This window comes from Cricetulus griseus, chromosome 6, assembly GCF_003668045.3.
Source record: "Cricetulus griseus strain 17A/GY chromosome 6, alternate assembly CriGri-PICRH-1.0, whole genome shotgun sequence".
Classification (NCBI taxonomy): domain Eukaryota; kingdom Metazoa; phylum Chordata; class Mammalia; order Rodentia; family Cricetidae; genus Cricetulus; species Cricetulus griseus.
The window spans coordinates 6,952,449-7,022,771 of record NC_048599.1 but is presented as its reverse complement, the minus strand read 5'-3'; the positions used below and the strand labels follow the sequence as shown (position 1 = coordinate 7,022,771).

The 70,323-nt window shown below is 48.8% G+C and overlaps 3 protein-coding genes across 7 annotated transcripts; 2 read left to right on the top strand and 1 right to left on the bottom strand.

Moving 5' to 3' along the window:
* Nucleotides 1-21,579: 21,579 nt before the first annotated feature.
* Fam210b (family with sequence similarity 210 member B) lies at nt 21,580-39,207 on the top strand. Of its 4 annotated transcripts, none has more exons than XM_027423279.2 (5): nt 21,581-21,837; nt 27,742-27,911; nt 29,429-29,596; nt 38,459-38,573; nt 38,937-39,207. In XM_027423279.2, the coding sequence occupies exons 1-4, from the start codon at nt 21,652-21,654 to the stop codon at nt 38,529-38,531; spliced, it is 597 nt and encodes a 198-aa protein (XP_027279080.1). In that variant the 5' UTR covers nt 21,581-21,651; the 3' UTR covers nt 38,532-38,573; nt 38,937-39,207. The 4 variants fall into 4 exon arrangements, with proteins under 4 accessions (XP_027279079.1, XP_027279080.1, XP_027279081.1 ...); XM_027423282.2 differs by lacking the exon at nt 38,459-38,573 and adding an exon at nt 22,364-22,658 and having other exon boundaries at nt 21,700-21,837; XM_027423278.2 differs by lacking the exon at nt 38,459-38,573 and having other exon boundaries at nt 21,580-21,837.
* Nucleotides 32,638-50,431, bottom strand: Aurka (aurora kinase A). The gene is made up of 9 exons (XM_027423276.2): nt 50,293-50,431; nt 48,370-48,416; nt 44,590-44,830; nt 43,024-43,078; nt 42,223-42,414; nt 41,399-41,537; nt 37,672-37,820; nt 33,542-33,716; nt 32,638-33,442 (listed from the first exon to the last, which is right to left on the bottom strand). Exons 2-9 carry the CDS (start codon nt 48,409-48,411, stop codon nt 33,257-33,259), a joined length of 1,179 nt encoding a protein of 392 aa, XP_027279077.1. The 5' UTR covers nt 48,412-48,416; nt 50,293-50,431; the 3' UTR covers nt 32,638-33,256.
* Nucleotides 50,432-50,522: 91 nt separating this feature from the next.
* Nucleotides 50,523-60,936, top strand: Cstf1 (cleavage stimulation factor subunit 1). 2 transcript variants are annotated; one of them, XM_027423275.2, is made up of 6 exons: nt 50,523-50,655; nt 52,561-52,758; nt 54,990-55,267; nt 55,392-55,589; nt 56,396-56,786; nt 58,794-60,936. In XM_027423275.2, the coding sequence occupies exons 2-6, from the start codon at nt 52,590-52,592 to the stop codon at nt 59,051-59,053; spliced, it is 1,296 nt and encodes a 431-aa protein (XP_027279076.1). In that variant the 5' UTR covers nt 50,523-50,655; nt 52,561-52,589; the 3' UTR covers nt 59,054-60,936. The 2 variants fall into 2 exon arrangements, with proteins under 2 accessions (XP_027279076.1, XP_027279075.1); XM_027423274.2 differs by lacking the exon at nt 50,523-50,655 and adding an exon at nt 50,733-50,854.
* The last annotated feature ends 9,387 nt before the right edge of the window (nt 60,937-70,323 follow it).

Below are 70,323 nucleotides of genomic sequence, written 5' to 3'. Positions count from 1 at the left end.
CAGGGGCAGGCATTAGTAACCGCTGTCAGAAAGGATTTGCCTTTTTTTTTTTTTTTAGCTGTTCTCAGGGTACAATGTTTTTATTCCTGGGGTGTCTTACTGTTCTCTTCCCCTCCCCTGTGACAGAGTTAAGGACACCAGCCCATCTCCAGACATGGTACTTGGAGGACACTTTGAGACAAACATGCTCGGGTCTGAATGGGGAAGAAGGCAAGCCTGCTTCCAAAGCCAGCATCCCAGTGAGTTCAAGTGCCTGGTCACAGGCTGACATAGCCTCAGGAGCATCCTTGAACTTCCTCACTGCTGTGACAGAATACCTGATGGATGCAACTGACTAGAAGACAGATTTCTTTGGGCTCATGGTTGAAAAATGAATGTCACCCATCATGGTGGGAAAGCGCAATGGTGGCAGTGTGAGGCAGCTGGTCACAAAGCAGAGACGGATGGATGCTGGGTGCTTAACCATCTTCCTCCTCACCCTCGCTCCCTATTCAGTCCAGGATCCTAGGCCATGGAAGAGCACAATCCACCCTTAGCATGGGCCCTCCTCCTCCATTAAACCTCTCTGGGAAATGTCCTCACAGTCTCCACCTAAGCTGTGCCTCCTAGGCGATTCTAAATTCAGCCAAGCTGACTGTAATGATTGACTGTGACACAGACCCATCAAGTCAAATTCTTTCTGAGGGGCTGGAGAGGTGACTCAGTGATTTAAAATACTTGGTGCTCTTCCAAGGGACCCAAGTTTCATTCCTAGCACCCTCTTCAGGTGGCTCCCAATCACCTGCAATTCTAGCTCCAGGGAATACCAAGCCATTTTTGGCCTCTATCATAATCATGCTCATATGACATACACAGAGAGATACACACACATACACATAAAGAATAAACAAAAAATATATTTCACCTTAACTTCTGACCAGAAAGAATGTGACTGGTAATAAAATGTCAATACTACTTTAAGTTATTAAGTGACAGGGTAACCGATTACACAAAAATCGATAATGGTTATAGTTTACTAGAGAGCCAGCCATGTCTCAACCACACAAAGTTCATTCCAAATGGTAGCACCCTAAATCAGATAGCAATATGACTCTCTCTCAATGAGCTGAGGGCTGACAGTGTAACTCAGTGGCAGAGCATCTGTCCCCCCATGCATAAGGCCTGGGTATACACATACACACAGACACACTCATGAGCACACATAAACATATACACATGTGAGCGCACACATACACAGACATACACATGCACACATATGAAAACACATACATGTAGACATGTGAAACACACAATTCTGGAGAACAAATCAAAGCAGTTCTTCACACTTTGTAAATCATAGCTCAGCAGCTCGCTGAGACCTTTAAGATTCTACACTTAACAAGGGCGAAGCTCCCAAGAGCTCACCTCTGGGCCACACTTCCTCCTCCCCACTCTAATGAACTCTAGACTGTGCCTAATAACTGGGTCACATTGCTTAGCACAGTCTCCAAATCTGTGGCTTCAACTTGAACCCAGAAATTCATGTTGAAAAGAAGTCCTTCTCCTGTCCTTGCCCAGGTGATGCTGGCCAGGGGGGGTCTCCTGTCCCAGGTGATGTTGAAGAGAAGATGCTCTTAAAACTGGTGCTTCTCTCATCCCAGCCCCTGCCCTGGCAAGTCATTTGCCCAAGCAATTGCAGCGCATGAAATGGTAATGACATCGAAGGCATTTACCTGCACAAATGAGCCGGCTTGTGGGATGGAAATGACACCAAACGCTTTCACAAGCACAAAGGAGGGCCTTCTCCAAATCTGAAGCTAGAAGATAACAAGCTGTGCTCCACTACGGATGACAGTGTGAGGCACGGCATTTCTCTGTCTCTCTCTCATAAAGTGCTCCAGCAAATAACTTAGGTGTCACCTGCAAGAAGCTGGGGCCACTCCCATCTTCAAACTTTCCGTATTCTTTTCTGCTTTGGAAACTCTAAGAGAATTACATCTATTTCTTAATGCTTGGTGTTTATGACCAAGATTGTATTTAAGAGCTTCTTAACATTTCCAAAACTGTTGTAAGGGCTGGAGGGTGGCTCAGCAGGTAGAGCACGTGCCATGGAACTAGAGAGAAGACAGTGAGAGGGGACGAGGGGAAAGGGGTCATTTTCTAAGTGAGGCCAGCAGGGTCCATGTGATGAGAAGACAGGAGAGGGTTGCCTGGGGAGGAGAGAAGCCAGCAAGAGAGGGGCAAGAGGTCAGTGGAGGAAGGGTCACAGGACAAAGTGTGCTCACAAGTGCCATAATGACACAAAAATTCAAACGCTTGTGTTGTTTTTGCACTTTTCTAGCATAATTCCTTATCCTTTTCAGTTCACAACCCGCCTTCTTGAACTCTGCTGGGCTAGTCCAAATCTCTACCCAGGTTCTCCTTGAGACATTTTGCATCTTTTAATCCTAAGTATGGTATGATGGTGCTCAGCAGAAGCAGCTGTTCCAAATTGCTTGAGTTAATGAATTAATTAGAAAATGTTTGCAGAAACCATTAGAGTCTTTAAGTTCATTGCCAACACCTAAAAACATTCATGGGGCTCAGGCAAAGTTCAGTCAGTGAAGTTCTTACCTTGCAAACAGGAGGAACTGAGTTCAAATCCCCAACACCAATGAGGGGGGGGGGGAGCCATGAACAGAGGCACGAGTTTGTGATCGCAGTGTTAAGGAGGCAGAGGCATGTGGATCCCTGGGGCTCCTTGCCAACCAGCTTAGCCTTCTTAGCAAACTCCTGGCCAAAGGGAAACTCTCAAAATAAATGAATGAATGAATGAATGAATGAATGAATGAATGAATGAAACAATGTTGGGATTTAAAGGTGTGTGTCTGGCTTCTATGGCTTGTGGCTGATTTTGCTTTCTGAATCCTCAGGCAAGCTTTAATAAATCATAAATAATGTATCATCACAGGGGGGGACTGTCGTTGGTATGTAAATTAAGTGAAAAATTTAAAAAAAAGAAAAATAACAACAAAGTGAATTGCTCCTGCAGAGTGGCACCTAAGGTTAACTGGCTTCCATAGGTACACACATTCAAACACATACACACACACCATATAAACATACACACGATACACATACACACACACCATATACACATACACACACACACACACACACACACACACACACACACACACCCCACACATACACACTTACACACACTCAAAAACACAGGAGGTTATACATTCCCCAAGTCTAGATGCCCAAGTCAATTAGGATTTTTTCTGTGTGACAACCACTTCATGATCCGAGATGGCTTCTGCTCAGCAGGTATCTGAGGCCCAGGAGCACTTGGCTAGGGTGTCAGCCTCCAGGGGGCTAACCTGGGCTGTTCATGAGATAGTCACAGTTCTAGGAAAAACAGCAGGAACACTGAAGACTTTCTGAAGACTGGGCTCACAACATACGTGTTGTGACTTGTACTTAATTCTCTTGATCAAAGGTCACATGCCAAGCCAGAGCCAGGGGATGGAGAAACAACTTTACCCCTGGGTGGGAAGAGAAGTAACTGCCCATTTTGACAGCTTCCCACAGCTTCTCTACAGATGGGCCACTTGAGGCATGCAAGGCAGGAAGTACCGATCTAGAGCAAGGAAGCAGGGCCTCCTCCTCCAGGCTTCACTATATTGATTTGCTCATTTACATAAGCTTCCGGTTCAGTGGGCCTAGAAAGACTGGCCACTCGTTATCCCAAAGTGGCCTCCCACCCAATATATCCCAGTTCTCAGCCTGACTTCCCTCCCTGGCATGGCCCAAATCCCAGTGACCTCCCAATCTAATATAGCCCACATTCCAGAATGACCTCCAGCGTATCCTAAATGCCAGAGTGACCTCTGACTCTAGTATAACTCAGATTTCAGGATGATCTCTCACCCTGGTATATCCCAACTCCACCTCAGTCACTCGCAAAGAGCCAGGGGCCCTGTCACAACACAACTACAGCTGCACCTTGAAATTCTCTCCTCTCTAGTCACCCTGTTTCCTCCTCCAGCCAATAGCCAGTGGAACAATCCGCACGCCTAAGGAGCCTCAACCGATCACCCACAACCTGGGTTATCCCAGGCACAACTCTGGAACGGAGTTTGCATGCCTTCTTCTTGGTTTCCCAGTCTGCCACTCACTCCGGGTCCCTCAGGCCCAGCGCCCTCAATGCAGATCTGTGCATACCGTTTTCACATTTCTCCCTGAAGATATGTTCATTGATTTGTACATTTTGTACAAGCGCAGGCTCGCTTTGAATATGCTGACAACGTTCAACAAGGAAAGAAAACAACAATGCTCCATTTCTTTTCTTTTAGCCCTGTGCCCCCCAGTGTGACAGAGGTATGGCGGCTTCCCACAAGAAGCAATTTGCGACTCACACAGAGGCATTTTGCTGAAAGGTGGAGAGACTCCATAACTCGGGGAAGCTGTCTTAAGTACTTACATTTGCAAATTACAGCTCTGACAGAGCAACTTCCAAAGTCAAGGGCTGTGTTCCTGCCTCCACGATCGCAGCCGTGGGAGAGCCTGCCGCGCCACCTTCTGGGGATGGACATCTGTTACAAGGGTACCCTGTACTGAGCAGCTCTCACGGTCACTGCCCAGGCAGCCAGGACTGGTGACCAGGGAACCAAACTCTTCTGCCTCTTGCACAGCACGCTTCTGCAGTCCCCTGAAACCTCAGAGCAAGTGCCTTGCAGCAGAGTGAGCAGCGCTCCTCCAACAAGCATGCCTGAGGCGAGCAGGAACGGGAAGGGCCCCAGGATCTGGCCAGCCTCCTGGGGTAGCACCCCCATTCTCCATCAGTTTTCGGAGACCTCAGCTTCCTCACCTGCAAAACTTACAAACCCCCGACTCCCGGGGTTTCTATCCCCAGAACCAACATCAGCTAGTGACACTGAGCCTGGATTTCCTCTAAACAATGCTGCAAATGACTCTGACCGGAAGCAGCGCTCTTTATAGTGGGAAGAGTGCACGCCATGGGACTAAGCACCCGACAGGCTCGGAGAATAATTGTAAACCTTGGCATCCCATAGACGCAGGGGTATTTCAGCCCCATTCACTGATGGGGGAAACAAGCATTAAATATCTTGTTCAGTGTTGATGGTTTTAGTACAAGCAATAGAGGAGAGGCTAACGGAGGAGAGACAGTTCGCGGGTTTATTATTGAGCAGAAGCACAGCAGCTGTACACAGCATAGGACTCAAAGCAGGTCACGTGGCTAGGATTTAAATATCTCTTCCTGGGGATGGAGGTGCTGGTGATTTTAGAGGGGTGGTTTATAATCTGGGGTGGGGAGGCGTAGAAGAATCAAAGGCCTGGAACCAAATTGCTCTGGGTGTTTGACTCTGAGACTTCCATTGAATTCCGTCTTCCCCGGCTAATGACAGTTGGGGAACACTGAAGGTCAGGGATGAGGCAGAGTGCTCCCCTAGTGCACACAAAGTCTTGGGCTCCATCATACGCCAGGCATGGTGGTGCAGGCTTGGCATCCTGGCACTTAGAAGGTGGAGAAAGGAGGATCTAAAGTTCAAGGTCATCCTCAGCTCCTTAGTGAGTTCAAAGCCACCTGGGCCATGTGAGACCATGTCTAAAGAAAAAGAGAAGGAGGAAGAAGAGGAGAACTGAAGGCCTTCGCTGAGCAAGTCCAGTCATGTAGAAAAGGAAACTTGGATTATCACCAACTGAGGAGAAATTATCACAACAGAGGAGTCCCACAGAGCCACGGGGACTTTACTTTTTTTATTTTTACATTCTTTGAGAAATTAATACAGTATATTTTATCATGTTCTTTTCCATTCCCCAACTCTTTCTAGGTCCTCCAGTCACCACCCATCCAACTTCATCTCTCTCTCTCTCTCTCTCTCTCTCTCTCTCTCTCTCTCTGTCTCTCTTCAGTTTTTCGAGACAGGGTTTCTCTGTGGCTTTAGAGACTGTCCTGGAACTAGCTCTTGTAGACTAGGCTGGTCTCAAACTCACAGAGATCCACCTGCCTCTGCCTCCCTAGTGCTGGGATTAAACCCACCCAACTTCATAATCTTATTCTCTCCCTCCCTCTTTCTCTCTCTCTCTCAAAAAAAAAGAAAGAAAGCAAAAAAAAAAAAAAATCAGAGTCCAATTTGTGTTGGCCAACTACTCCTGAGCACGAGGCTTGCCCTCCAGTACAGTCGATACACCCAGTGTCAGTCGATCCGCTGAAGAAAACTTAATTCCCTCTCGCAGCAACCACCATTTGCAAATAGTTCCCTGGCTAGAGGTGAGACTCTGCACACTTCCACTCCTTCATGCTGGGATTTTGGTCTGACTCGGACTTGTGCAGGTTTTGCCCATGTTGTTGTAGTCTCTCTGAGTTCATTTGTACACCCTCTTGTGTTCCCTACTACTATTATGCTGTGTAACGGTTTGAATGAGAATGGCCCCCAGAGGCTCTAATGTTTGGATGTTTGGTCCCCAACTGGTGCAACTATTTGGGAAGACTTAGAAGGTGTGGGCTTGTTGAAGGAGGTGTGCTACTGGGCGTGGGCTTTGAGGTTTCAAAAGTCCACACCACCACTCCCCAGTTAACTCTCTGTCTCTGTCTGTGTCTCTGTGTCTCTGTGTCTGTGTCTCTGTGTCTCTGTGTCTGTGTCTGTGTCTCTGTGTCTGTGTCTCTGTCTCTCTCTCTCTCTCTCTCTCTCTCTCTCTCTCTCTCTCTCTCTCTCTCTCTCTGTCTCTGTCTTCAATAATGCTTGTGGATTGAAATGTCTCCCAGTTAATGCTCTAGCTCCAGGCTTGTCTACCTTCTGCCATGTTCACTGTCATAATGGACATAGACTCTACTAGCCCTCTGAAATTGTAATGAAAGACCCCTGCCTCTTAGCTCTTAAGTTTGCCTCCTCCTCCAGTCGGCAGTTGATGGGGCGCGTGGCGGATGCCTCGCTCCTGCGCCTCCCGGATCTCCACCCCCGCCGGCCTCCACTTCCCCCGCCGCCGCATGTCCGGCGGCCGGTTCCCTCCAAAGCTGGTCCACCCCGGCGGGGTCCCCGCGCCCCCTGCCCGCCCGCCTGGCACCGCGCCCCGGGGCTGGGGCCGAGCAAGGAGCCCGCGAAGAGGCCCGAGGGTGAGCACCAGGTGGGCCGGCCTGGGGCCCTGCCCCTGCGCCCCCGCCGGATGGAGAACACTCCGTCCCAAGGTCTCCGCCCCCAAGGTCAGCCATCTGGACGCGGAGGGGGGAATTGAGTCTGTTGTACCAGACACCAGACATTGAGAATATGCTGGTCTGGAATGGCTCTGTGCCTCACTTGAACCGTCCAATAGAAATGACTCTGTACTTTGCCTCATTTGAATGACTCTGTATTTCACCTCATTTGAATGACTCTGTACTTCGCCTCATTTGAATAACCCTGAGTAGCGCCTCATTTACATTGACCAATGGGAATAGCTCTGTACTGCGCCTCATTTGAATTATCCAATAGAATCCCTGCTTCTCGCTTGCACTTTTTGCAATATAAGGACCCCTCTCCCTTGGCTCGGCGCGCTTGGCCTCACAGAAGCTAAGTCGCCCCGGGTACCCGTGTCTCCAATAAAGCCTCTTGCAGTTTGCATCCAAGTTCGTGGTCTCGCTGATTCCTGGGTACGGGTCTCCTCCTACGAAAGTACCTCTTCAGGGGTCTTTCAGAAGCCTCAAATAAATTCTTTCTTCTATAAATTGCCATGGTCATGGTGCCTCTTCACAGTAATAGAAACATAACTAAAACAGACATTGGTAGCAGGAGTGGGGTGTCGTGGTGTTATTTTATTTGTGATCTAACAAATAAAGCCTGCCAAAAGATCAAAGTGCAGAGCTAGGCCACTAGTTAGCCATAGAAGCCAGGCAGTGGTGGTACACACCTTTAATCCCAGCACTTGGAAGACAGGGGCAGATGGATCTATGTGAGTTCAAGGCCACCCTGGGCTTCACAAGATTGAATCAGTCTAAAAGGGAAACAGAGCTCACACCTTTGATCCTAGCACTTGGGAGTCACATGCCTTTAATCCCAGCACTAGAGAGCTAGAGACAGGAGTGATATGGCTAGGTAGAGAGAAGAATATAAGGTAGGAAGAGACAGGAGCTCAGAGCATTCAGTCTGAGGATCCCTAGAGACAGGATCACCCATTTGGTCTAAGGATTTGGTAGAGGTAAAAGGTCTCTATAGTGGCTGGCTCCTTTACTTCTTTGATCTTTCAGTATATACCCTGATATCTGACTTTGGGTTTTTATTATTAAGACCAATTAGAAGAAACAGGGTGTTGTTGTGATGAGCCTGCCATGTAGTATTTTAAGGATTATGGAGGACTTTGGACTAGGAAAGCAACTGAATGCTGTAGAGTTGAACACTGTGAGTAAGGCATAACAGGTCATCCACATAGAAGCTTGGAAGGCAATAGAACTGAGAGCAATGTGGACTACAGAGGCCCAGCTCAAGAGGTTTCAGAGGGCACCAGTGTTGACAACTGGGCTAGAGACCATTCTTGTGGCACATTCTTTGTCAAAGAATGTGGCTGGGGTTTGCTCTTAATGTGGAACAAGGAGAGCACCCCACTGCTGGTGGGAGTCTAAACTGGTTCATCCACTGTGGAAATCAGTATGGCAGTTTCTCTGAAAGGTAGGAATCAATCTACCACAAGACCCAGCTATACAACTCTTGGGCATATACTCAAAAGACCTCTATCTTATCACAATGACACTTGCTCAACTAAGTTCATTGCTGCTCTATTCATAATAGCCAGAAGCTGGAAGCAACCTAGATAGCCCTCAATAGAAAAAAAATGGATAAAGAAAAGATGGTGCATTTACACAATGGAGTATTACTCAGCTGTTTAAAAAAATGACATCATAAAATTTGCAGGCAAATGGATGGAATTAGAAAAAAATCATCCTGAGTGAGGTAACCCAGACCCAAAAAGAAAAATATGATATATAGTCACTTATATGTGAATATTAACTGTTGAATAAATGATAACCAAACTACCATCTATAGACCCAGAGAAGTAAGGTATGGAATAGTGGTTCTCAACCTTCCTAGTGCTGCAATCCTTTCATACAGGTCCTCATGCCATGGTGACCCCCGACCATAAATTTATTTTCTTTTCTACTTCATAAGTGTAATTTTGCTACTATTATGAATTGTAATGTAAATATTTTGGAGATAAAGGCTTGCCAAAGGGGACATGACCCACAGATTGAGAAACACTGGTATGGAGGAAGGGACTGGGAGAGGGAACACATGGATCTCCACAGGAGGGTGAAATAGAATAGTTTTATAGGTGGACTGGGGCATGGGGGGGATAGAAACAGGAGGATCTGAAGGGAGGAGGAGGGAAGATGGGGGTGAGGGAGGGAATGCAGAGAGAGACAGCTAGAACTGAACAAAAGAATCTGCTTGAGGATAAATTGAAAAGTCTGAGGCTAATCTCACTGGCAGAGGAGATATCAAGACAGACTAATATTGACTCTGTTTCATGGTTTTTAATAACCACTCTGTTGCGTGTCTATAATGAGAAAGAGCAAGCAGGGCAAAAATAAATACAAAACATCCAGCCTGGCGAGAAAAGGCACACCAGGAAACGCAATATTGGAGCCAAGGCTTGTGCTGAAAGAGACGAGACCTGATGAGAAGTGGAGCAAAGGAGTAGTGCCAGGATGCTGGAGGTGCCAGTCCCCTGAGACGTCTGCCAAGGAGAGCTGCACGCAGAGTGGAGAGAACCCGAGGGAGAGGGAGAAGTGTGCTGCAACCAGCAAAGCCAGGAAGGCAGAGCCATCCGAGTCCTCTGACATCAGACATGGAGCTACAGATTTGGAGTTGGTCTTGATTTGGTCTAGCATCTCCTCAGTATGCCCCCATTGCTCCTTTTTGGAATAAGCTGAGGAGGTCTAAAGATGACAGCTCCCAGTAATGGGGAAATGGAGCCTGAATTAGCCATCTTCTGTAACCAGGCAACACTTCCAGTTTCAGGACTGGGACATCAACCCAGCCACAAAACCTTTAACCTACAATTTGTTCTGCCTGCAAGATGTGCTGGGGTAATGGTGTCTCAGAATTCCTGGGAGTGGCCAACCAATGACTGGTCCCATTTGAGGCCCTCACCACCAAAGGGAGCCCACATCTGACACTACCTTGACCCAAAGGATAGAGGGCCTGGAGACCTAGGATAGAGCCAAACACAACTAGCCAGAAACAAAAAAAAATTAACGAAATGACTCCTAATGATATTGTGCTATACTCATAGATTGGTGCCCAACAGCTAATGGTCATCTAGCAACTGATGGAAACAGATGCAGAGATCCACAGCCAAACATCAGGCAGAGCTCGGGAAACCCTGCAGAAGAGAGGGAGGAAGGATTGTAGGAACCAGAGGAGTCAGAGCATCACAAGTAGACAGCACACAGAATCAACTAAGCAAGACTCACAGGAGGGCTCACAGAGACCAAAGTGACAGTCAAGGTTTAAGCTAGGTCCTCTGCATATATGTTATGGTTGTATAGCTTGGTGTTCCAGTGGGACCTGCTCTTGGGACCCTTTCTCTCCGATTGGATTGCCATGCCCAGTCTTGATATGAGAGTATGTTCCTAGTCTTTTTTTTTTAAGATTTATTTATTTATTTATTATGTGTACTGTGTTCAGCACCAAATCTCATTACGGATGGTTGTGAGCCAACATGTGGTTGCTGGGAATTGAACTCAGGACCTTTGGAAGAGCAGGCAGTGCTCTTAACCACTGAGCCATCTCTCCAGCCCCGTGTTCCTAGTCTTATTGTAACTTGCTATGTCGTGTTCAGTTGATATCCCTAGGAGGCCTGCTCTTTTCTGAAGGAAAACAGAGGAGAGGGGAGGTGGGGGAGTGCCACACCCCCTCCAGTGGAGTCTGTGTGACATGAGGCAAATATTGCTAAAAACATGTCCAAGCCTGAGGCGTGTGCTTTCGTAGCTTGGTCTCCTGGAGGTCACTGTCAGGATCCCAAAAGGACAAGATGGCCTCTGGGTCTCGCTGTCTGTGGTGGGTTGTTTTCTGCTTTTGTCTTTTATCTTATGACTGGTCTGGCTTCGTCAGCATCAACAGATGATCAGGTGTCGGTTGCTTTGAAGAAAGATTGAGTACCTCTAGATATTTGGTTCCAGGAACTGAAAGCACCTCACCAGCAATTTTTGTATAAAATGCTATCATTGAAGCTTCCTTTGAGCCTTTGGTCCGAGTGGAGCAGTTCCTTGCTAGGATGGCTCAGGATACGAATATTTCTACTAGAAGCCCTCTGCCCCCCCCCCGCCCCCGTTAGTTAGAACTCTATTTGAAATGTTTTAGACAGAAAATAAAAGCTTCAAATCAATTATGAATCCATTCCAGCAAGCAGAATTGTCTTACCAGGTGTCTAGGAAAAGTAAAAGAGTAGCTCAAGAAGGAGATGATTCAGATAACTTGGGGGAGCTTGGAATTCCTATAAAGGTTGAACTAGGTAGAACTTATTACAAGGTTAATGGGAAGTGTGGCAGCCCCTAAGGGGAAAGGTCCATATTTTTATAAGACAACAGCTGCACCTTTGCCATACACAGGAGCTTATGATAAAGACTTTAATCTCTGGGTTGTCATTGGGGGTGAAAAGAGATTGTCTATACCATTGAGCTGGTGGGAGAGACTAAATAGAGCAAGACCACCTTGATGGGTCATGTCTTTAGCTGGCAAAAGAGAGATTTTATGGCAAATGTATAGATTTTTACATTATCAATCAGAAGACTTTGTATGTATGTATTAATACAGGGGATACAAAGGATTTTATTGATTGCTTTATGAAATTTGTAAATTGGCCTAAAGAATCTTAAAGTTCAGCAAGATCATATTTTCAGAGTCACAGCCAGCTCAGCAACTTAACCACTGTCTGGGGCCGAGATAATTCTGACTAAAACTGCTTCCTGTTTTGTTTAACATTTACTTAGAGCTATATAATATCTATGATACACATTTTCTGTACTCAAGCCAAAAGTGAAGTTCCTGTGTTCCTTGTATAAGTTACGGTGATGACATAAAGATTTTTGCAGCAGCAGCATCAAACCTCTCTTGTGTTTGTGTCTGTCTGTCATGCCGAATCCGTCCCACCTGAATACCAAGACCCTGATTCTCCCGCAGTGTGGTTCTCTCCCTGAGTGGTCTGCGGCAGGGGAGAGGACTGGGAGGGGGGAGGGAAAACTGTGTAATATATGATGTAATATATGAGAAAAGAATAAAATTTAAATAAATAAAGATGCAGTCACTGAATAAATAAGTAATCTCACTTTCAGCCATAAGGGAAAACTCTCTGTGACTCTGCTTGAAAAGTTTCATAATGGAGTCTGTGAAATAGACAGATAGTAGATAAATCAACCAAAGAAAACCCGCTGTGTGCATATGCACACAAGACTCACAATGGGAAACTCGAAGTCCAGCCAGATGGCGGGAGCTCAGAAAGGGCTGGGTGCCCTGGGGGGCTCAGGTGGGACGAGGTCCTCAGCAGGTCACTGAAGTGCACACATGGTGAGGAGACACAGCTGGGCCTTGTCTGCAGGGACAGGCCCCAACACAGCAGCCTCTGTCTGTTGATGCCGTCCTAATGTGGTTCTTTTAGAGACGGACATCACTTTTGCCCAGAGTCGCCTTTCAGAGCTGTCTGCATGTCGCCAGTGCCTCGAAATAGGCAGCTCAAAATAGGTCAAAGAGGTGAGTGCGCTTTCAGTCCCGCCCCCTACAGTCACTCTTTGAAGGGATGGGGAAACGGGGAGGTGTCCTGAATCCAACTCAGTTTGGGTTGAATTTTATTTTTTGCAATGAGCAAGTTAGGGTTATAATTTTTTAAAAAAAGTTATTTTTTTTAAATCTTCTGCAATTGCAATAGCATGGGGCTCTGGTTGGCTTTGCAGCTATTGGTTTTAGCCCCTGTCACACCTGCGCTTCTCAGACATGACTCAGAGTTCCCTCTATCGCTATTAGTGATGACTTCCCATATCACCATTAATGGCCATTTCGTACAAAACACCCTTCAGGCCTCACCGGCCCAGTTCTTCTGGGTCCCTCCTGAGTACTGAGAAATTATGGGCTCTTTCTGAAAAGCAGTGTGGTTCTCGGAATGCCGCATACTCCTCTCCTCTAGTCAGCCACTTTCCTCTCACCAAGGGGCTTACAATCAGTGTCTCTTCCCAAGCAGCTCAGTGTTCCAGACACCTCAGGTGCTGTGTCTGGGGCCGCCCATCCTCCAGCTTAAAACCAGCCCACACCTTACCAACTTCTTCCCTGATGGATGAGTGAGAAAAGCCACAATGGGCTCCGTGTATACTGACTGGCCTGAGGGAGATGGCATCCTGGCCAATTCTGTGCCCGCACTCTGAGTGCTCTCTCTCTGCCTCTGTCTCTGTCTCTGTCTCGTCTGTCTGTCGGTCTGTCGGTCTGTCTGTCTGTCCTCTCTCTCTCTCTCTCTCTCTCTCTCTCTCTCTCTCTCTCTCTCTCTGTGTGTGTGTGTGTGTGTGTGTGTGTGTGTGTGCGCGCGCGCGTACCAGGAGGTAAGACCACTGACAGTTTACACAAGGGCAAGGGGGCACGAGGACCAAAAGGCAGGCTTGCTGCCATCTCAGAGGCTGCTGGCCACAGAGCCTGTGTTGGGCACCTGCTTTTGAGTAGCTTCCAGTGGGATAAAGGATCAATACTTTCCTCTGCCAACCACTGAAAACCAGCTCGGAGTCCAAGCCAAGCCCGGCTCCTCTCCCAACTTGTTACAGAAGGAAATCATTTTCTGTAATGAGGTCTTTGCACCGCTCTGTAAGAAGGAAGGCTTGTTATCAGCCAGCCTCTGCTTCATTACTTTTGAGGCACACAGCCAATTTTCCTGGGTGCCAATGTCTCTCCTCTGTGTCATGCAATTGAGAGTCTGAGTTGCAAAGAGCTGTCACCTCATAATCTGACCATTAGAAAGGTGTGAAGAAGGGTGTGCTACCAATAGTGTTCCGATTTTAAATTCCAATAGAAATGAGCTGAAGCCTGAGGTTTGCAGGTGCTGTTTCCATCTGCTTCTATTGGCCCTGCCCTAAGGACTTCCTGAGAGATACATGTTCTGTATGCACCCATGCTGACTTGGTGGCTCTTTATTTTTTAAAAACCACACGTGTGTGTGTGTGTGTGTGTGTGTGTGTGTGTGTGTGTGTGTGTGTGTACTCACACACAAGAAGGCAATACACATGTGGGGGTTAGAAGACAACTTACAAACGTCAGTTCTCTCCTTCTGTCGTGTGGATCCTGGGGATCAAACTCAGGCTCTCAGTCTTGGCAGCAAGCGCCTCCCCCCGCCACCCCCGGGGCCACCTGGCTAGCCCAGCTTTTTGTTTTTGTTTTTCCCATCATCTATGTTGGACAAGATAATCAGAAGCTGCAGAAATCAGGTGGCACACAAAGGCCAGGGGCCACATGAATAAGGGCACACAGACACCGACAGGATAAAACCCCAAAGCATGACAATAATTAACAGCCACCCGCTTTCCCTGCACAGAGAGAATGCCACCAGAGTGTCACCAGTGTGAAGTTCAAGCCAACTCCGTGGTGTGTAAACGGTCCTTATTTTGTATGTTTGTGTCTTTTCTTGAAACAAATTAAATCACAATCTATGTCCCCATTAGTCCTCCATGCCCCAAAGTCCCTAGAACCTACATGAACACCCCTTGGGGGAAGAAAGGCAGAGAAACTATGGTATATAGAATATTCCAGAGGAACCCTGAGATCTTCAATGTGTACCAAGGGGTAACTTGAGATATGGGGAGCTACTAAGTGTTCACTTTAGAATTGTTTCTTTTAATATGTGTGTGAGATTGATGTCATGATGACATCTGTGGTGATACTGATTGGATGATGAGACACTAAAAGGTTACTGTCAGTTTATATTTCTGAAACCATTCTCCAGGGAACTTAGAGCTCACATTAGTCTCCCGCTGTTATGCAAGCATGGTGGTGGTTTCTGAAAATGGTGGTGTGCAGAGATCTGGGGTGCATCTGAGTGCTTACCTAACCTGTAGGAAGCCTGGGGCTCTGTCTCTAAATCAGCATGAGAAGCTGTGAGCTCAGCACTTTGGGGGAAAAGCAGGACAGTCAGGAAGTTTTGAAGTCATCCTCAGGTCCAGCCTGGGCTGTGTGAAGCCTGTCAAAACAGACAGAGAGAGGAGCGGGAGGTCAACCTCAGGAGTCTTCTTTAGTTGCTGTCTACCTCTTGTTTTGAGGCAGGGACTCTCACTGGCCTGGAGCTCACTGATGCAGCCAGGCTAGCTGGCTGGCAAGCCCCAGGGATCTGCCTATCTGCTGTCTCCCCAGCACTAGGAATACAACTATTTGCCAACATGTCTTTTTCATGTATGTTTAGGGGGATTGAACTCAGGTCTTCATGCTTGTCAGTCAAACACCTTACCAGCATAGCTTTCTCCCCAGCTCTATTTAATTAAGTTTTTAAAGAATAAGGAAAAAACAGAAGGTGTTGACAGAACCTGAATGGTGAAAGTTAAGATCTTGGTACTCCATATCCACCTCACCCCAGTGAGTGTCCCTCCAAAATGTCCCCTCAGTTCAAGTCCATCCAGCATCCCTAGCTGTTCTAGTTTCTTTCTGCTACTGTGGCAAACACTCCCCAAAATCAGCTTGGGGAGGGAAGGTTTATTTGGTTTATGCTTGCAGGAGGGAAGTCAAGGCAGGAACCCACAGCAGGGACCTAAATCAAAACCCTAGAGGAACATTGCTTGCTAGCTCACTCTACGTCTAGCTCTCATGCTCATGCTTGCTAGCTTTCTTATACAGCCCAGAGATACCCACCTAGATGGGGTCCCAGGGAAGGGACTGACTGCCCACGGTGACCTAGGCCTTCCTTCGTCAATTAATACAGACAATCCACATGACCATAGACCAATCAGATCTAAGCAATTCCTCAGACAATTCACCATAGACATGGCCATAGACCAATCAGATCTAAGCAATTGCTCATCCCTCTAGGTTGTGACAAATGAAAAATTAAGGCTAAGTAAGACACTAGGCACCCTCTGTGCAATGGTCAGTTCTGCAAGCTTGTGTGGCCCCTGGAAGCCCCACAAGGCTTGGTGCTATAGCAGCAGCTGTGCCCACGTTGGCAGGTTGAAAGACGTAGCCACAGGAGATACGTTCAACCCACTGGAGCAGAGCTGGGAGCTGAACCTGAGACAGTGGTCTCAGCCAGTCCGTACCATGCACCCTGTAGAACACCTAGGTGAAACAGGAGCCATCGAAGCTCATGGTAGCAAAGCCCATACATAGCCTTTACACTGCAGTTCTACTGGCCATGCAGTTGTATTGGCCACGAAATTTAAGAGATGTTCCCTTAACTCTGAGTTAGATTCTTCATATTCAGTAGAAGCCAAGGGGCACAGTACCTTCCTGTAAGGGTTGTGACGAGGTGACACTAGAGCCCAGAGGAAGACTCAGTCCCACAGCTGGCACCCAACCTAGTGTGCTGTCAGGAAGGTACAGGTTGTATTTAGATAAAGAGTTCAGTGACCCCGGGCTGCCCAACACCCAGTCCCCGTGTCCCCACCTCACTCTGTGTATCTGAACACAGAGGACACAGACCCTGGCCTTAAGAAGGGCCCAGCCCTTGGTGCAACACCTGCTATTTGGCATTTTTACTAATTTTGGAAGAGAGACATTTCATTTTCAAAGCAAGCTGAGTTTCTTGCTTATTTCCTTTCTTATTTCCTAAGATGCTCCATCCTCCTCTGCCACCCCGGTCTGTATTCCCACCAGGGTCCTGAGTGTAACTGTAATTGTAATTGTAATTGTAATTGTAATTCACTGTACCTTTTGCTACTTGAAACTGTTTTTTCCACTGGGATTTTGTCACAGTGACTCCTCACTTGGTGCCAGAGTTAATTATTAGTTTGTTTGTTTGTTGGGATGGGATCTTAAGTAGCCCAAGCTGGCCCCAAACTCAACTGCGGAGCTGAAGGTGACCCTAAGCCTCTGATCCTCAGCCAGCCTGGCTTATTTTAGGGTTTTTTTTTTCTTTTGCATATTTCCTAACTGGTTCTGGGATGCGGGTAGGAGGACTCAGTGCAGCTGTAATGTTGACACACAACAAGCAAATCCTCTGTGCCACTTCTCCTGCCTGATGGTGGCAGAGGTCTCGGGGCATTTATAGTGGTTGGCAGCACTTCCCTGATCAGTCTGCTGAAGACAAGGATCCAGACAGAAAGGCAGCTGGGAACCCTTCCTGGAAAGGACCCTGCCCAGCTCTTCAGGGGTCCCTGGCAGCCAGTCCTCTAAGCTCTGAGAACTGGTTCCTCGATTTCAGAGCCATTTATAGCAATGAGAAGTCACCTCAGCCATCCCCCTGCGTCCCCACCCCATCCTCCCCGCTCTGGGCCCAACTTCTAACCCCTTGCTGATGACTCTCCCGCCAACGGATCTCAGTCAAAAAGCTGCACTTGCCAAGCCTCAATTCCTCATGTATAAAGTAAAGGTTTGTGGAGAACAAGTTCACAGATAAAGCTCCAGGTTCTTCCCCCAGCACAGAAGGGAAGAAAGAGACCACACGGATGGCCAGGCTGAGTCTTTTGTCCTCCATAGCCCTGGTTCCCCTCTAAAACAAATTGTGACCTTGGTAGTTGTTTTGTATTCTTAGAAAACCTTGAACTATTGTCTGCTCACATCCTGTCAAAGCACAACGCCTGTACATTTTTAAGATTCGAGGGCATTATCCACAAGGTGAACAAAATCAAAGTCAACAACGAACTCCCAGGTAGGCTCAGCCTAAGCTCTCCTGCCTGTGTATCCTTTTAGCTATTTATTTATCAAGGGATTTATTGGCACTAACTGCTTAACATCTGTCACTTGACACCCTCTCCACCAGTGTGTGATCAGATCAAACCGACTGGGACAAACCTCATCCCAGCCAAGAGGGCCAATTGAACCAAACCACCAGATGGCTAATCAGGGAGGTCTTCAGAGAACATTGTTCAGATGGGGTGGGGGTGGGAGTTGTCAGATCAAATTGAAGTTCTGCTGTGCACACAGCCACTTGCATTCAATATCAATACTTGGGAGACCAAAGCAAGGAAGACTAAATTTGAGGCTAACCCACGCTAGCCAGACCCTGTCTCAGAACCAGGAACAAGAAAACACAGTGACCTGTGGAATATTCCTTGACACCATGTGAGTAAAAGTCACTGTGTTTGGTTTCGTAAAGAAGCTGACTTGCCAATAGATGGACAGTTAGAAGTTATGCGGGACTGGCAGACAGACAAAAAGAAAGCATGAGGAAGGGGAGGAGGAGGAGTTTCTGGAGTCTCTGGGAGATGCAGAGGAAGCAGGAGATGAACTCGCCGTACTGAGAAAGGGTACTGAGCCATGTGGCAGAGCATAGGTAAGAAATATGGCTTAATTTAAAATGTGAGAGGTAGCCAGTAACAAGCCTGAGCTATTGCAGGAGAATTTATAATTAAGAATAAATCTCTGTGTGGTTATGTGGGAACTGGCTGGCAGGAAAGAAAAGTCTGTCTACAATGACCCATGTCAGCCCCTTCAAAAATGACTCCAGATGAGAAGCTACCTTCCGACCACAGCTGCTGCTTGTGGTCTATTCACATCTGTTTCAGATGCAGAAGTATTTTGAAAATTTTCTGACTAATTTGTGGCTGTTTTGGTGCACAACTCTGTGCACAACTGTGTGCTGGGAAGCCCTCTAACTGATGAGAAGCCATGCTGACCATCGAGTGTGTGCATGACGAAAGGATGCCATCCCCCAGGTGGCACAGAGTTAACAGACAAGAGTTTCTGCCGGCAGTGGGGGTAGCAGGGGACACAGAGGAAGAGGGGCACTTTCATTTGCTGTGTTCTGGACACACCTGTACTTGACTGTGAACATTAATAACATATACATGTTATTAATTGCATGATATGAACACACAGTTAATGGTTGGCAGCATTTCACAACACTCCTCATCCTCTGTCAAATTTAAAGGGGAAAGTAAAACGTGTCTTTCTGTAGGCGAGTTTTTCCGCTGAGTCCGTCCGCTCCCCAATAACCACACAGAGACTTGTTATCAATTATAAATGTCGAGCCAATAGCTTAGGCTGGTTACGAACTAGCTCTTACAACTTAAATTAACCCGTATTTCTTACCCATGCTCTACCACATGGCAGTACCTGTTTTCAGCATGCCAGACTCACCTTCTCCCCACGCCTCCTATCGACTCCCCGTGACTCTACCCTTCTTCGCAGCATTCTCTCTGTTTGGCTCTCCTGCCTAACCTCTGTTTGCCTAGCTATCGATCAGTCAGTCAGCTCTTTATTAATCCAATCAGAAGGTGCCTTGGGAAAGACACATCTTCACAGGATACAAAAAGATTATTGCACAACATTTTTCTCTTACCCAAGACCCATACAGCAAAAGTCACAATCTGTTTCTATGAAGCCGGAGCAGGAGGCTTAAGAGAATGAAGGAGACCCAGCCACAGGGGCACTGTGGGAACTAGGGGGCCCTCTAGATGAAGCGCTGTCAGGAGGCCACTCTGAACCTAAGGGCTTGGACAAGACATCTTGGAGACATGTCAGATAAAACACCCGCTCTTGTGCACAGGGCACTAAGTACAGGCCCTTTCCAAGGTCTGTGGCAGAGACTGCTCCCAACAGTCCTAAGATGGGCACTATTAGCATCTTCATTTTATAGGTGAAAAACTGCAGCTCAGAGAGGTTGAGCCACTGATCCTAGATCACACAGCTGGACTTGCAGGGCCAGTTTGACTGAGAACTATATCCTTAATTAGTATTTATTCCTTGAACACCTCAAGCCATAGTACTCTACACCGGGCCATCTTGCTTCAGACACTCTTATAAACCACGATAAACAGAACGCACACATATCCAGTATGTTTTCTGACTGTAACAGCTTAGCCTAGCTGAACGCAGTTAACACATCATGGGAATTTTAGCTAACACTAGTAAGTTTTATTCTTTTGGGTTGATGAGACTGAATCTGGGGACTAGCCTGGAGCTTACCATCCTGCCTCTGCTTCCCAAGTACAGGGGCTATAAGCCTGAGTCACAGTGCCTGTCTTGCGGACTGCTGGAATGGTTTCTTTGGAGTACGAACGCATAGTATAAAAACTGCCCAGTCATCCCCATGTTCCTCCAAGCCTATCCCCCCTCCCACTCTCAGATGGCCACTGACCTGTTCTGGCTCTCCAGAACTTTGCCTATTTTTGGCATTCTGTGAAAATGAAATCCTGAGGCACATTGTATCTGTGGCTGGCGTTTTCCCTTTGGCATGGCAGACTTGTCCTAGATGGAGGGGTCAACTTGTTCCTTTTAAAAATGATCTTATTATTATTGTAGGGCACATGTGCAGGCCAGAGGATGCCTTTGTGGAGACGGTGGTTCTTCCTTTTCCTCTCTCCCTGGGTCCTGGGGTTAGAACCCCAGCACTCAGCTTGTACAGCAAGTGTTCTGCCTCCTGAGGTGTCTCCTCAGCCCCGGATGGCCCCTTTAATCCCTCATGAGTGGGTTCCACTCCAGACCTGTGCCACAGTCTGAGGTTACAATCCCCGGGTGACAGACATCTGTATGAATATTTGTTTCTTCTTATTCGAGTCGTGTGTGTGTGTGTGTGTGTGTGTGTGTGTGTGTGTGTGTGTGTCAGGTTCTCATGTGGTCAAGACTGGCCTCCTGAGTGCTGTAATTACAGACCTGCACCACCATGTCAAGATCACAGTTTAGTTTTTTTTTTTTCTTTCTTAAATTATAAAAACAAAGGGGTTCATTTTGGCTCACAGATCTGGAGGTCCAAGGTATACCAGCAACTATGCCAGCAAGGCCATCCTGTGGGCTCAAGCACACAGCAGTGCAGAGAGCCCGGTGAGAGAGAGTGAGCTGGAATTGAGATGGGAGTCTGCTGCTCTTGAGAGCTATGGGAGTGGAGTTGCTGGGCAACCTGGTTTGTGTACTTCCCCAGTCTGTGAAAGTACCGAACTACTTTCCACAGAGGCTGCTTTCACGTTCACAACAACAATATAGTAGGGTCATTTAGAGGGCTACTTCAAGTGAGTGTTAACTTCCATAGTCCTTTTCTTGTTTAAAGCCATCGCATAAGCATCGGTCTTCCAGATTTCACCCATTCTGCTGGGAGGAAAAACAAAGGATGCATGAGCCCTCGGCATGAAACAGCAGCAGCCACACTCCACAGTCTGGAAACTCAAAACTCCTGGAAAGCCCTGCAAAGTTGTCATTCCACAAAGGACTGGCCTGAGCTCCCCGAGCCAGGCTGATGGACTCGGCAGGTTCCTCAGCCCCGCCTACTCTGCTCCAGGAGGCGGGACTCAGAGAGGGAGGCGGGGCCTAGGGGCAGGGATGCGAGCAGGCGGCTCCGGATAGCCCCACCTACCCAAAGATAGACAGCTTCTGACGAGGGCGGAGCTGATGGGTGGAGCCCAGAGCGTGTGCTCCGCTCTAAGCCCCGCCCACCCCGGGGCTAATCTCCGCTTCGGGGGCGTGGTCTGGATAGGGTGGGGCGGGCCAGGCAGGGCGGGCTCCGGGCCCCGGCCCCACCCACCGCGCGGTGTTGGCGAGCCTTCCGAGCGAGCCGGCAGCGCCGGAGCAGCGCTCGCGCCGCGCCATGGCTGGGCTGCTGGGGCTGCTTGGCCCGGCGGGAAGAGTGGGCGCCCGGCTACGGCTCCGGGCCCCTGGGCTCCTGGGAGCCACCACCTCCTGTGCTTCAGGGCACTGGGCCTTGGCCTTGTCCCGCCCAGGGCCGGACACCCGGCTGCTGCACACGGCCCGCAGGGACTGCCTTAGTCGCCAGGTAAGCGTCCCCACACCCACTCGGACCCTGAACCCCAAGTAACCCAAGCGCCATGCCAGGGCCAGCCCCAAGGACCGCTTCGCATCGCAGCTGCCCAAAATGGGTCAGCTCCGGGGTCCCTGAGTTCTCAGGTCCCTAGAATCCGAAAGACATCGCTTTCAAGTTAGCAACCAGAGAAACTGAGGCTGGGGTGGTGTGCTGCGCGGCCCAAGGTCATGGAGTCGCCCGCCGAACCCCGGTTTCAAAAGGCAGAACAGTGGCGTTACTGAGCGGATTGCAGGGGCCCTAAACTCACTATGAACTTCCAGGCTGGCCTCTGAAGTTGTCCCTTTTGTAGTTCAGGCCTGGGCACTGGGCCCAGGAGGCTGCTTCTCGGGGTGCCGGTGTAGCTAACTCCTCCCTGTTGCCGGTTGCTCCACCCTTTTTTATCTGGCTGGAAGAGCAGGCGCTCGGGGCAGGCAGTCCATCCTGTTTGGTTATGGTTGTCTTCCCTGAATGCTAAGAGTGAAAACTAGCTTCCATTCAGACAGCAGCGCAGCTCAAATGGGTCTCTGAAGAAAGTAGTGGAGTTTCGAGATCAGAAGCATTCAATTAAGTCGTGGCACAAGCCTGGGTCCCTGCAGGAGAGGGCTTCCGGCTGCTACTCCAGGTCTGGACCCACCCATCCGTGGGCCCGGTGACCTCAGACCCAGAGCCCAGGCGGCCTGGACCTGCGTCTGACCTTTCAGAAGGCTAAAACTGGCACCTTGCCACCAAGAGTCTGGAGGACCACCGCCATGAATCAGGCAGTTCTCAGCACTGCCCACTCTCGTAGCTTTTCAGTAAGTAGCCAAAGGGATTGATCCTTGTCCTTGGGTGCTTCATGCAAACATGGAAGAACTTCCTTCCCCTCCCCTCTCCTGGGTGACAGACAGGACACTGGCCTGGTCTCTAATCCTGAGTGCAGGGCTTAGATGCTTAGAGCTACCATGCTGCTTCCTGAGGAATCTTAAGCATAGCTTCCCCCTCCTCCAGGAAGTCTTCTGTGACTACCAGTGCCCCCCCCCTCTCTCTCTCTCTCTCACACACACACACACACTCACACACACACACACACTCACACACACACACCACACACACACACACACACACACACACACACTCACACACACTCACACACACACACACTCACACACACACACACACACACACACACACACACACACAGACTCTTCTCTGGAGCTCCGATCTTCTCTGCCTTTGTGATCTGGAACAATCTGTCACCTAGTTCCAACACATCAGTCCTGTTGGCAGCCCCGACTCTGCTTCCTCGGCAGGTGTGTGTTCACAGCAAGGATGGGTGTGGTCCCTGGCTCCTAGGATCCCTGTCTTTGCTTGCTAAGTCAGTAACCTTGATCAAATGCTCTCTCGGCTCCACGTCTATACAATGGGATGTTAACAAGTCTCCCAGAGGGTGAGTGTGGTAGGAGATAGCGTGCTAGTTGGTCTGGTACGTCATGCCAAACTCAGCAGTTGCTGTCGTCAGTGAGTGCACACCGAGGCAGGGCCCTCAGAGCCCAGGAGGCAAGCTTGTCTCTTCTGCTGGTTCAGAGATCAGAGTGGAATCAGAACCCAACTGGAGGTTAGAACAAAAGATACTCCTTGAGAAGCCAGCTGTGGGGGAAGGGCCTGCCCTTGGCCTATCATCCCACACCATCTCCACCCTGGATGCCTTCATTGGAGGGCCAGCTGGGATCTCCAAATGTTCTAGACATTAAATCAAGTGTCATGCCACCTCTGCCTACAGCAGGGACTACACTGTGCCGGGGGGGGGGGGGGGGGGGGGGGGACGAGACGGGGACGGGGACGGGACACTGCGACAGAAGCCTGCCTTTCCACATCACATGATTCAGGATCATGTAAACCAAGTGAGGGGAGCCCCCTTGTGACATTGGTGGGGGGCGGGGCACTGTTATGCAAGTGGCTCGCTGGCTTGTCTTATCTCGCTGGCAGCACCCATCACACCGGCTCCTCCTAACTCCCTCTCCTTGCCTGTCTTGGTGCATCCTTGCCCTGGTATGTCACTGTGTTGTCCTCTGCTCCCTAAAGTCATCACATGCTCTGAGGTTGGCCTGTTTTCTTCCCTGCATTGTCCCCTACTCTGGAGGCTTAGTGCTGGGACTGGGGTCAGGTTAAGCACTTACTCAACCCCTGGGGCTTCGCAGGTCCTCTTGCTTCCCTGGGGCTGTGGTGAGGACTGGATGGCCTAATGTTGTCATGGCACTGGGAACACTGCTTGGTACAAGGTCACCCCACAGGGAGCTTATCAAGTGAATGGAAGCCAGTGTCACAACACTGTGATCAACCTTTCCTGCCCTTTTTCTAATGCAACTTTGTTGTTTTGAAACAGTCTCCTGTGTCTGGTGTACTCTAGCCAGGCTGGCCTCCAACTCAATAACCTGAACTTCTGATCCTCCTGCGCCCACCTCCAAAGGGTAGGGATTATAGGCTTATTCCACCAGGCCAGGTATATACTGTGCTAGGAAATAAAAGTTTGCATATGCTAGACACTCTACCACTGAGCCGCATGCCGCTTGGGCATTTTGAGGTCAGCGTTACACACTCAGGGCAGTTCAGAGCGCTTGGGGGTAGTGAGCAGCAGTACTTCACAGAGAATGGGTATCCACAAATGGCCCATTGCTTGCTCGTCAGTCCCACAAATCCCTTTGGTTTAGCTTCTTTAAACTCAAGGACTTGGGGAAAAAATGCATGGTCCTTCGTGTCCTGCAAGAGCGGTCATTCCTCGTAGGAGAGACTTTTCCAGAATGTTCTGGAGGACAGGAAGAAAAGCTGCTACCACCTTCTTTTATTGGCCAGCATTTGCCACTTGCCTCTTTGAGCCCTTCACTCCCCTTACTGAAATGCTTGCAGGGGCTCTGGGGCTCTGGCTCTTCCTGATAAGTAATCCCCTCCCCCTGGGCTGTGCTGATAGGACAGTCTGCAGCCCCTCCCAGTGCCAGCATCTCTGTTAGGCCAGTGTCAGTCAAAAGCCCATGGATGCTTGGCCTGGGGGATCTCAGTTATGGCCCATTCTCCGTGCCCCAGAGCAGCCACAGCTGTCTCTGATGAGGCCCCTTTGTCTCATACCCTCAGGTTTGGCAAAAGGCCTTCTGGCCCAGAAAGGAGAATAGAAAGGCAGCCAGACTTCCAGCTGGAAAATAAACAGCAGCGCTTCTGAAGGACTGGAAGAGCAAACATTAGAATCAGACTGAGTTTGTTTTAGAGAGGGGAGCAGGCTGGAGAGATAGTTTGATGATTAAGAGCACTGGCCGTTCTTGCAGATGACCTGGGTTCAGTTCCCAAAATCCACAGGACAGTTCACAAGCATCTGTAACTCCAGTTCCAGGGGCTCTGAGGCCTTCTGGCCTCTAAGGACACTAGGTATATACCTGGTGCACAGATGTACATACATGCAGGCAAACATCCATACACATGAAATAAATCTTAAAGAGGGGAGCCTTGGAAGGCCTAATGGAGGTGCTGTTTGATCAGGACCTAAAGGCTACAGTGGAGGGACTCTTGACTGAGGTGGCATTTGCATTTCCATCTGACATGTGGGTGAACACACACACACACACCACCCCTGGAGCACTTCCTGGGCCAGCAGGGCCAGGACAGAGGGTCAGGTGAGCAGGGCTTTCCTCTCTAAGCTTAGTGACTACCTGTCAGTCTCCTCAGGAACTGATGACAGGGCCCAGTCCCAGGCCTTTTCCCAGATCTGCAAAAATTAAAGCTGAGCTCAGAGGTGAGCAGCATCCACGGACAGACAGCAGCATTTGTGCACCTTGCTGCTGGTGAGGGACATGGCAGGGTCACGAGCCTAATCAGAGCTGCAGTCAGTGGCTGCTGCCACAGCAAGTAAGGATAGATAGGCCTGATGGCGCCTTACAGTGTGGCACAGCTGGCTGTGTAGATGCAGTTGGTGGGTTCCAGGGCTGCTGCTCAGAACGGAGCCATTTCCTTCTCATTAGGAGAATCCTGACTCATTTCCTGGGGATCCTGGCATGCACATTCCCTTGCCTTTACAGAGTCACACCTTAAAATCTGGGGGGAATCTGCCCAGCTGCAGGATCAATAGCCAGAGGTGGCTGTCAAGAACCAGATTCGTAAACCCTTTGAGCTCTCTTGTAAGGTGTATTTGTCTAATCCAAGTAGGGCTGGGATCTCTGTTGTCTGACCCAAATTTGCAGACTTGGAAGATGATGCAGTGCGTGTTAAAATCACCCCATGTGACCAACAAGGTGGTTCAGTGGGAACACTTGCCTTCTACACCTGACAACCCTGAGCTCAGTTCCTGGTACCCACTGTGTGGTCTGAATGAGAATGTCCCCATAGGCTCAGGCATGTGAACACGTGGTCCCCAGTTGGTGGCGCTGTTTGGGGAGGGGTAGCCTTTCACTGGGGCAGCCTTTGGCTGTGGTCCTGCTCCACTTCCAGTGTGTTCTGCGCTTCCTGGCATGGTTAATCTCTCAGCTTCCTGCTCTGGCCACCAGGCTGCCACTTGCTGCCACCCTCCCAGTCATGATGGACTCTTATCCCTCCGGAACCGTGAGCCAAAACCAACTCTTTCATGGTTGCTTTTGGTCGTAGTGTTTTACCGAGGCAACAGACAAGTGACTAACACACAGATGTAAAGGCGGGTGAAGAGAATCCACTGGGAAAAGTTGTCCTTTAGCTCCACGTACGTACTGTGACGTGCATGCCTGTCCACACTCACACACACACACACACACACACACACACACACACACACACACAATGTGTTTTTTAAAAAAGATTGCTGCACAGTGTGGGTAATTTCTGTACACATCCTGGTCAATATTTTGTCCCAGAATTGGCCTTCCCCATCATGTTTCCTGTCTCAGTGAAGGCATGTGGCTTTTGGAGCCCCATCCTATTCCAACCCCACTCCGCTCTGGGGGTAATGCAGACATGAAGGTGTGTGCTCAGTCCACAGACTTGCATGATCTGAGTTGTGAGTGGCTTTTCTCCTTTCTGTGAGCAAATATTTGACAAAAGCAACATCAGGAAGGAAGGGCTCATTCTGGCCCACACTTGTACTCCATCTTGGTGAAGTTATGGTGGCGGGAGGGTGAGGCAGTCAGTCTGCAGACTGACATCTGCAGGCAGGAAGCAGAGAGAGATCAGCGCTGGTGCTCAGAGCGCTTGCATCTTCTCATTGGGGGTGGGGAGAGCCTGTCCAGGGAACGGTGCCACGGACATGCAGGGTGGATCTTCCTCCCTCCCTTAGCCCCTGTGGAAATACTCTCACAGGCCTCTGCAGACGTGTCCACCAAAGTTATTCCAAGCAGGCATCGAAGCCCCGGCCTTGATAAAAAGCCTCTGATGTTTGACACATTCGTTCCTGTGCTAGAGGTCAGAAGGCCACATCTACCTCACCGAGCTAAAGTCAAGGTGACAGCAGGGCTAGCTCTTCCTGGGGTTCCATGGCAGAGTTCATGTCCTGCCTTGTGCAGCTTTTAGGCCTCCTGCTCTGCCCCCCGGCCACACCCACACACCAGCAAGCCAGCAGCAGCACAGCATCTTCAGACCTGTGCACCTGCTATCACTTTCTTTCCTCTTAGACTCCAACTCCTGCCCCCTCCTTTCCTTATAAGGATCCACCCAAAATAATCCAAGTTAACATTCCCATCTCAAGATCCATGGCCAGATCCCATCTGCTAAGTCCTGCCCTAGGAGGTGACCTGGACATGGCCCGGGCCATCGTTCTGATGACCTAGCCCTGGTTTAGTGAGAGCAAGAGTGCTAATTGACATCTGGAGTGGGTAGACAGAGGTCCAAAGTCAGATGAGGGTAAAAGCTCGTGGCAGCCAGCAACCTAACCTCCCCTTGGTCTGTGCACAGGGACCCAACAGAGCCACTGAGCCAGGAGGCAGTGTCAACAGCACAGAGAAAAAGCTAAGCAAATCACAGCAGCTGAAGAAGGTCTTCCAAGAATACGGGGCTGTGGGCGTGTCGCTGCACATTGGGATCTCCCTGGTCTCCTTGGGGATATTTTACACAGTGGTTTCCAGGTACGATTTTCAATGGTGTTCACTATGTTTGTGGCTGGATGTGGTAGCTCACAGATGTGAGTGCCGGGGTGGGGGTGGGGGGCTGAGCCTGCAGGTTCCAGGCTAGCCTGGGCTTTAGCTTGAGGCCTGTCCACAGTAACTGAAGGGAAGAAGTGCTGGGGGTGCAGCCCAGTTGGCAGAATACTTACCCAGCATTCACAAAGCCCTGGGTTCCGTTCCTCACACAGATCAACCACACCTGTAATCCCAGCATTCAGAAGGTGGAGGCAAGAGGGTCAGTTACCAGTCATCCATCCTTGGCTACATAGAATTTGAGGCCAGCCTGGGCTACATTAGACCCTGTCTCAAAAGCAAAAACATTTCTTTTGTTTTTTTCTTCCTGCTGTTGAATTTTGTTGTTTTTGTTTTTTTTTGGGGGGGGGTGTTTTGTTTTGCTGAAACCTACCTACCCATCCAGTTCCTTGTATTATATATACCTGGAACAGCAAGATGGCTAGCGGGTAAAAAGTGCTTGTCACACAAGCCTAGCTACCTGAGTTCCACCCCAGAGCCCACAGTGGAAAGAGAGGCCAATAGCCAGGAGACATCCTCTGACCTCTGCATGCTTGGTATATGCATTGCCCATACTCAAACACACAATAATCATAAATCGTTTTATTAAAAAGTAAAAATAGTTACTTCTTACAGAACCCAGGGAACTGTGCTGTTTTCTGGGATTTTGTCTTTTACTTTGTTGTTGTTGTTGTTGTTGTTGTGTCTTTGTTTTTTGTTTTTTTAAAATGGAGTGTGCTGGATGTCTCTACAATTTTGTTCAAAGGACTACAGAACCTGGAAAAGCTGTTGCTGCTATTGATGCATAACATATTGCCATTATTGCTCTCTCTCTCTCTCTCTCTATATATATATATATATATATATATATATATATATATATTTTAAATGTGAATGATTCCCAGTTTGCTGCTGTGATTGATTTCATCTTTAGTAGGTAGTAAAGTTATATGCTTGCCAAAAAAAAATAATAAGTGACACACTGGAAGACAAATGTCACACAGTTTCAATTTTATGTGTAACCTAGAAATGAACTTATGGGAACAGAGAGCAGAGTTGTGGCTATTAGGCTTCAATGTGGGTCTTTTAACAATGGGGAAACGATTGGTTTAAGGATATAAAACTACAGTTGGACAAGAGGCATGGAGTCTCTGAAGTCCTGAGGTCTACTGAGAGCATGATAAATATGGTTGATAACAATATGCTATATTTTAAAAGTTGTGAGATAGTATGCTTTAAGTGTTCTCAAAATGATGAATATGTGTGATATAACATGTTAATTGGTTTAATTTAGCCATGCCATTGTGAACATACTGTATTCTGTATCATAATTGTGCATGACTTTATTTATGAGCTAAATAAATGAATGAAAAAAAAAGTAAAAATACTGTTAACCTTCTAGGCAAATCAGTTTTATTCCTGTAATCCCTGGCTGTAATGTTTTCTTTGCCTCTTTCTTCCCCCAGTGGCGTCGACATGTCTGCACTCCTGCTTAAGCTTGGCTTTAAAGAGTCGCTGGTGCAATCCAAAATGGCAGCAGGCACCAGCACATTCGTGGTGGCCTATGCCATCCACAAGCTGTTTGCACCTGTGAGGATCAGCGTCACCTTGGTCTCTGTGCCCTTCCTTGTCAGGTACTTCCGCAGAGTGGGCCTCTTTAAACCTCCAGCTGCCAAGCCATGATGAAGCCAGTTTCTTCTGAGCAACAGGACTTTGGGTTGGTGTCAGGGTGGGCGGCGGGGGGCAGAGGCTAATTGTTGTGTTCCTTGTGGGTTAATTTTACTTTTGCCAGCAAAAATCAGGCGTCTTAATTTACTTTTTCTTTTTCTTTTTTTTTTTTTTTTTTAATGATCCTCAAAGAGCCATGTATGTGACTTAAAATGTCACCTAGGCTTCACAATAAATCAGGTGTGGTGGTGCAGGCCAGTAAAGCCAACTACTGAGAAGGCTGAGGCAGGAGCATCTCAAATCAAGGCCTGTTGGAGCTACTGGGCTTAGGGTCAACAGAGAAGACAGGGCTGAAGGCATTAGCAGTAGAGCCCTCACCTGGCATGCAAAGGGCCTAGATTTGATCCCAGTACAAAAAGAGACCACCTACAAAATGCTCCTTCTAGGTCATTAGACTGGAGTCTGTGGCAGTGCCCCATGGGTCTAACCTCTGCTCAGGTTCTTAAGAAGCAATGGTTAATTTGCTGGCTTTTTAAACTCCCTCTCCCCTGATTTGTCACTGGCAGCAACCTGTAGTTTAACACACAGTATTCTGTAGACAGCTGCCAGCACTACAATTAGTGAAGCAAAAATTAACAATCCGTAATCATAATCTACATTAGCTCCAAGCCCTTGACACTCACAATGATTGCTTCAGGGAAAGCGAGCCAGGAACTTCAGGTGGGCTTCACGGACTCTGAAGCACCTGCGTGTCTGCATGTGCTGGGACTGCTTGTCTGAAATCTCATTGATAGGGGGCAGAATCGTAAAACATAGAAACGCTGCCCAGTCCTCATGTCATCACTTGGCTCCTAACACCCGTGTTTAGGGGAACTCAGATTCTCACAGGGAAGCTGGAAGCATCCTAGCTTTCTTAGACAATCCACTTAGCTATCTAAAACTTGAGACATTCCAGAACTGACACGATGTTTACAGTGTGCCACTGTCTAAGTTTTTTAATTGAATTAAGTAATATGCATGAAGTGTTTATATACCACTTTCAAAAAAGTGGAAAATATTGTTTGTTCAAAATGCAAGACAACCATGAAGTACCACAAGCCGAGGGGATGAGAGATGTCTTATTGGGTTTTATTGCTGTGGTGAAACACCATAACCAAAAGCAACTTAGGGCAAAAAGTGTTGACTTCACTCACAGGCCCATGTAACAGTCCATCATCAGAAGGAACCTGGAGGCAGGAGCTGATGCAGAGGCCATGGGGGGAGCTGCCTACTGCCTTGCTCCTCATGACTTGCTCAGCCTGCTTTCTTACAGAACCCAGGACCACAGCCCAGGGATGACCCCACCCATGATGGACTGGGCCCTCCCCATCAGTCATTTAAGAAAATGCTTGCCCGCAGCCCAGATCCTCTGGAGGCATTTTCTCAATTGAGCTTCCCTCCTGATGACTCTGCCTGTCATCAAGTTGACATAGAACTGGCCAGCACAAGAGAGCTGGTGTAACTGCAGTCCACCACAGGAGGGTAAGTGTAGAGGAAGGTCAGAGTAGAAACTAAAGCAGAGGCTCAGACTGAGGCTGCCTCCTCCAGGAAGCCAGGAGCAGCTGGAGCAGAAATTGGCTCCATCACTCAGCCCTCCGCCCTGTGCAGGCTGCCCTTGGGCCTTTGTTATGTCAGATCCAAAGGAAAGTCCAATTCCCCAAACCCCAAAAGACAGTCCAAATATCCAGAAATGGGTTCAGCCTGGACTACAGGATTTCTGGTAGTTAGACAAAGCCAGGATTCCTCAGGAACTTGTAAAACCGGTTCCCCTCTACCAAAAGGAGTCATTTCCCTTACTTGACAGAAGGGACATATGGCTACCTGTGGCACCTATCAGCTGTCAAAGCTCATGCTGGTATCATAAGCATCTGACACACGTTTCTAAGTCCCTGCTAGCGTCCAGCTCTTCTCTCCTCCTTTTCCTGAAACTCCTTTGGGCCCACAGGGTTCCCTTCCCCCAGCTGCTCAACCTTGTCATGAGGCTAGCTACTCTTCCTCTTCTTGGCTCCCACTACTATGGTCTCGCTATTCTCTTAATGCAGGCTTTCACTGACTTAACATCAGGATGCATTACAGAAACTAATCCCAATGACAGCCAGGTAGCTGAGCAAGATGTCCCAGTCAAGACAGGTGATGCCTTGTGTGGACTAGATGGGCCTCTCCATTGCCGGGGTGGATCCCCACCCATCCTACTCTCCCACTCAGGTCCCTAAGTAACACCTATGCAAAGAAACACATTGAAAATAGCAATAAAAATACAAATTGTACAGCATGGTCTTCCAAGCCAAACCCCACTCTCATGCCTGTGCCCACAGCCAGAACCAGGGATGAGTTGAGAGGCTGAGAGACTAAAGCACTATATAAACAAAGCTACGAAAGCAGATCTGCTCCCGTTATCCTTAGCGGTGACCTGGAGCAAGGAAACTATTTTAAAATGTGAGCCATTGTTTGCCTGTAGTTTTCTAAACAGACCAAGTGAACAGCTTAAGATTCTGTGAAACCAATAAAAATCTTTGTAAAATGGTGTGTTTTGTTATCTGCCAAACTGTCACTGCTGCCAGTTGGGGACAGCACCAAGTGATGTTAGCATGAGCTGCAGGCGGCAGTGCCCATGCTGGATCCCAGTCGTCAATCAGTTAACGGCAGCTTGGGTGGACAGTACTTAGGGTAGTTAGTGTAGCTCAGGACCAGGGGCCAGATCTTATCTGCCTCTACAGCTCCACTCAGGCATGTTCTCAAGTGTGAGGACAGTCCAGTGGTCACTTGCATGTCCCGTCACCTGACATCTAGTGTCCTGCGTTGGCTGTGACAGCTTCTCTAATTCCAAGCTCCCCTCCGTGATGGACAGAACACTGGCAGCTGTATACGTGACATGGTCAGAACATATCCAAGAGACCAGAAAAGCACACCTGCTCACTCTGGCCAGCAATGAACAGGTGATCAAATGATTGCCGTCTTACTCCAGGCAGATGTTATACACATATTTATATATTTAACAAGTTTGCATACACGACACAACATAAACAGCCCTTAACATCAGAAACACCCGAGTCAGGTCCAGGGCAGGTGGAGCACAGGCCCTGGTGTGGTGGCTGAGGAACGGAATCCCATAAAGGCTTACAGAGACTGAAAACAAGTTTTCTGAAGGGGTGCCACTTACAAGGAAGGAAATACAAATCTTTATTTTAACATTTAAAAGAAAACTACATACTCATTCCAACAGCGTTCCCAGGCCTGGCGACCCAATAAGTTACACACACACTCAGGCACTTGAAGGCTAGATACAGGTGGTCACTGGGGAGGTGAGGAAGAGTGGTAACTTTCCCAGTGAGACCCCCACAAGGACATCTTGGGGACATAAACCACAGAGACTGCTGCAGTGAGTCTTCCCTCCAGATTGCTGAACCAGGAAAAGCAGCATGGTTCATGGGGCTTGGGCAATGTCGCATGGTCAGGTGGGACCTCCTGGATGCACGGCCAGGGACTGGCTGCTCCGCAGGGTGTTCTGAGGGCAACGATGATGGTCCCCAGGTCTCTCTTGATGGGGCGTTTCTCACAGCTGCACAGAGGCCAGGGTTCCAGATTCCCTAAGATGATGTACTAGTTAGCTCTTTGCTTTTTTGGCCAGCCGAAGGTTTTGAGGAATTAGCTTTGACCCAGGGATGCTCAAGGACTTCTGCTAGTGTTAGCCTCTGACTTGAGTTGTGCTTTAACAGTCTTGAAATGAGGTCCCTGGCTCCCTCAGTCACAAAGTCAGGGAATGTGAACTCAACCTGCAAAATAAATGACAAAATGACACTAACAAGAGTCAGAGGTGTGCACCAGTCAACAGCAGCCCTCGGCAGGGCAGGGACTGAGGAGCAGCGCCTTACCCGTGATATCCTTCTGTAGGTCTCCTGGTGGGTGTGTGCCTCGAAAGGAGGCATCCCAACCAGGAACTCATAGCACAGGACACCCAGGCTCCAGAGGTCCACCTTCTCATCATGCATCCGGCCTTCAATCATCTCGGGCGGCAGGTAGTCCAGGGTGCCACACAGTGTGGTTCTCCTGAAACCAAGGTTGACGCACTCTGACATACATGATCACGTGGTGTGAGCACCCCAGACCCAGGAACTGCTGTCACACAGGTGCTCACCTGCATCCCCACTTGTAGGGAATGGATGGCAGGGAGTGTGTAAGGTCACACGCTAGCCACCACGCCTCCCCCAGACCAACCCCAGGACCTCTTAGGAAATCTAAAGAAAACAATGTTCTTCTCTCATCCCAAAGCCAGGCTGGGCTTTGAAGCAAGACCCATCCCAGAAAACAATGACGAAGTTGCTATGCAGTGTTCTCTGTAAACATTCTTTGGAGTCCGCATGAGCTCTCAGGTCACACCTGTAATTCCAACATCCGGTAGGATGAGGCAAGAGGACTGACAGGCTCAAAGCCAACCTGGGCTAGTGTGAGATTGTCTCAGTGAAGCGGGGATAGAAAAGGAAAGTCTTGGAAATACAAGGGGTCATTTTAGACGGTGCATTCTTTGGGTATATGCCCTAGAGAGGAATCGTTAACAGAGGAATCTAAAATGGCTGGAAGAGCTCAACATCCTTGGCCATCAGGGAAATGCAACTCAAAACCACTCTGAGACACCATCTTACTCCTGTCAGAATGGCTAAATCATAACACTAATGACAGTTTATGCTGGAGAGGATGTGGAGAAAGGGGAACACTTCTCCACTGCTGGTGGGAGTGCAAACTTGTACAACATTTTGGAAATCAGTATGGTGGTCTCAGGAAAATGGGAATCAGTCTACCTCAAGATCCAGCAATTCCACTCTTGGGCATATACCCAAAGAATGCACATTCATACAATAAGGACATCTGTTCAACTATGTTCATAGCAGCATTATTTGAAATAGCCAAAACCGGGAAGCAACCTAGATGTCCCTCAACTGAAGAAAGGATAGAGAAAATGTGGTACATTTACACAATGGAGAACTATTGAGAAGAAAAAAAACAATGGAATCTTGAAATTTGCAGGAAAATGGATGGAACTAGAAGAAACCATCCTGAGTGAGGTAACCCAGTCACAAAAAAGACAAACATTGTATTACTCATATGTGATTTTTAGACATCAAAGGATTACCAGTCTACAATCCATACTGCCAGAGGAGCTAGGAAACGAGGAGGACCCCAAGAGAAGATTGCATAGTTCCTTGAAGAAGGGGAGGTGGACAAGAACCCCTGAGCAAAGTTGGAGTGGGGGGAGAAAGGAGGTGGGAAGAGAAGAAAGAGAGTGGGGAGGAGAACAAGAGGCCTGAGACAGGGGAGGAACAGAGGAGGGCAAGAAAGGAGAGGCCTTCATAGAGGGAGACAGTGCACGTGTGGAGAGAGGTCTGGCGCAGGGGAAATGTTAGGGGATCCACAGGGATGACCCCAACTAAGAATCCAGGCAGTGGTGGAGAGGATGCCATTGATGCCCTTCCCCTATAATGAGAATGATGTCTACCCTGGATACTATTCCTAGAGCCTTCATCCAGTAGCTGTTCGAAGCAGAAACAGGCACCCACAGCTAAGCACTGAACAATACTCCTGGAATCCTTTTGCAGAAAGGGAGGAGGGATGAGCAAAGGAGCCAAGACTGCTGGAGAAACAGTTGACCTGACCTAGTGAGAGCATGGAGACCCTCGTCATAAAGCTGGGGAAACAGCATTGGACCAAACCAAGCACTCTGAATGTGGGCGCCAGCTAGGAGGCCAGGGCAGTCTATGAGACCTCTGACAGTGGAGCCAGTCTTTAACCCTAGAGCACAAATGGACTTTGGGAGCCCATTCCCTATGGAGGGAGACTATTGCAGCCCAGATACAGCAAGGAGGGCTTAGGCCCTCCCCCAAGGGAACAAGGGAGGGCGGGAGGGTGAGGGAATGGGGGGATGGATATTTAAATATGAGTGCCTCTAAAATAAAAGATAATAATGAAATGTAAGGGGCTACAAGCTGCGGGAGGCAGTCCATACTGCATCAATTTCACTGGGATCTTTAACCCTTCGGCTGTTTTAGGTTAGGGAGTTTAAAGATTTCATTTTTATTTTACATGTGTTTTGCCTATCTGTCTATGCACATAAATGTTGTGTCCAAGGAGACCCAGAAAGGGCATTGCATCTCCTAGAACTGGAGTTACAATTGTGAGCCACCACATGGGTACTAGGAACTGAACCCAGGTCCTCTGCAAGAGCAGCCAGTGCTAAGCCACCTCTCCATTTTTTAAAAATTTAAAAATTTTTTAAAAAGCATTTTGCTACATGAGCCCAGACTGACCTCCAAGGCCCCCTGGCCCCAGCCTTCTAGCTGCTTCTGGGATTGTAGGTGTTGCCACCACACCTGGCTGAATTGTTTTCAAGACAGTCTATCCAGACTGACTCCAACTTGAGGTCCCCTCCTCTCTCAGCCTGTCAGTTCCTGAGATTAAAGTGTACACCAGCACACTGGGCTCAGTTAAATTTCTCTCTCACACTTTCAACAGAGGGAGAGGGAGAGGTAGAGGTAGGTGTGTGTGTGTGTTTGTGTGTGTGTGTTCTGATTTAAAAGTAGCCATAAAATTCTTAAGCTAAAATTCTTAGCTTAAGAAATCTAAGAATTCAGCTAACATTAGCGGCAGTGACTGCAGAGTGCCTCTGTCTTAAGGAATGCACACTGAAAACATCTTGATCTACAACTGACTTTAACTATCCACGAAGCCAAAGCCACAGTGCCCAGTGCTCTGGGATGGAGCAATGGACTCTGCTGCCATCACCAATCCAGCGTTTTCTATCCACTTGGGCTTTGAAGACCACAGCTGGAGCAAGCCGGGAGCACAGTGGAGGCCCCTGGTGCTGAGATGGTGTGGGGCACACTCAGACATGTCTGTGCCCCCACAACCACTCTGGGATCCTCAAAAGGTGGTCCCCAATAACCAGGCAACTATGCTGGGGACTGAGTTTGAGAGGCAGTTGGAGCAACTGTCAAGATTCATACCTATTATCTCTCCTAAAACCTGCAAGCTGTGGCTTTACACTGGAGTCACCACAGTCCTGGCTAATCACACAGCCCCACACACTATAGCTCTCTGGTGTTTGTTTCACTGGTAGGCAGGAGCGCCCACTGATGTCATCAGTTCAAAAAACCTGCCACAGTGCAGCTGGAGACAAACAGAAGTGACCTTAAATGATGCTACTTTTTAAAACAGGCTTTACATTTTTTTAAACAACATTTATTTGCATTGGGGTGTATGTGCACCTATGTGAGGAAGCCTTCCACAGGAGGACAATTTGGCTGGAGTCAGTTCTCTCCTTCCGCCAAAATGGTGCCAGAATTTAACTCAATCACCAGGCTCGGCAACAAGCACCTCTATCTGCTAAGCCTTCTTCTCCTCCAGCCTCCACTAGGCTTTTAAAAAACATCATTAGGTAATATTTTTAAAAGTAGTCCCAAAACCGGCAAGACCCTGACAGCAGGAGCCCCATGCACATGAATTCCAAAGCTATTCAAACCCAAATTCAATTGGCAAAGCTGGGAAAGTTTGCCTCCTTTTCAATTGTTGTATTAGATGACGTCTCTGCTTCAGCTTTAAAGGGGACAGTAAAGGTCCATTCCTGCTGTTGACACAAGAGGCAGGCATCCTCAGCGGTGCACCCACACCACGTGGTTTCAAAGTTCCAGACAACCAGTGCATGGCTCTGCTCTCCACCCCTGGTAAGGTCGAGCCCCTCAAGAGCACATCTCTGTTTATCAACCGTACATAACACACCTCTAAATTCATCACCCTCTTCCATTAGCCTCTGGGGACATTCAGCATCCGCCCACTGAGGCCAGAGCCCAAAATGGTCACAGAAAAAAACTTATCAGTTCTACATTCTCCCTAAGTATTCCTAGGTCAGCCAAGGCCCCTTATTTCAGAGTAGACTAGCATTCAGTTAACAGTCCCCCACCCCCACCCCCGTCCAGGGCTTCTGCTAACTGCTTCCACCTCTGGAATTGCATACCTGGAAGATGGAGCATGCACAGACCACCCAAAGTCTGCGATCTTCAACTCCCCATTTGGCCCAAGAAGCAGGTTCTCTGGCTTAATGTCTCTGTGAATGACTCTCTTTGAATGACAGTACGATAGAGCGTTTGCCAACTCCGTGATGTACTGTTGGGGAAAGCATCGAAGTGCAGGGTCAGGTTTATGTAATGCAGTCAGGCAACTGTGAAAGTTGATCTAACAGAGAGAGACTAACACGTTTTTCAGCTTTTGAAGCAAACACTGTAGACAAAAGGGTAAGTCTATAATCACAGCTGCAGACTGACAGACTCACTCGGGGCTCAGTTAACACTAAGCTAATGCCAGTAATGTGACCTTGTAAGGCAGGGAAGGCATTGGTATAAACTGAATTAGAGTCCTACCAGGTAACTGAGGAAGAACTGCACCATTAGCAAGTCAAACAGTCTAGCAACCTTTAACCATCTAAAAGGCCCTGACCAGGTGCACAGACCCGGAAGGAAAAATCCCACAGTCTGCTTGGCATCCCATGACAGGATACCCAAGGCAAATATGTCAGGCTTTAAGTCAATCCTTTCCTACTAAGTCCGGGGCCTAGGCTGTAGTTCAGTGTAGCATGCATGATCTCAGAACAAGAGCTGAGGGTGGTGCAGTGTGTCCCTGTGTCACATGCGGATGTAATTGGGGGAGGGGGGGGACACCTTTGTTTTCCCAAAAGGAAAATAAGGCAGAAAGAGAAGAAAAAGAAAAAGTCATTGTCAAATAGGACATTTTTCATTCTTTTGTAGCCCACAATGGAGACCAACTTTGGAGCACAATGAAACTGACACTGCACACTGTCAGGCAGAGGCAGTGACCTGACTCCCAGAGCCATCGGCACCTTCGGAGCCACCGGCAGCAGGGGTGAGGGTTAGCCAGCACTCCCTGGAACCACGTCCCTCACACCTCTCAGGCTGTGAGTCTAGGGCAGACCTAGACCCCTTACACAGCTCTACAGTTATTTAAATCATGTGAAAAGGAAATAGGTGCGAACGCTACTCTGAGTGATGAGGAATCTAGAAAGAAATATGCTTGACTTATAGCCAAATGCACACACTTAGACTGAAGCCTTAAAAGGACAAGCGTGAACACGTAGAGCATATTTACATCCAAGCTTGGGTTCTGAAGTAGGATAACTCAGGAAACGGAGGGATAATTTCCTATTAACCTTTGAGAACAAAGTTGGTCAATCTGATTTCTTTTTGCTTCTCTGTTTTGTTTTTCAAGATATGGTTTCTCTGTGAAACAGCCCCGGTCGTCCTGGAACCCATTCTACAAGGCCAGGCTGGCCTCAAACTCACAGAGATTGGCCTGACTCTGTCTACCAAGTGCTGGGATTAAAGGTGCTTGCCGCCACCACCTGGCTGGTGATTTCTTTAATGGCCAATTAAGGAGGGGACACTCAGGCTGGGAGGAAATACCTGCAGGACGCACAACAAAGGAGCTGAAGGAACTAAACCAACGGGGAAAAATCACTATAAATAAAAGGGATACAGGACCTCGTGACGTATAAATGACAAACAGCCAGTGTCACGTGACACTGGGAAACCACAGATCAACTGGGAGAGACCACTATACCCTGTCTGTCAGAACCACCGATGCCCAAAACCCTGGCAGCAAATGCCAGAGGGGGTGCTGGCATTCAGTGACAAAGCCGCCACCAACTGACCCAAGCACACTGTCTCACACACACTGTGTCACACACAGTGTCACACCCACACAGTGTCACACCCACACACAGTGTCACACCCACAGTGTCACACCCACACAGTGTCACACATGTACACAGTCACACACATGCGCACACACCGTCACACACACAGTGTCATACATGTACATACATTGTCGTACATACACTGTCACACACGTACACACAGTGTCACACATGCACACACTGTGTCACATACGCACACACCCTGTGCCACACACACACACACACACACACACTGTGTCACACACGGACATACACTGTGTCACACAGTGTCACACATACACACACTGTGTCACACATGTACATACATTGTCACACATGCACACACACTGTCACACACACATACACTGTGTCACACGCACATACACTGGAATGCATAACTAATGAGCACACAGTGGGTACTGCTCTCACCGCTGGCATGCAGCGTACAGTGCAGCCAGGGAGAGGCGTGGCCACAGTGGTCCACACGGAATCATGAGCTGAAGCATCAGGCCAGCTGGCTGCATCGGGACGCGTGGACACTGATCGCTACACATGCACCCCGCCTCTCTGCAGTTGAGGACACAGAACATCAACAGCTCAGCAGCAAGGGCTCCAGCAATAGTCACTGGACCTCAGATTCTCCAAGGAAGGAAAGAAGGGCTGCTTCTTAGGGCAGCACAGAAGAAAAGGCCGGCCAGCACTCTGCACCAGAGAGAAAGCACACATCTGGCCCAAAGCCCCGCAATGGCGGTTTACATGGGAACCAGGAAGAGCTCCCGGTAGCCAATGCTGGGAACAACAAAATAGAGTGGCACTGGCCAAACATAAAACACATCCTCTGCATCTTTAGTTAAGGACAGGAGGAAAGGCCATTCTTCCAGAGGACGCAGGTTCAGGTCCCAGCATCCACATGGGTGTTGGCAATCATCTGAAACTCCAGCTCCCTCTTACAGCCTCTGAGCATGTGGTACACAGATAAACATGCAGGCAAAATGTTCCTATACATAAAATAAACCTAAAAAGAACTAATGAGACAGGAAAAGCAAACTCCTGGCCCAAACTCCAAAAAATTCACACTCCGCTTACTCCTCAGAGCGAGCTGTATTTAGCAGCTCTGAGTACAGTATGGGTAGGGAGATATTGGCTTCATAGTAGAAGCAAGACAAGGATTACCCCAGGCACAGGACACTAAGCTTGGCACCTAGCAAGCAGTCGCATTACAAATGCACAACGGTGACTGTCAAGAGTACACTGGGAACTAAGCTCTTCCTCAGTACCGACGCTCCTTCTAATCACCGTGGCAGTGTGAACGTCATTGTCCCCCATAAGCTCATAAGGGAGTGGCACTATTAGGAGGTGTGGCTTTGTTGGAGTAGGTATGACCTCGTGGGAAGAAGTGTGTCACTGTAGAGGCGGGATTTGAGGTTTCCCATGCTCAAGATACCACCCAGAGTCTCAGTTCACTTCCTGTGCCTCCAACATGTAGGACTCTCAGCCCCTCCTCCATCGGCCTGCACAAGGCCGTGCTCCCGGCCATGAAAGTGGACTCAACTCCGAAGTGGAAGCAAGACACCCCAATTAAATGTTTTCCTTTACAGGAATTTCCATGGTCTTGGTGTCTCTTCACAGCAATGGAAACCCTAACACACACACACACACACACACACACACACACACACACACACACACACACACACGCGCGCGTAGACACACAGACACACAGACGCAGGCACGCAGACGCAGGCAGGCAGGCAGGCAGGCACGCACACACCCAGAGTAGATGACAGGGAGAGGGGATCTACATTATATACATTTTCACACACACACAAAGTTACAAGCCACCGCTCTATGAGGTCTAAGCTGCGTTGACTTTTTCAGCTATTGTATTCTACGAACCCTTTCTAGGAAGGAAGACAAAGTCGACTGCACCATGAAGAAAGGCGCACTGAAAGGCAAGGAGAGGGAGCATGAGCCCGGCCAGTGAGGAGGCACTTACTGTAGCTGTCCTCTGCTCGTCAAACTTGGAGAGTTTCTGGAGCTCTCTATAGACAGTCCCGAGAGGCGCGTATTCTAGAATCAGATAAACTCTGGTGGCGTCATGGAAATAGCCATACAGCCTGAGGATGTTGGGGTGCCTGCAACAAAGAATGGAGAGGGTGACACCTGGCTTCAGAGCCACTCAGGGTGTTCTGAGTGTGACCCTGAGGAAATAAACCCAACGGGATGTGTCAGAGCACACACGAGATTTGGATGCTGAGCCCACCAAAGAAAACGACACCTTACACATGGGTTTCATTCACACTGCTCCCTTTGAGATGTCTTTATTCTTAGTGGGACTTGTGGGCTGAACACCAGTCTCTGTGTGTTGAGGAGGAAGGAGTTTCTTCTCAGGCATGAGATTTGCCAATGGGAAACATAACCGACCGAGGCAGAGGGCCGGCAATGGGCAGGTGCCAAGTGGCTGGGCAGCCTGCCGGAGGTGACAGCACCACTCACGGTCCCCATTCCCCCCCTGCCAGGTGACAGCAGGCCAGACAAGCCAGATGAGACCAGAGCTTCAGGACTGGCCCCTGAATCAAAGTTGGAAAACACTGAAAGCAGAAAGGGAAAATAGAAGAAAACAAAATGCACTGACTTAGCCAGGACCTCCCCTAATTCTGCCCTCCCCCCCCACCCCGAGGAAAGAAAGCCCAGTCAACAGCTTGAGTGATGTTTTCCTTGGGGCCACGTCCCTGCATCTATGGGAAATGCCCCGAGATGAGCGGGGCGCAGTCACACTGGCTTGGCTCCCTTTCCTCCTCCGGCAGGGGGAGCACTCACCGAAGGTGGGACTGTATCTCCACCTCCCGTCGAAGCTGGTGTTCTACCCCAGCCTTCTCCAGCTGCGTTTTAAACAGCACCTTCAGGGCCAGAATGAACTTGCTTTGCTTCTCCCTTGCCAAATAGACATTTCCAAACTTTCCTTTACCCAGTGGGCGGCCAATGTCAAAGTCTTCCAGAGTCCACTGCCTCCTAAAAAGTAATGTGAACATTTAAAATACGAAAAAACCTCTACCATTTGCCAATGAGCAGTCAACCTGCCAACCTGTTCATGCTCAACTACATCCAGTCCATACAGTTAATAAGCACTAACCGGAACCACCAGAATGAGCCACAAACCTTAAAGGCTAACTTCCCAGCCCAAAGTAGCCCTCACTCCAGAATACAGACAACCCTCACCACCACAGGACAGCAACAGTACAGACAGCACACCCTTGCAGGACCTCCCTGCACAACCCCAGAGAAGCCAACAGGCTGTGGGGCAGAGTCACTCTGGTGTGAGATACAGAGCCACTGTCATAGGTGAACCAGGACAGACCCAACAGGCCATTCCAAACGGCCTCGCAAACTGTGTAGAAGTTCACTGAGTTGTCTAGTCTTCCAGTCGGTGCTGCATATTAACGTGTGGTGTTTTTCTATTTACTACCTTTTTAAATGATAAAGTTTTAATAAAATTTTCTATGAAAAGCATAATTAAAGAACTAAAAATTAAAGAACTTTGGGTCCCCTGGTAAATTTGCTTTAATGGGGATGGTGGCCTGCAGCCAGATGGTACTCCGGGAGATGAGGAAGAAAGCTTACTTTTTTGAGTCTTCTGTTTTCTGCTTTGATGCCCGATCGTTTTCAGAATTATTTCCTATATGAAATAAGTTAAAATACTGTTTTTAGAGCAACTATATAGTTCTTAGAGAAAAAAGAAGTCTGTGAACAGAGATAAGTCAAAGGATAGTCCCATAGCGGGGCATGGTGGTGTACACCTTCAATCCCAGCACGCAGGAGGCAGAGGCTGGATTGGATCTCTGTGAGTTTATCAAGCATGATAAACCTGAGCCTTTCATTTTCTTCCCTGGGGAGACTACTAAATCAGAAACCACAGCCCGTAACCTGACTCCTGCCACATGGGGTCTCATAATTCCTAAGGTAAATATGAGCAGGCCCCCCTTCCCCTCCAACAAGACCAGGACTGTCCATCCTTGCTGGAGCCTTTGCCCAGAAAGAGCTTCCAGAGAGAAACCAGCAGCAGCATCTCCATCCTCAAGCTGCCACCGACAGCCACCTTCTCCACCTGCAGTGGGGGCAGCCGACCTAAGTCCAAACTAATGTCTCCTCAGGATTCATTCTCGACTCATGTCATGTCTTCCCCTCACCACTGTGGGGCTGAGGACCATGACTCCACAATGTGACCGGAGACCAGAAGAAGCTACCCAAAATACACCTTAACCTCTTCTGTCCTGCCAATCAGGAGCTGCAGGCCCAGAAGACCCCTAAAGACACAGGTGCACTTCTAAGGGACAGACAGCAAGGGGACAAAGTGGGCGGGCTAAAAGGCTGCATCCGCTCCTCTGTCCTTCCCAGCTGGTAGCTGCCTCTCTCTCTCCATTGGAGGACCCAGGCCCCTCTCCATTGCTGGAGCTCAGGATCCTACATAAGCTTCAGCCATCTGACCCTGCCGCAGTCACCCTTCGGGGGACCAGTATATATGTACACAATTTAAGTGGGTTTCCTCCAGACTGCCTGCCTGCCATTGGCTTACTTTACAAACTCCTCTATCCCCTTATATGGACCCAGCTCAAGTTTTCTCTCTTCCCACACTGTTACAGCTGCCACACATCCTCCAAGTCTTACCTCCCAATCATCTTGAATCTGCTTCCTAAATGAGGCAGCAAATTCACCCACACCTCTCAAGACAAGTTAGCTGCTGCGTGTTAGCCCCTTCTGTAGATGTGTACCAATAACTGGCTGTCTACGTGAAACGGCTGTAAGGGTTGTGGGGATGCAGATCTAGGCTATATCTCTGATCTTGCAAGCAAGCACTCTTGAGCTGCTAATTAATCATCAACATTAACCCTGCTCCAGTCACTGCCGTCTGAGTTCAGCCTTGCTCTCAGACACACCAGCAGCAGCAGCAGCAGCAGCAGCAGCAGCCTCTGCCTTACAGGCAACAATTCCTTCTGCTCCAAAGAACATCCAGTAGCTTCCCCTTGGCAGGGCCGGCAATTACATCTATAATCATCCCATCTTCTCTTCATCTTCAGCAGACACGGTATAGAAGCTAGGGCATCAAAGGATAAACACCAATCTACCCACTTGCTTTTTGAGCAACAGCTAAAAGAATGACGATCCAAGGCAGTGAAAAGACTGGCTTACCAGAGTCCGCAGGTGATGCCTGCTCACTCTTCTGGGGGTCACTAAGCTGGGATACTGGCCGAGGAACGCTGACAGCTGGCAACTGCTTTGGCACTGGCTTCTGACCTGAGACAGCTTTCTGTGCTTGTGAAGGGACACGGTGGGAGGAGTTGGAAGGACATAGGACACGCTGGGCCTGGCCACTGCTAGCAGGAATCTGCTCTGTCACCAACACTCGTTTTGGACCAAAGGGACCTGTGGTCTGAGACAGAGAGAAAGCAGGCATTATGACTGATGGTACCCTGAGAACTCAACCAAGTTTCTTTTGTAAATCTAACAAAACTCATAAACATGGTGGATAATAAATGGAAATGGGGGCCGGAGAGATGACGGAGCAGTTAAGACCACTGGCTGCCCTTTCAGAGGGCCTGGGTTCGGTTCTCAGAACCTACACGGTGGCTCAAAATCTGTAGTTCCAGATCCAGGGGTTCTGATGCCCTCGTCTGGCCTCCTCAAGTGTCAGACACACACATGGTACACAGATATACATGTAAGCAAGCATTCATTCACATAAAATAAACAAATCTTTTTTAAAATAAAGTTAAAAGGAGGGGGAGATGAAGCTATTTTAAAGTGTGTGTGGCAAAAGTGAGGACACCTCCCACCCTCGCCCCAAATCCTGCTCTATTAACCATTCGAGAACTAGGCCTCTGCAAGGTTACGATGCCAGGGATGCTGTAATGCCCACACCTGTAATCCCAGTCCTTGGCAGGCTGAGGCAGGAGAAGCACTGAGCCCTAGACCAGCCTCAGTGAGCCCATCTGTCAGCAGCAGACTCAACTGTTATCAAAACCTTGTTAGGATTTTGTTTAGGAAAAAGACTGAAGGAAACCCATGACTGTACCCAGTACCATCATCCGCAAGCAATTCTGCAAAGCAGTCTAAACTTATGGTTATGCAAGTTTTCTATAAGATGATTAATGGCATTACTGTTCAATTCCCTGATTTCACTTCAAGAGTACTTAACCAACAGGACCTCACTACATAGTCCTGACCAGCCTGGAACTCACTGTACAAAACAGATCAGACTCTGTGTCAGGCCGCCTGCCTCTGCCTCCCAAACACTGAAACTAAAGGAGTGCAGTGCCCTCCATGCCCTACCCAACAGAAATAGTTTTTAAGAATGTAATCTCCACCCAGGGTTTGGAGGCCCTGGAAGTACACACCTTTAATCCCAGCACTTGGGAAGCAGAGGCAGGTAGATTCCTGTGAGCTCAAGGCCAGCCTGGTCTACAGAGTGAGTTCCAGGACAGCCAGTGCTACACAGAGAAACCCTGTGATGGGGGGATGGAGGAATGTAATCTCCAAAACTAAAATGCATAAGAAATTATTAAGAAGTTGAGTTTTCAATAGGAAAAAAAGGGGAACTCTGACACAGAAGAAACAAATGTAGGTTCCTGGAAGAATCATTATTACTGCACTGCACTGTAAGTAGGACTTGCTTCTGTTTAAAAAGAGGCTCAGGATTCACCACCCACTGAGACGGCAGGAGGCTGCAAGTGCAAAGCCATCTCCTGCAGAAATGGAGGCCACCGCACAAGAGGGCTCCAGGCAGGGTCAGGAAAGGGAACACCAGAACAACTTTCACAGGAACTGTCCCTATGGCTCAGTGGATGAGGGCTCTTGCAGCCAAGCCTGACAACCTGGGTTAGAGTCCCAACCCACATGGTAAAAAGAACACACTCTGGCATGGGTGTTAGTATTTAGGTACCAGTACTGGCCTGCCCTTGGGGTTCTGACAGGACTCGCCCTCAGCTGCAGCCACTGAGAGCACCACGTGTGCACACTCACTATGTTCCCTTTTAAGAGGCCCCACCCCCTCCCATCCCCCTCTCTCCCCCTCTTCCCTCCCCCCTCTTCTCTCCTGCTGCTCCTGTCTCCAAAGGCCGGTCTCCGGTCTCCCCCCACCTCCCCCACCTCTTCCCCCCCCTTTCTCCTTTTTATGATCCCTTCCCCCTAATAAAAAACCCTCTGATTCAACCTTGTCTCATGACATCCATTTTGAGTCTGCACTGCTTTTCTTAAATTACAACATTGGTTCCCTAACCAGGAAATGCTCTCCTGGCATCTCCTCCTGCCCGAAGGCAGTTTGAGGCATGCCAGCACCCTAGAACCCGGTTCACAAACGACAACCTCACTTCCATCCAAAATCATCCTGATTGGTGAGCCACTCCACCTTCCCCACCTTGGCTATTCCCACAAGTGAGGACTCCTCTGTCTTATGAAAGGTATCTTGCCTTTTGGCCTGGTTAAATCCTGATACAACTGGGCTCTGAGTCCTTGGCCCCACCCTTTGTGTGATGACCCACTGGGTGGCTTATGCCAGTCTTAGACCCTCTGTTACTTTAGCCCCTGCCCCTTGACAGACAAAATCACCAAATCGGCTTGTGCCTTTCTCACTTGATAAGCCATTGGATCACTGGGTCGTGGTGGTGCACGCCTTTAATCCCAGCACTCGGGAGGCAGAGGCAGGAGAACCTCTGTGAGTTCAAGAGCAGCCTGGTCTACAAGAGCTAGTTCCAGGACAACCTCCAAAGCCACAGAGATCCCGTGTCTCAAACCCCAGCGCCCCAAAAAGCCACGGGATCTTGTTCTGTCTCACTCATGTGGAATACGCCTGCCAAAACCGCTTCCCAGCACTCTGTAATCACTTCATGCTGGGACCCTACCCAACTGCTTCTCCTTCACTCTCTCCCACCTGCAACAAATCTGACGGCTTTGTCTTCCATCCATACCAACAATGGGTCTCTGGTGGGGTTATCCACTTCTGACCATTCCCAGAGATGTGAGACATTTCTCCAGCACAGTTCTTTCCTCGCCTTCTGGCTTTTCCCGGAGTCTGGGTACCAGACGACTGTATCTCTCAGGCTCAGAATCCTTGGCCCCCACCCTTTGAGTGACAGCCTGTGCCAGTCTCGAAACTGGCCCTCTCTGAATTCCTGGGATGCTAGGAATTGCAGACCCTTGGGTCTTACTCTCTGCCTCACTCATGGGAGCTGTGTCACCATCTATGCCTCCTTGCTCCTATTGAGATGTTTTTGGAGACCCACGGACCATTCCTAATCGGCTACTGTTGCAGTACTACCAGGTGTTGGCCGTAGAGCTGGAGGCACAAGACTACCAAACATGCCCAGTGATGCTGTGGTGACGGGAAAGGACCAGGCGCTTTACGCCCTAGGGTGTTGATTTGGATTCACCAAGAACGGCATTTTGCCAGGTTCAGGAGGCACCTTGATGGTTCCACAGAGCCTGGACAGTGAAGTGAAACAGCCAGCTACTCCAGGACATGGCTAGCACCCCAGCTTTCCTAGGTCCCCCAAAGATGAACGATGCCCCCCAGGTCAGCAGGAAGTAGTCTTGAAAACACAATGGTCTCATCCCCACCTCACCTGCTACCCCTTTCTAATGACTCATCTTTTTATAATAAGAGGGAGGAATATTAGTATTTAGGCATCTATCCTTGGCCTGTTCTGACAGGATACGCCCTCAGCTGCTGTCAGCTCCCACCCTTCTTTCTTTCTTTCCCTCCCTCTCTCTCTGCTGGTGCTCCTGTCTCCCCCTCCCCTATTTATGATCTCTTTCCCTAATAAAAAGCCCTTCTCTGCTTGAACCCTGTCTCATGCCATCTTTCTTGAAGGCTGCTTTTCTTAAATTACAACAATGGGTGCACACAAACAAAATGCATTTCATTTCAAAACAACTTTTCAAAATTCAATTGTGATTACAGGTAATTCTTTTTACCTTAACAGGCCTGGAAACACAGTTTTCTTTACATCTGTCCATGTCACCTGAAGAGAGAAACAAGAGCCTTTCATTGACAGGAAGCCACGTACTGCTGTGCTCCGCAGTCACTGCCTCTGACAGACAGGCCTCTGTGACCTGCAACCTCACACTTCCCACTGACAATCCTGCACCCAGCTCCTCACATCCTCTCATTCTCTTCCCTCCTGGGCTTGTTCTTTCTGCTCTAAAACATGATGCCCAGCATATACAGCCTGCTTGGGTTACCCATTTGCTGCACAGCTACCCCAGGCCATGGTCCCATCTCCCATAACCCTTGAACAACAAAGCTCACCTACTCTTTTCCCAAGCCATTCCCATTGGGCCTTTTGAATCCCACGGTATTGCCAGTCTCTCAGCTTCCCCTACGGTGGCAAACCCAGCACTAACTTGATTCCTGGGGAACAGGTTTCAGCCAATCACATTTGCCCATTTCCCAGTTTATCTATTACCTTGCAAGCTGTCACTTCCTACCCTCCTGGCTTGGCCTCATTTTTTCCCCTAATCCCAGTCCTTCGCCTTCTCATCTACATCAGATGACCTTCACAGATCCCATTCAGCCAAGATTTACAACTCCATGTAAGAAAAGTTCTCCTGACACAGCAGGAATCAGCCTTGGGCTTCCCTTTTCAGATACGGGTTGCAGTCAGGACAAACACCTGCTTGCAGTCAGGACAAACACCTGCGTGTTATTGAAAAGCCCCTACTGCAAAGATGGGGGAGGCTAGGCAGGAGATGGAGGCATTAAGTGAAGGACTGGGGCTGTACCCACCTCACCTGTAGGAAGCCTGTAGGAAACGGAGCCCTGGGACCAGATGCCAGCTTGGCTAAATGACCTGCATTTTAGCTTTCCCATGATTAGCTATACCAGGATCCTATCCCTAAGATATTTCTATTTCCTACATTTGCAGTGGAGCCAGGATTTTGTTTGTTTGGTTTGAGATGGGGTACCTCTGTGTAGCCCTCCTAGGTAGTCTGGAACTCAGAAGTCCTTCTACCTGCTCCCAAGTGATGGGATTAAAGGAATTTGGGACCATATCAGTCTTGTATTTGTTTTTGAGACAGTGTTTCATGTAGCCCAGGCTGGCTTTGAACATGCTATAATGGAGGATCACTTTGAACTTCTGATCTTCCTGCCTCCACTTCCCCAATGGGAATTACAAACATGGTCACCGTGCCCAGTGTATGCAGTGCTAGGATTTGAATCCAGGGCGTGGTACACAAGAACTACATTCCCAGATAGGCCTCACTTTTGGGAAGGGCTCTCACATTGTATCGGAAGCTAGCTTCAAACTCAAGGCTACCCTCCTGCCTCAGACTGCTGATGTGAGCAACCACGCTGGGTGTGGGGATGGGGAGATGACTTATTTTTGTTTTTTTTTGTTGAGTCAGGGTCACAGTTCAGGCTGGCTTCCGATCTGCCATGTAACTTGTGATCCGCCTGCCTCCACCTCCTCACCATCGGAATTAAAGGCGGGGGCTACCATGATGGTTTAGGCAGTGCTGGGGGCCGAGCCCGGGGCTTCCGGAATATTCTACAAGCTGAGCTTCCGCGGGTCTACACCGACACCGACTGCTCAAAAGGCTGCGGTGAGGGGGCAGCACGACCCCGGGCGTCTCTACAAGGGGACCCCCGCCTGGTCCCCACTGAGCCGCAGTTGCTTCGTCCATACCACCGCCATCGGTTTGCAAATCACCCGGTATGGCCGGTGGTCCGGGTCCCATTCCCACCAGAACCTAAACCCAAGGAGGGACGAGGCCACCTGGATCTCCGCTGCACCGATGCGAGCCCCGAGAGACAGCCCGCCACCCCCGGGCCCCTCTCCGCCCCGCGTCGCTCTGCAGCGCCCAGGCTCTCCCTGGCCCGCCGGGTCCCCTTCCTACCCCGGGGCAGGATCGCGTCTCCAGCGAAGACTCCAAGCGATTCCAGGAGCTCAGCCGTTACAATTCAAAGGTTCTCCTTTGAAACAGGAGTTAAACCCTCTCCTCCGGAAGCTGATTGGCTGGAGGCGAAGCGGCGCCGTCCTGTGATTGGCCCGCCGTGAACGCGACGACGGGAAGCTCGTTCCGGGCCGTAGCCGGGGCGCAGGCGCACTGAGCCGTCAGCGCCCGGAAGTGGTGCGCCAACGGCCTGTCCGATCTGTGGCCGTTCTGTCGTTCGCCGTGCTCCCCAGGATCGGGCGTTTGCCGGTCACACAGCAGCCCTTCGGGTTCAGGGTTGCCGCGAAGGTGATCAGCTCGGAGGAGGTGAGTGAGCGTCTCGAACGTGCCAGTGAGTAAGATGGCGAGAAGGGCAGGCTGGCCGAGTGAGCGGGAGGGTGCTCGGCGCTCGGCTGCCTGCCCTTGGCGCGTGCGCAGTGGGCGTGCGCTCGGAGCGATCGATCGGGCACGATTCGCGCCTCCATCTTTCCAGAAGAGAGCGGGAGACCGGGACCCTGATCCGGGGGTACGGAACGGGCTCGGGTGGCAGGCGCAGGGAGACGGGCTGGTGCGGGCGCCGGGGGCTGGCGTGGAGAGGGCCCGGAGCCAGCGGAGAGGGTGGCGGGAGGCCGGACGCCCCGGAGCCGAGCGGCCCGGCCTGCACCCCGAGCCAGCGAGCGAGCGAGCGAGCCTCGGGCCTGGGTCCCGGCGGCTCCCTGCTTTCCCCTCCGCCCGAGCGGGGTGGGCCCCCTGCAGCCCCGGGCCGGGCTCCTCCCGCCCGCCCGTGCTTCCTCCCGGGGACTCGGGTGAAGGCTCGGCCGCCGCCCCCCCCACCCCCCTTTACACCTCGAGACCCAGCCCCGGGCGTCCCTGGCGGGAGCGGAGGCTGCGCGGACCGGCCCTCACCCTTGGGGGCCGGCTGTAGCCTGACCGGGTGCCCTGGAAACTTTCTGGAACTCGTGTCACTCTCTGTCGAGTCCCAGTGTCTCATGCAAGGGTTAGGCTTGTACACGCTTATTTCTAACGTGAAGTGCACGAGTCTCTGGATGCCTGCGTGTCGAGATTAATGCCGATCGGGTGCTCGGGGTCGTCGTACCCGGCGGTAGCAAGAGCTCGATGAGTGGTAACTGTTGAGGTCTCCCGACAGTGCCGTGCTGTGTGTGGCCTGGAGGGTCCTGCTGCTGCTGCTGCTGCTGCTGCTGCTGCTGCTGTTGTTACTGAGCCTAGGGCGTCTGGCAGGCTTAGCAAACACTGTAACCCCTGTCTGTAACCCCCAGTCCTCCCCTCCCGCTGTTCCCAGATTCCGATAGCCAAACTCTAACCGCACACGTACTGGTAATTATCAGATTATTTGCCCAAGTTGGTAACTGAAGCCGGCGTCTTCAGTTGCGTTTCATGTTCATGGACTGGAGAGCTTAAATCCTTCCAAGTAAAACTGAGAGGAGCATAATCTGTTGAGATGTTTGCATTTCTTATTTGTTTTGGTGGTATCATTTTAGGTTTGGTTGTGACAGGGTCTCACTATGCAGCCCTGGCCGGCCTCCTGTGTTGTAGACCAGACTGGTCTCAAAATCACAGGGATCTGCCTGCCTCTGCCTCCCAAGTGCTGGAACTAAAGACAGGGGGCCACCATGCCCAGCATTTGGCAACATTTTCTTAAACAGCTCAAGTTGTCATTGTTCCAGAACATTATACTTGGCTTATTTTTCATTTTCTGATCCTCCTTTGTTTTTTGTGATGTATTTATGTGTTCATTTACTAACTCAAGTAATATAATTTTAGTAATAAGCTTGGTTGCCTGAAAACAGGTTTTAAAATAATAAAAAGGTCATCCGTAGGTTTATAGTCCAGCTGGTGAGAACGGTAAAAATAGTCCAGGCGTCCGACAAAGAAAGTGTCAGCTGTCTGCCTATTGTAGGCACCAGTGTTAACAGGAGAGAGGGAAGGAATAGTAACAGAGAATACCATGAGGGGTTCCATGGTAACCGTCGGTGGCAATATTTGAATGGTTTCTGTATGCCAAGCACCCACCTCTCTCTGCACTTTGTGTGTGCCATCTTGATTAACCTCCAGTGACATAGGTAGCAGCTGAGGAGCCTGAACCAAGAAAAACAAGGTCACCATCCAAAGATAATACAGCCAGTCAGGCTGAGGTGGCCTGGGAGAGTGACCGGTGCTGCTGCTAGCAACTGAGTGCCTCTGCTTTCCACTCAGTGCTGTTTTCTCTTGCAGCCGTCAGGGAAACTGTCCTCTTGTGCAAAATGTACAGAACCAAAGTGGGCTTGAAGGACCGCCAACAGCTCTACAAGCTGATCATTAGCCAGCTGCTCTACGACGGCTATATTAGCATCGCCAATGGCCTCATCAACGAGATCAAGCCCCAGTCGGTGTGCGCACCCTCCGAGCAGCTCCTGCATCTCATCAAACTAGGTAAGCTACGAGTGTGGATCCATACATCCCAGAGTGACAGGGTAGGTGTTTTCCCGGGAGGTTTTTGAGGTTATTTCTGTGTAATTTCGATGTCTAGTGTGTGCCAAGTCCAGTGTTGGGTACTGAAGAGGTAGGTGAAGTCCAAGTGATGAAATTGGTTCAGGGTTAATGTATTTGTACAGCACATCTGGACACTTCCTTCAGGTGTCAGGGGCAGTTGCTCTCTCACCCCTTTAAAGCTAATTCTTCTGTCCTCCCCAGATTCCTTTGCTTGGTTACTCGGTCACAGTGTTCCGTTTCCCTCTTACAAACTATCTGAAAGTTGCTTTGTTCTTTGAATCATTTCCACACGTTCTCCACCTTCCCACTCCCTACTCACCGAAAGACCAGAATCTCTGTCAATATCAGGACCTTGTGTTGGTCATTGGTATTTCCTGGCACCCATACCCTCAACAGGGTTTTGAATTACCCAGCTGGGTCTTTGTGTCACTCCCAACATTTGGGAAGTTTGTTTAGTTTAAAGTTGCTTTCAATCAGCAAGTGGACACACATACACACACTTTATTCTGGGTTGGAATGGAAGCTTACATAACAACAGATGTGTTCACAAAAGATATCACCACACAGAGCACATTTATTCCCTTGACCTGATAATGTCACTTGTGAAACTGTCCTAAGGAGGAAATGGTAAATTAAAATGTTCCTCAAACAGAAATTTTAAGTATTTTTAACTTTAAATTTAAGGTTTTGATTCTAGATATCCATAAAAGTGTGTAATGTTGAAGCAGTACAATGTTGAAGACTTGTGCTGATGATTTTTTTTAAGTGTTTAAACAACCAAGCAAGTCCCAAGTTATAGCACAAGCCTGCGTATGTGTTGAAAAGCAAGAGCTGTGTGCACAGGAAGAGCCCACAAAAGTTCTTCATGTGTTTCGATTCCTCCTGTAGCAGTCACAGTTATTGTTCATGTGATATATATGAGGTTATTTTTTAAATCCAACTCTTTCTTGTTAAGGGTCTTTTTGAAGAGTGGCTTTTATTTTTTATTATTATTATTATTACTACTTTTTTACTGTTTTGAGTGTTTGGGTGTGTGGCCTGCGTGTATGTCTGTGCACTGCATGTGTGCCATGCCCCTGGAGGGCAGAAGAGGTGTTAGAGTCCCTGGGACTAGAGTTGCAGACAGTTGTGATCCGCCATGTGGGAATTTAACCACATCTTTTGAAAGAGTAGTCCAAGCGATTAACTGTTGAGCCATCTCTCCAACCTCTGTGTTTTATTTTGTTCTGATTTTTTAGGTGTATTTTATGTGTGTGAGTTTTGCCTGTATGTATACCATGTGCATGCCTGGTGCCCACAGAAGTCAGAAAAGGCCATCCAGTCTCCTAGAACTGGAACCATAGATGGTTATGGTTCACCATGTGGATAGTGGGAACTGAACCTGAGGACAAGGACTCTTAACCACTGAACCACCTTTCCAGCCTCCTTTTTTGTTTTGGAGACAAAGTTTCATTTTGTAGCCCTGGCTGGCCTAGAACTTACTATGTAGACTGGCCTCAGCTCACCTGCCTCTGCCTCCCATGAGAAATGGAGTTAAGGTGGGCTCCGTCGTGCCCAGCTTTTTGTTTACCTTCTTGCTTGTTTGAGATCCGATCTCTTGTCTCCCAAGCTACCTTAAACTCTATGTAAGTGAAGTGAATCTTGAACTCACGATCCTCCTGCCTCAGCCTTCAAAGTTCTGATGTCACAGGCAAGCATATTATTTATAAACTTAAGCATGGCATTCTTTGAAAGCATTTCACTCATGTCAGGCGTGTAGCTAATTCACACCAAAACTGCTACTAACTGATCACAGCCCTAAAGATTAGAATTCAGAGCTGGAGACACAGCTCAGTGACAGGGTATCTGCCTGGCAGGTGTGAGGCCCTAGGTTGTCCTCAACACCATAAAATAAGCAAAGTGTCCTTTTCCCATTCTAAATGGGGAAAATAAATTAAATTGCTACTGTTTTTATTGCATTTTATAGGTGTTAAAAAGTGAATTTGGCTGTGGAAGTATACCTTTCCACAACCCATTCTGCCTGCAGCAGTGTGCATATTTACATAGGATAGGCAGGGTGTGTGATTTGTCCAACATTTGGTGACATTGGTAGACATCGTTCTCACTTTAGATCCAGAAATGGTCTTTGAATTTAACAGCTTTTCTCATGCTCTTAATTTTGATTCCTTCAGGGATGGAAAACGATGACACTGCAGTTCAGTATGCAATTGGTCGCTCAGATACAGTTGCACCTGGCACAGGGATTGACCTGGAGTTTGATGCAGATGTCCAGACAATGTCGCCCGAGGCTTCCGAGTATGAAACCTGCTATGTCACTTCCCACAAAGGCCCATGCCGCGTGGCCACCTATAGCAGAGATGGGCAGTTAATAGCCACAGGGTCTGCTGACGCTTCCATAAAGATACTGGACACGGAGAGAATGTTGGCCAAAAGTGCCATGCCCATTGAGGTACCACTGCTCCAGACAGCGCAGCTGTGTGCTCACCAGCTCTGGTTTGCCCCGAGGGACTGGGGGCTTAGACCAGCTGCCTCTGTACCTTGAGCATCTTTCTCTCCTTTTCTTGTTGGTCCAGGTCATGATGAATGAGACTGCACAACAGAACATGGAGAACCACCCAGTGATTCGAACTCTGTATGACCACGTGGATGAAGTCACGTGTCTTGCTTTTCACCCTACAGAACAGATCCTGGCCTCGGGCTCAAGGGATTATACTCTAAAATTGTTTGATTATTCCAAACCGTCTGCAAAAAGAGCCTTCAAATACATTCAGGTTAGAGACTAGAGGAGCACATGACTTCTTTTTAGATGAGATATTTTATGGCTATTTTCTTAAGTTTCGGGTATTTTGTGACCATTTTTTTCCAGGTGGTCTCATTGATCACCCTATAAAGGACATGCCCTGGGTGGCACTTAGAGCAAACTCTGTTGGTATATGGGTCACAGTTGTCCTCTGCCCAGGTAGGACAGCAGACTAGCCAGGCATAGTGGATCACACTAATCCCAGTATTCAGGAGACTAGGCAGGAGGATTGTCACAAATTCAAGGCTGCCTGCTTCATAGTTGGTTCCTTGCCTGCTTGGGCTATATATCAAGGGGCAGGGGATGGGTCGCTTTCATGACACTGTGGGTTCAAGCCTAGGGACTGGGAAAAAACAAAACCAAAACAAGCAAAAGCCTACCTTACCTAAAAGCATACCTTACAGCCACCAGAGTTCCCTGTTGGAACTGTTGAGTGTCCCAGAAAAGCGACCTGTGGTCCCCTCTTGGGTCTGCGTTGCAGAAATGCTCGTGTTTTCAGAAGCAGCCTCCATCAGGCATTGGCTGGCTTCTCCTTAGTATTTGCTGCCCCAGGGTGGATTCGGAAAGCTGTTTGATCTCTGGCTGTGAGTGCAGCTCCCTTAATCCATTTGCAAGGGTCCATCTGATTTCATCCCATGTCCACTCGCAAGTGAAGCTCCGGTCTGGTTTTAGGAATAACGGATGAGGAAATAGTTTTCTGCATCCCGGGACGTGCTCTTCTCCTGCGGCTTGCTGGGTCAGGTGCTGGTGACTGACACTGTGCCTCTGTCCTCACAGGAAGCTGAGATGCTGCGCTCCATCTCTTTCCACCCTTCAGGGGACTTTATCCTGGTTGGGACTCAGCATCCTACACTCCGCCTTTATGATATCAACACCTTCCAGTGTTTTGTCTCGTGCAATCCCCAAGACCAGCACACTGATGCCATCTGTTCCGTTAGCTACAACCCTAGCGCCAACATGTATGTCACCGGCAGCAAGGACGGCTGCATTAAGCTGTGGGATGGCGTGTCCAATCGTTGCATCACAACCTTCGAGAAAGCTCACGATGGCGCAGAAGTCTGTTCTGCCATCTTCTCCAAGAATTCCAAGTACATCCTCTCGAGTGGAAAGGACTCTGTAGCTAAGCTCTGGGAAATATCCACAGGGCGGACGCTGGTGAGGTACACAGGTGCGTGAGAAGGTGGTGCTGGGATTTCTCGGGGATCAGATTCCTGAGGAGTGAGCTACACTGGAGGAAAGGGGTTCCTAGCAGACGGGAAGAAAAGAAAGCTCAGTTCCCCGTTAGTCCCTGCTAGTCTCTAGTTTGTAGCAGCTGTGCCCATGGGCGCCTTTTATGGTGAGTCTTGAGTTTGCCAGTGTGGCGCTCAGTTGGGTCTGGGTACAGTGAGTGCTGTGTGCTGCTGCTGCACCTTGTTGTGTTCCACAGCACCCAAGAGTGCTGTTTGATAGGAGCCTCCCGGGAAGTTCTGCTGCCTACCTCTTGCAAGATGTGTGTGTCTCACCACACTAAACACACCGAGGTGGTAGCTTTCGGGGAGCCAGTGTTGTAAGGCACTCTCTGAGTTAGCATCTTGGAGAGGAACATGAAAGAGCTGGTGACATTCAGGCCACTAGGGTGCAGCACATTTCCCCTCTGTGTGGCACAAGCTAATTGCCTAAAGAGTCGCTTTTGTCATAACCCTTGGTAACTTTATGATATTTTATGTGGTGTCATTTTGGAAAATAAAACCAGGTGTTCCTTGCATGCAGAAGCAATGAGAGTGAGCGTGAAAATGCTCTGCTTACAGGTCAGCCCCTGCTGCTCTCCAGGGGATGATGTCCGATGTCCTGGGACAGACATGCACCGGACTGCTACCAAGAGCTGAGATTTTTGTGAGCACCTAGAGTGCGGTTTATTGGCAATTTTGTTTTTTTCCAAAGGACTGTATACATTACTGATTTCCTAATTCCCAAGTCAGCACCCTGACAGTCAGCATGTCAAGGTTCCCATTCTGGTTTTAAGATTTCCTTAGAATGCAAAGTGGTTTTGAATAGCAATGGAAAAGGGAAAACTGAAGGGGACATTGGGTTGTGTTAGTTCATCGTGTTTTTTTATGTGGTAGACAGGTCAGTCATCTTACTGTGTGGATAGGCTATGGATAGATCAGAAAAAGATGAGCCCAAATTTATAAGAAAAGAGCCAAAATTTGTAGTATTTCATAAAAGAAATTAAAATGGAAAATGAGTTCTAAGATGAGCAGTCTTACTGTAAAGCAAGAAGTAGAAGTGGGGACATCTTTTTTAGCACATCAAACCATCTCTAACTCAAAGGACTGTTGTTGTTTTATTGGTGAAAGTCTGCACATTTTACTGATGGCTCATTTGGTAAATATCTCAGAAAGATAATTTAGTGTCAAGTCAAAATTTTAAATTTGTGGTTTTTGTCACACTCTTACAGGTGAGTCCCTGTGCTTTCATACAGAGTGATGTCTGTCACCATTACTGGGAGTCAATGGACGTTAGGGACTTATGCAAATTAGAAGCCAGAGTCCACTGCAAAACACTGAGTGGGTCTGCCCTGCACCTGTTGCTCCATGCAGCCTTTGCAGAGGAACACTTGCATGGCGGGGCTTGTGTGTCTTGTGTTTTAATCCTCAACACCCTTGTGGGTAGGTTCCAGAGGTGAAAAAAGGAAAGTTTGAATTAGGACGTCATCTATACCCAAAGCCAAGGCCCCTCAGGAGTGTACACCTGCTAACTATGAAGGGTGTGTTTTCCTCCTAGCCATGTTCCTCTTACAGGTCTACACTGCAAACTCTTGAATGAAAGGAGCACGTGACCGCTAGTTTCTGCAGTTGGAAGTGCAAGGGTATTTGGGAGGCCATCCACCAAAATATAGCCTCATTAAGTAGTGAAATGCCCTGACTGTTTTACTCTTCTATACATTACCTGGTATTTGCAACATTCTTTGGTAGACACAAACTGAATGCCCAGCAGCAAGAATCATTAGTGATGCCAGACAGTGCCCAGCACCGTGGGTCTAAACTACCGTAGGCGATAAGTAGCATAGCACCAGGTTGGTGCCTGCAAGTGCATGAAAGTGAGCAGTGGCCCCGTGGGTAGCCCTGGAGGCGACAGTGTTGGCAGTGCTGCAACATGGAGAGGGTGTGAGGCTAACATGTTGTTTGTATGACAGGCGCGGGTCTGAGTGGACGGCAGGTGCACCGGACACAGGCTGTGTTTAACCACACTGAGGACTATATTTTGCTGCCGGACGAAAGGACCATCAGCCTCTGCTGCTGGGACTCTAGGACAGCTGAGCGCAGAAACCTGCTGTCCCTGGGCCACAACAACATCGTGCGCTGCATCGTGCACTCGCCCACCAACCCTGGCTTCATGACGTGCAGTGACGACTTCCGAGCTCGGTTCTGGTACCGCAGGTCCACCACTGACTGAGCTGGCCCCACTCCAAGGGTTCTCGTCTCAGGGTTCTGTCCTCCTCCCTGTGTCCTGCCGCCGCCGGCCGCAGTAGCCAGCAGTTCATACCATCTGCTGTGGTGTGCGGCCGCCTGGCTCCTGCCTTGGATTTGGACGTGGAAGCTCTTTTTTTACCTTGATGTAGAATTGTGGTGGGAAAAGTTGGAAACAGACCTGTGCACATTGTCCTGTTGCAGTGATTTCAGTGTGGTCACCACCAGCTGAGTGCAGGACTTGCCATGGCTTTCGGCTCTTGTGCCTGGAGAAGGACAGAATATTGAAGTACTTCGTGGCCCTCAGGGGAGTCTCTCACAAAGACTGCCATCAGGTTCTTCTGTCACCTCTTGAGCCTGTCCTGCCCCCTCTGTATCTCCTTCTCAGATGCATTTCGACACATGAGGAGGTCTGCAGCTCTGGGGACCTCTGGTTTTGTGCCCTTGGAACCACCTTGCAGGGACCCCAGTCCCATCCTGAGGTGATGTCATCCTGGTAATAAAGCTCAGATCTATGACCTCACTGTTCCTTCTTCTTCACTTCCATAAATCTAGGGTTTCTAAAGCCCTGTCTGCATCCCTGCAGCATCCTCTTGGTACCAGCTATGCTCATTGATATGAACGGTGACTGTCCCATCAGCCCAGTGAAGCAGGATGATCAGGAGATCAGGGCCTGCCTTGGCTAAATAGCCAGTTTGAGACCAGCCTTGGCTAGGCCCGCCTTTAATCCCAGCTCTCGGGAGGCAGAGGCAGATGGATCTCCAGGAGATCCTACCCTGGACTACATAATGAGTTCCAGGACAGCCAGAACTACATAGTGAGGCCTCGTCTCAAAAAACAAACAAAATGGATGGTAATGATTTACTGGGATATATAATCAAAAATTTATCCAGTCTCTTAAGCCCCAAGAGCCTGCTAATGTCCCAAGCTGACAGTAACTTGTCACCTGGGTGCACAGGGAACACTCTTTGGGGCTTTCGGCAACAGTCTGGTGCATCTGTCTCCAAGTGTCCAGGAATCTGACGGTGTCTCTCTGTGTCTGTCTGATGTAGGTGAACCAGCCCTGTGAGCGTCTCTTACTAACAAAGTTTGCTCTATTTCTCCTGAAGAAAAATCCCAGGGACCTGGAAGCAGTGTGAGATCACTGATAAAGTAGTGGCTAGGCCACAGTGAGTCGTTGCTGTGTTGTGGGGACTCTGACACAAACATTCCTTCCAGCCTCACCACTAAGGGGTGGGGGGGGCACTGGGTTTGGGGTCGCAATCCTGAAGAGCTGTATTTTTGTGCCCACAGTAAGTGTAAACTTACACTTTTATTTTGCATTCTTATTCTCCAGTATTTGAACATGGCCACCTGGGGGCGCTACCCATAAGATTATAAGAAAGCCACTAGTTAGGGACAAGGGCAGTCACTCTATCCACCAGCTCCCCACTTGTTCCTCTGACTTCCCTGTTGCTTTCAGGCTGCGACACTACAGAGCAGAGGCTCACCGCCTCTCTTAGCCTCTGCACTCCAGCCAAGCTGCCAGGATTGTACGCATCACTTGTGAATGAAAACAGGAATGCCGCTTCGTGCAGTCCTGGGCTAGTCTCAGTGGCTGTGGTTTCAGGACTGACATTTACAAGATCAAAGTTCTCTTCTCTGTTTCCAAAATAGTTTCCTCCCCTCCCTCTATCCCTTCCGCTACCCTGCTTTTTAACAGCCGGTGTAAATGTCAAGACTGTCGCACGAACTTGGTGTTTACATCTTGACAGTTGTACTGCATCACACCCCAGCATTTATACCTGGTCAGATTAATCTATGCCTTCTGTGTTGTTTTTAAAAGATGCGATTTCTAAAATAAACTTTTTTATATAATGGTAACGTAAAGCTAGTTTGTGTTTTTGGAGATTGCCGTGAGCCTTCCCACACTTGAATGGCAGTTCTTAAGCCATAATGGTGGGCGGGGCATTTCACAGCGTGGCACTTGTGCTAGGGTCCTAGCTGCATTCTTGCAGGCTCTTTCCTCTGCTGAACAGAAAGGACTTGGTATAGTTCCCTTCCTTCAAATCAGTTCAAGGAAACTTTTTGCTTTGTATCTCGGTATTCTTTAGAAAAGCAATATGGGAGAGTCTGGTCTCAGCTCTGGCCCTGACTTGATAGGTAGTGGAGGTAGCCAGTGCTGTGGGAGGAGAGTCCCTTCGGTGTCCAAAGGCTTTCAGCTCTATTCTCCAACCAACTCTTGAGCGAGTGGAGTTTGTTTGAGAGTACTGTGGTGTACACAAGCTCAGGGATAAAGGACAGCATTTGCTCTCAGGAAGATTTGTGAAAGTGAATGAGCCCTCCGGAAACCCTTGAGTTCAAATGTGAGCAGAATTTTTTTTTTAAGATGTAAATGGTACAGCTAGCAAGAAAGCAAGAGAAACAAGAAAACACGCAGAGATTAGCAGTGTTGGAGCCAGCAGACTCAGCATTCTTTGTTGTGATTTAAGTTCCAGAAAGTAAGATTGACACCACCACCACCCCCCCCCCCATAACAGACGAACCTCACAAAAAATGGGCATGTCTGCCCTAGCTTGGGAGTTTACAGGAAGAGCAGGATGGTGCAGTGGGGAAGGTCTCCAAGAGCCAGCCTTGTGCAAGCTGTACCTCAAACCCACATGGAACTGTGGAACTGTTACCACTCAAAAACCCCTGGGAGAAAGTCAACTGAGAAATTGAAAGCTGTCTCCAATAGGAAAGCAGCCACAAGTGCCTTACAGAGTCTCTAGGAGAGAACATATCTGAACCCCAGGCCTCGATTCTCCCAGGTGACAGGATCGTGAGCTCACTCTCAGGATATATGAGGACACAAGCCAACCAGCAAACACCAACAGACGTGTAGAGTTAGGATCATCCATGTAAAATATGTACAAGTGTGGATTATGTCCAAAGAGCCAAGACAAAGTAAACTGGGAGCTAGAGATGTAGCCCAACTAGTAGATTTCCTATCCCAGGTTCCCTCCCTGGCGTCACATGAACCAGGCTTGGTGGCACATACTGCAGCCCCAGCACTTGGAAAAGGGATACGACCTCAGATGTTCAAGGTTACCCTTGGCTGTGTAGAAGTTGAAGGCCAGACTGTTCCAGAAGTAAAAAGCCTGCGTAGTGCTATACTTGTGTAACCTCAGCAGCCTAGCAGCTCGGGCGGAAAGATTGCTGCGGATCCAAGGCCAGCCTAGGCTCTAGTCAGTTCTCAGCAGCCAAGAAAGTGTGTGTGTGTGTGTGTGTGTGTGTGTGTGTGTGTGTGTGTGTGTGTGTGTGTGATTTGTTCATTGGTGTTTTGCCTGCATTTCTGTCTGTGTGGACCCTTGGAACTGGAGTTTTACAGTTATGAGCTGCCATGTGGATACTGGGAATTGAACCCGGGTCCTCTGGAAGAGCAAGCAGTGAGTGTTCTTAACCACTGAGCCATCTCTGCAGCCTTCAAAACTGTCTTAATAGCAGGAAAATGAATAAAACGTGAGGAAAACTGCGCAAATTAACCGTTACTGCTGCTTCCTCACATTGTGTGTTTTTGTCCTTTCTCTGGGTTTTTCTCCCCTAACTCTGGGTGCGTATTTCAACTCCTTCCTGAGGCCACTTTTCCAGGCATCTCTTAGCCGGATGACACCTATCCACCATGACAGCTACCAGCCTGTGACAGTCATTTTCTGTCCTTGTTCTTGTGCAGTCAATAAGCAGCCTTTTCCTGCAGCCCTTGACCCTCCCCACCCCTACCCCTGCATTTAGCAATCCGTTTTTTCAGTTTTTATGATTCCTTTTCCTCAACCCTCCCAAATTGAGAGACGTGGGCGGGGGGGAGGTTCATGCTCTCCTTCCATCATGGGATCTGAGGATCTCAGGGCACCAGGCTTGTGCCACAAATGACCTTACCAAGCCACTTCTCCCTCCCTACAGTCTGAGACTAAAAGGTCTTAACCATCTGTACTACACACACTGTGCTCCGCTGTCTTTACAGACCAGGCACTGAGCATTCAGCGTCGGAATACTACCAAACCCAATGAGCTTCACAGCCGAGGGCTGGTGTGGAAACTGTTGGTGAGCACTGAACACAACTGGCTTTCTTAAGACACATAGTAGAACCCTGTAGAAACGAAGTGAGCAAACCCACTAATGCCATAAAAGAAAAGAGTCCAAAGTCCTGTTCTCTAATGGCATGTGCCTGTGATCACGGCACTCGGGGGGCTGAGGCAGGCAGATTGCCACGACTCTGAGGCCATGCTGGACTGAGTAGTTCCCGGCTAGCCTGAGCTAGGGTGAGGCTGAGGGAAGACGAAAGTACTGTTTTGGAGCATCGAGCATTGAGGACATGGCTACAGGATGGATGTGGCAGCATGTTTGTAATCCCAGCACCCGGGAAGTGGAGGAGGCAGGAAGGTCAGGAGGAAGGTCATCATCTGGTGTGTAAAGTTCAAGGCCAGCCTGGGCTAAGGGAGATCTTATCCCAAAAAATACATACAAGAGAAACCCAAGGTCTCCCCACCTCAAGGTTCTTAGTTCAGAGTGTCGGCTTCAGACCACCAGGTATTTTGACAGCACCCAGTTTCCCAGAATAGCCTGTTGTCACAATACATACTCATCAGTCTCGACGGCCTTAAAGTGCAGGCAGATTGCAGCAAAGTAGCTAAGACGCCTTCCCAGACCTTCCATTCATAAAATCAGACAGATCAAACCTGGGACCAAGAAGTCAAATGTGTTGACAAAATCACCAACCTAGCCTTCTAGTAGGAGGTAGCCCAACCCATTTCTTGGCCAGATCCCATTTGTTCGGCATCTAAATGAGTTTTGATTTTGGTCTAGGCTGAGCTCTCTAGAACATATCACTCACAGCATTGTATTTGTGCCATGAACTTGAGACACCCTTCAGTGTGGGGAAGGAGCACCCCCAGGAGCTTGGCAACGGGATAGGAACCAACTTTCAACTTGAGTTGCTATGGCATCATCCTTCTCAGCTTCAAATCCTGTCATAGTTACTTCCCTGGGACCTGCAGCAAGTGTGTCCTTCCCTTCGGTTTTGTGAGACAGGGTCTTTCAGTGCTGTGTCTAAGTTTACACTCAAATATGCATCAGATGTGGGACATATTCCCCCTTTACCTCCCGGCCCTTCCTTCCCCCACCCCCACCCCCCCTTCCTCTGCTCCCCTCGGCCCACACAGACAATTCTATGCTTTCATTGTGTGTGTAAATGATTTTATATATCTATATAAAACAAATGAGAGAAAATGTTTCTCTTTCTGAGACGATCTTAATTCACAGTGTGATTATCTATTGAATCCATTGTCCTGCAAATGGTATAATTTCATTCCCGTAATGACTGTAAAGAATTTCCTGTTCATCCTCTGTTGTTGGGCAAGTACATTGGAGCTACCATGGACAGTGGCATGCACACAAACATACACACACACACACACACACACACACACACACACACACACCTCTATGACATGTTAACTTAGAGAAATTTTGGGTAGATACCCAAGAGGGTCCTAGCTGGGTCATGTGGAAGACGTAGTCTTGGTTATTTGAGGGGCCATGCTGACTTCCACAGTGGCTAGACTACCTTGTATAGGGGTTCCTTTTGTCACATCTCCCATTAACACTTGTCACTTGTTTTGATGACTGCCACCTTGACTGGGGTGAGATTGAATTTGGGGTACCTTTGGGGTGCATTTCTCTGAGGGTTGACTGGTGAAACTTGGACATTCTTTTCAAGTTTGTTGGCCATTTATGTTTCATTCTTGAAGAACTCTGTCCAGTTTGTTGACTTGGGTGGTTTGGTTTCTTGTTTTGTGTTTGAGTTCTTTGCATATTCTAGACACTAGTCCTGTCAAATGTTTAGCAGAGATTTTTCTCCGTGTGTACCTGCATACATGCATTCATGCTTGTGTGTGGCTACGTGTGTGTGTGTGTGTGTGTGTGTGTGTCTGTCTGTCTGTCTGTCTGTCTGTCTGTCTGTGTCTTTTGAGATTTTCCTGTCTACTGAGTGCTGGGATTTTAGCCATATGCCACCATACCTAACTCTTCTCCCTTTCTGTAGACTGAGGAGATGGGGTCTCACTAGTAGTTCAGGGTTACTCTCAAGTGCTGGGATTATAGACACATGCTGCCTTGCCGAGTCTCTAGGCACATGCCACCGTGTCCAGACTCCTCCTGGTTTTTATTATAGGGAATCGCAAATGTTTACTGAAGTCAACAGTACAATAAAGCTGTGGTTGCCAGGGTCTGGGAGAGGAATGTGAAGAAAGACAGCTAATGGGAATGGGGTTTCTCTTCAGGGAGATGAAATTTGCTTAAGTTAAGGGTGATGGTTTTACATCTCTAAATATACTTTTAAAATCTGATTTTTTTTTCTCCCTAAAAAAGTGAATTTGGGGGCTGGAAAGATGGCTCCACAGCTAGAAGCACTAACTGCTCTTCCAGAGGACCTAGGTTCACTGTCCAGCACCACCTACAATGCTGCTAACAAATGACTGTAGCTGTAGTTCCAAAGGATCTGATGCCCTCTTCTGGCCTCTGTGAGCACTGCACACACATGATGCACAGATAACACCTACAGGCAAAGCATCCACACATGAAATTAAAATCTTAAAGGTAATTTTATGGCACCTGAGTTACATCTACATAGAGAGAGAAGGAAGGGTGGGAAGAATGGTTGCTTGGTTTGTTGGTCTGAGACAGGGTCTCATTGTGTAGCCCAGACTAGCCTGGAACTCACTGTGTGTTCCAAGGCTGACCTCAAACCATAGCAATTCCTGCTTCGACTTCCTGAGTGTTTGAGTTACATCTGTGAACCACCATATCTGAGTTGGTTTCTTCATTCTTTAAAAAACAAAAAGTCTAGGGCTAGAGAGAGAGATGGCTCAGCAGCACTGATCACTTACTATTCTTTCAGAGGGCCCAGGTTCCGTTCCACAGAACACACACGATGCCTTGTAAGTAGCTATGACTCCAGTTCCAGGGGATCTGATACCCTCTTCTGATCTCCACGGTCACTAAGCACACATGTGCTACAATGCATACATGAAGACAAAGCACTCATGCATATAAAACAAAAAGAAATAAAATTTTAAAGTCTACAGGGTCAGTGACATGGCTCAGTGGATGAAAGATCTTGTCACCAAGCCTGAGGACCTGAGCTTGATCCCTAAAACCCAAGGTCTCCAAGACAGGTAACCTTGGCAAGGAGGATGAGCTCCCTACCACGTGTAAACCCACAGTGGGACCTGGGGTATGGGTTCATGGACTAGCCTGCAAGCTCCTCTCCATCCTGGTTTCACAGCTTCTCCAGGTGCTAAAAAGAACTCCACCACAAGAAACAAAAGAGGGGGGAGGGGCCGAAGGAGCAAAAGCAAGAGTTCTGCTGCTAGTGAGCGCAGTACCAGCACTACAGATGCTGCCCCACACTGGTCACAAAGCAAGTATTCTTCGACGGTTTCATGCATAGTTCCATAATGTATTTGACCACACACACTCACACACACACTCACACACACTCACTCACACACACTCACACACACACACTCACACACACTCACACACACACACACTCACACACTCACACACACACTCACACACACACACACACACTCACACACACACACACACACACTCACACACACACACACACACACACACACACACACACTCACACACACACACACACACACACACTCACACACACACTCACACACACACACACTCACACACACACTCACACACACACACACTCACACACACACACACTCACACACACTCACTCACACACACTCACACACACTCACTCACACACACTCACACACACACACACTCACACACACACTCACACACACACACACACACACACACACAAATACTAAATCTTTTCCTTTTTAATAACTTCAGAGTACTGTGTGCTTGGTGTTTTTCTGAGTGCTGGGGAAGTGTCAGTGACTCACATGTACCCGTCTCAGCTTGGAAAGCCTCCCCTGCAAAACAGGCTTCATAAGTGAGTGAGGGGTAGATTAGGAAAGTCCACGAAAGCCAGATAAAGGGGAAATCACTCAGGAATGACAAGGCAAGTGGAGAATCGCTGAAGTCTTCTGCCCTTAGGCGCTGGAAGCCACCGTCCTCCGAAACCACCACCCAAGAGAGCAAGAGAGACCCCTCCTCTTCCGTACAAGGGATCAGGTCCGCACTCCAAAGCCACGCCCTAAGACCAGTACCGCAAAACTATTGGTGGAATGAATTCCCACTACAGGTGAGTTCTGTGAATGAAAGAGAACAGGTGTCCCTATCACTCTCGCTTCCATTTGGCTGTGATTGGACCAAACTCGTATTTCTGCTCTCTTCCTCCTGTTGTCCTAGCGGCAACATTTGGGCGTGGGTTTGGAGGTTTTGTAGTTTTAAAGATCTCTACCTTCTAGGAATGCTATTCATTCTCTGGCAATTTCTCAGCCTCCCATCCATCCACACTTTAGGGACCCTGACCGTTGTCTTAAAGACCAGTATAAGCAGCAAATGCTTTTAGATTGAACTCAGTGTGGGACTTGGACTGCAGCTCTGCTGGTAGACCGCTTGCCTAGCATGCTCAAGAAGGCCCTGCTGGTACACGCCTGTAATCTCAACACAGGAGGTGGAGGCAGGAGGATCAGAAGTTCGAAGTCGCCCTCAGTACATAGAAAATGTGAAGCCGGCCTGGGCTATACGGGAACCTATTTCAAAATAAAGGAGGAAAGAAGGAAGTGAGGAGTGAGGGCGCTCTTCAGAAAACAGCTGGGCTTAAATCAGTGACTGAAAAGATGGCTCAGCAGTTTAAAAGCCGGAAACCGGCTCTCACTGCAGTTCCAGAGGATCTGGCGCCCTCTTCCGGTGCCTGTGGGCACTGCATGCACATGGTGCGTTAACGCGCGCGCACACACAGAGACAAAACACCATTCATACTAAAAATAAATAAATACATGACACAAACATCACCTGCCATGAAAAATCTCCGGCTCTATGAATGACAGGCGTGTCTTTTGATTCACCACTGTGTGCAGAGCAGCGGGCTAAGCTCTTCTGTATGCCGAGGCTGGCCTTGTGACTCACGACTCCTCTCTGCTTCCTTAAAAGGAGCACACACATCCTCCTTCCATTGCAGCCTCTATTCTGACTCACTCCCACCCTTCTCAGATCCGTCTTCCTCTTGAATCTTTCTGGAAATTAATCCGTCGCCCCTGTGGGCTTTGGCATGGGACATATGGCTAAATCAGTTTCTTCTAGTTAAGGCACAGATTCACATTGTAGCCCAGACTGGCCTAGAACTCCTAGGTAGCCCAGGCTAGCCTTAAAATTGCAGTAGTTCTCCTATCTCGGCACTACAGATGCACAGATTGCAGCATGCACTAGCGTGCCCAGTTCTAAGTCTGCTTATCAATGAACCTGTTCCTTGTGTCTTAGTCATTGTACCTTCCTATTATCTGCGGTCATCTGCACACTGCTGGCTGCTTGCTCCCTGGCGGTAATTTCAAACAAAGGTAGCATATTTATTTATCTACTTACTAGTTTTTATTACGCTATTTATTTTTATCTGGGGAGCGGTGCTCATGCATGCCAGTGTGCAAGTTGCAGTCAGAAGGCAACTGGCAGGAATTGATTCTCAGCGTGTGGCTGCAGGGGTCCCAACTCAGGTTTCCAGCTCGGCAGCAAGCAGCTTTACCCATTGAAACATCTTGCCTGTTCAATTTTTTAAATTACTTTTTTAGAAACCTGAGACAGGGTCTCCTTATGTCCTGGAACTTGCTTTGTAAGTAGCACTATCCTTGATCAGGCTGCCTCTGAGGATGCCTGCCACCACATCCGGCTTTTCAGTTTCTCGTGTTCTAGAGATAATCCTTTGAAAATGTAGAGCCCTGTCTAGAAACTAGCCAGTTGTTTCAATTGGCAAATGTGTCCTGGCAATCAAGTGTGGGGACTGGGGTGTGTGAGGTACCCAGAAGAATCTAAGAGTTTGTAAAGGAAGGCTGGGCATGGTGGCACACATTTTTAATCCCACACTTGGGAGACAAAGATAGGCAGGTCTTTGTGAGCTCAAGGCCAGCCTGGTCCGCATAGAGAGTTCCAGTCCAGCTGGGAGGAGCTGCTTAGAAGATGGGACCCTTGTTCTAAAATGAAATGAGCACAAGCTCATTTTTTGGCATTCTTCTGCAGAGTGGCTCCTCCCTAGATATTGGGTCCTGGTTAGGGAAAGCTTTGAACTTGGAAAGTCACGAGGATTCCACTGTGGAAATTCAGAACTTGGCCACCAGATCACAGAGACAGCCAAGTGTGGGACTAGGCCCGGTGTGCTCTACACAGCCCACACTACGTACGGTAACCCTCACCACCCAGGACCAGGGTGAAGATGGAGGAAAGCCTGGGGCTCAGAGCAAGGACCTGCCCTTCAAGGAGCACTGCAGCCAAACTGTCTTCTACAGCATCCACTTACTACAGTTATCCTGGATGTCACAAGGCAAGGGACGGGGTAGGAAGGAAGACATGCTGACCACAGCGGAAACTCAGCCTTCAGCCTGCTGGGTGGGAATTGTTCCATAGCCTTCAAGGGACAAGAATGCAGTGTGATCCTACACAGGGCTGCACGAAGTAGGAACCTCACCTTGTAAAGCAGAAAGGTGGTTTTTTTTTTTTTTTTCCTTCTTCTTTTGTGGTTTTACACAGCAAATGAGTGTCAGCCTCCACTTACAGATAAAGCGAGACGTCAGGCATGGAGGCGTGAGTGTGGCCTGCAGTTCTGGCCCCGCCTCCCTTATCCCTTTCATTTGACTCTCATTACTTGAAAGAATCTTTCTCAACTGTTTCCATGTGTCAAAACAGTTCCATAGAATCCAGCTGCTGGGAACCAGCTAGCAGCATGCAGTAACATTGTGTTACATCACCGGGAGACAGAGATATCAGCTGGAGAGCTCAGAGGAGCCTGCTCACATCGGCGGACATGAGAGGCACCAACAGCAGGGAGGGTGCACCCAAGGTGAGTGACGATGATGGGCTGTGTGTGTCCCAAGGTGAGTGACACCTGATGATGGGCTGTGTGCGGCGACTGCTTCTTGTCTTTGGGTCTCTGATGGGGGTGAAGGAAAAGTATTAGTAGCAGGCAGGTTTGGAATGGGATCATTTCACTCTTTACCAGTTGTTGGCTTCGAGATGACTGAAAATGACCAGGAGAAATCGCCTGGAGGCAGGCAGCTCAAGCCTTCACTCTGTGTCTGTTCACCACCCAGC

Coding starts and splice junctions, on each gene's coding strand:
- Fam210b (XM_027423278.2), top strand. CDS start 21,652: ATGGCTGGGCTGCTGGGGCTGCTTGGCCCGGCGGGAAGAGTGGGCGCC. Junction 21,838..27,741: donor GGGACTGCCTTAGTCGCCAG/GTAAGCGTCCCC, acceptor GTCTGTGCACAG/GGACCCAACAGAGCCACTGA. Junction 27,912..29,428: donor TTTTACACAGTGGTTTCCAG/GTACGATTTTCA, acceptor TTCTTCCCCCAG/TGGCGTCGACATGTCTGCAC.
- Aurka (XM_027423276.2), bottom strand. CDS start 48,411: ATGGACAGATGTAAAGAAAACTGTGTTTCCAGGCCTGTTAAG. Junction 43,079..44,589: donor GGCATCACCTGCGGACTCTG/GTAAGCCAGTCT, acceptor TATTTCATATAG/GAAATAATTCTGAAAACGAT. Junction 33,443..33,541: donor CCTACAGAAGGATATCACGG/GTAAGGCGCTGC, acceptor TTTATTTTGCAG/GTTGAGTTCACATTCCCTGA.
- Cstf1 (XM_027423275.2), top strand. CDS start 52,590: ATGTACAGAACCAAAGTGGGCTTGAAGGACCGCCAACAGCTCTACAAG. Junction 52,759..54,989: donor CCTGCATCTCATCAAACTAG/GTAAGCTACGAG, acceptor TGATTCCTTCAG/GGATGGAAAACGATGACACT. Junction 55,268..55,391: donor AAAGTGCCATGCCCATTGAG/GTACCACTGCTC, acceptor TTGTTGGTCCAG/GTCATGATGAATGAGACTGC.